The sequence below is a fragment of the Pyrus communis genome, chromosome 10 (genome assembly GCF_041283825.1).
Source record: "Pyrus communis isolate YQ-2024b chromosome 10, ASM4128382v1, whole genome shotgun sequence".
Taxonomy (NCBI): Eukaryota; Viridiplantae; Streptophyta; class Magnoliopsida; order Rosales; family Rosaceae; genus Pyrus; species Pyrus communis.
The window spans coordinates 9,410,381-9,482,469 of record NC_142574.1 but is presented as its reverse complement, the minus strand read 5'-3'; the positions used below and the strand labels follow the sequence as shown (position 1 = coordinate 9,482,469).

The 72,089-nt window shown below is 38.9% G+C and overlaps 1 protein-coding gene and 2 pseudogenes across 2 annotated transcripts in view; all 3 read left to right on the top strand.

The window, feature by feature from the left end:
- LOC148693493 (putative carboxylesterase 12 pseudogene) overlaps window positions 1–1,125 on the top strand; it is a 1,250-nt pseudogene extending 125 nt beyond the window's left edge. Inside the window, exon 1 of the transcript XR_015951930.1 lies at window positions 1–1,125. This exon is cut by the window's left edge and continues 125 nt beyond it. The product of XR_015951930.1 is annotated as a putative carboxylesterase 12 pseudogene (transcript).
- A 34,955-nt stretch (window positions 1,126–36,080) lies between these two features.
- LOC148693492 (uncharacterized) lies at window positions 36,081–54,659 on the top strand. Its single transcript, XM_088678029.1, is given in 7 exon segments — window positions 36,081–36,138; window positions 38,956–39,548; window positions 40,359–40,523; window positions 41,493–43,062; window positions 43,567–44,131; window positions 54,137–54,358; window positions 54,518–54,659. Coding segments are annotated over 7 exon segments (3,315 nt in total).
- An 8,550-nt stretch (window positions 54,660–63,209) lies between these two features.
- On the top strand, window positions 63,210–64,009 carry LOC148693491 (uncharacterized; annotated as a pseudogene).
- Window positions 64,010–72,089: the final 8,080 nt, after the last annotated feature.

Genomic DNA, 72,089 nt, shown 5'->3' with positions numbered 1-72,089 from the left:
GGTAACCTCCAAAGATGCCGATTGTCTCCTATTCCTTGAATCCAAACATGACAAACGAAGTAGCCCATGATCTCTCTCCAATCATCAAAACATACAAAGATGGTCGAGTCGAGAGACTCTTAGGCACATCCACAGTCCCTCCATCAACGCCCCAAATCGGTGTCCAATCCAAAGACGTCGTGATCTCACAAGAACCACCCATATCCGCAAGGCTTTACCTCCCCAAATCCGCCACCAACTCAACCGACAAGCTCCCTCTTCTCGTTTACTTCCATGGAGGGGGGTTCTGTGTGGAAAGCGCCTTTTCTCCCACATATCACAACTACCTCAACTCCTTAGTATCCGAGGCCAATGTTGTTGCTGTCTCTGTTGAATATAGGCTTGCCCCAGAGCACCCTCTTCCGGCTGCTTACAATGATTCATGGGATGCTGTTAAATGGGTTGCTTCTCATTTTGATGGGAACGGCTTTGAAGATTGGCTAAATCGCTACGCAGATTGTCATCGCGTGTTCTTCGCTGGCGACAGCGCTGGGGCTAATATAGCATACAACCTGGCTTCGAAATTAGGGTCCGAGGGGTTGGATGGTGTTAAGCTTTTTGGGCTTGTATTGATACATCCATACTTTTGGGGGACAGAACCAATTGGGGGAGAGTTAACCACCCCAGAAGCTACAAGAGAGTTTATGGCTGGTTTGTGGCGTTTTGTGCACCCTTCGACTAGTGGATCCGATGACCCGCTTATAAACCCGTGTAAGGATCCGAAACTGGCGGAGTTGGGTTGTGAGAAAGTGTTGATTTTTGCTGCTGAGAAAGATGCGTTGAAAGATAGGGCATGGCATTATGGTGAGACACTGAGAAAGTGTGGGTGCTGTGCGGCTGTGGAGGTGATAGAATCAAAGGGGGAGGAGCATGTCTTCCATCTGTTCAATCCCACTTGTGAGAATGCTGTGGCCATGAAGAAAAAGATTTCTTCTTTCTTGAATTAGAAAGAAATTTTATTGGTACTCCGAAAACATTAATACACATTTTTCTCTTTTTACTTTTAGCACTTAAAACGAGTGTCTTCATGACATTTTTAGAATACAAATAACAGCTGCCTATGAGTGGTTTACTCTTTTTTTTTTAGTTTCACCAGCTATATATTTTATTCATTTGTTTTATGCCTCGTACACTACTACGAACTTCCTATTTTTTGTGTATGTTTCTTGGTTAAAACTTTCTGATATTACATATGTACTTTTTAGCTAAAATGGTCTTTAAATTTTGCACAACACATCATTTTGGTCCCTGAGATTGAAAATCAATAGAAATGGTTCCTGAGATTGTCCACCATCCATTATTTTGGTTCTTCCATTAAAAACTCTGTTAAGTGTCCTGGAGCTCTTGGCCGGAAGTTTGGGCAATTTTCAAAGCTTCGTAACTCAATCGTTCTTCTTAACCAAATTCGACCTATAATATATCAAAATGAAGATAGCAAAATGTAGAACAAGATTATACCCATTTGGAAGCCCAATGGTTGCCGAAGATGGCCAGAATATAGCCTGAAAGGTGACTGGTCTGCAGGAAAACCAGAAAACTCGCCGGAAAGTAGGTAAACTTTAAATGTTCATAACTTCTTCAATACTCAACGAAATTGAGTGATTCAAAGACGAACAGGATGGTGCCTTTCTAGATGGCTAATCGCCGTGGGTTGACCGAAAAATGGCTCGAAAATGGCTAACTCGAGACCAAGATAGCCATTTTAGAGCTGTTTTCCAGCCAAACCATGCTTATTTTGCCATCGAAAAAGGCACCATTCTCTTCTTCCTATCGATAACTATGATGTTTGTTTTTGAATGACTCAATTTCGTTGAGCATTGAAGAAATTATGAACGTTTAAAGTTTACCCAGTTTCCGGCGAGTTTTCCAGTTTTTTCGCAGACCAGTGACCTTTCAGGCTATTTTCTGGCCATCTCCGATAACCATTGTGGCTTCAAAATAGGTATAATATTATTCTACACTTTCCTATCTTCATTTTGATATATTATGGGTCGAATTAGGTTAAGAAACGATTGAGTTACGAAGCTTTGAAAATTGCCCAAACTTTCAGCTAAGAGCTCTGAGACACTTAACGGAGTTTTTAACGGAAGTACCAAAATAATGGATGGTGGATAATCTCAAGGACCATTTCTATTGATTTTCAATCTTAGAGATCAAAGTGATGTGTTATGCAAATCTCAGAGGCCATTTTGGTTAAAAAGCCTTTTTATCCTGGAAAATAAGTTAGATTTCAAGGTGACATAAAATGGCCATTTTATGGAAGCTAGGCTTGAGGATATGGTAATTAATTTAGGGCAGAGGGACTTGAAATCAAGAAAAAGTGATGGTGATGGCAATTGGGCTTCTTTTCCTTTACTGGGCCTAAATTAATGGACCTTTTTTCGTTAGGTGTGTTGTAAATTTTATAGCTCATTTACTAATCCGTAATCAGTTTGAGGGAAATTGAATTGAGAATAAATTGAATTGAAGAGGAATTAGAATGAGATGGAATCAAAATCAGATTTCTGTTGAAGTTGTTTACTTAAACTGTCTGTAATCGGAATAGAAATGACATTGATCTATTAAACTGACATTGAATCGGAATAAAAAATAATATAATTACTAAAATACCCCTATTTTAACTAATCTATTTTATATGCTAATTACTATTAATTATTATTTTTTTAGTACAGAGAATACTTTTTTTATTTTTTATTTTTTGTTTTTTAAGTAAACTTTCGTATTTTGATTTTCTAATATTTTGTTGAGACCTCTACTACCCCATCTTTATCTTTCCCATATTTTCATTTTCTATCGTGACTCAATCCCTCTTCCCCACCCTTTAACCGATAGCCACCGCCTTTCCTATAACCACTAGCCACCTCCCATGTCACCACCAACCGGCTCCCCTTGCGCTCTCTCTCTCTCTCCCTCCTACAAATTCATCTCTCTCCACCTATTCTTGATTTTGGTCATTGCCAACCAACGTAAGATCAAAACTGAAATCCAAAATCTCCTATCTTCTTCCCTTTCGATTTTGGTCATGAAACTTGCACAATCCCACAAGCCATGAAATCTGTATAATCTTTCTTTGACAGAGAGAAGTAGAGATAAAGGTAGAAGGAGAAAAGGGTAGTTTAGGGTAGAAAAGTTTATTTCGGATTGAGGCTTTCTTCCGGAGTTGAATTACTACCCATTGTTCGGTAATCCAATTCCGGAAAAATCAGTAACCTAATTCCCATTTTAAGTGGGTCCCACATATGCTTTTCATTCCCCCAAGTGTTGGTAAACACTTGAATCGGTTGGATTGTGTGCAATTCCCATTCCCCTCGTTGTATTCCCCTTACGTAAACACACAATTAATTCATTTAGGACTAGTTTGGTATTGCCTTTTTTTTTTTTTTTAAAAAAAAAAGACAAAAAAAATTGTTTCTGTTGTACTGTGAGAATAAATAATTGTAAAATAAAGTTGTGAGAATAAATAATTGTAAAATAAAGTTGTGAGTATTTTTGTAAAATTTTTTTTTTTTATTTATTTTTTTCTAAAAGTGTTTTTAACCCAAAAAAAAAAAAAAATTCGTAAGTGTTTGGTAAACTTTTATATAAAATTATTGTGAATATGTTAAATGACTAAAATGATATGTATTTAATGTGATATAATAATTGTCAAAGAAAATAATGTAGGGGCAAAAGTTGTAACTTTGTAAACCATCGAAACCAAAAATTTAGGTAGGTTAATATACAAACAAGTATATGCAAACCCTAAATAGAAAAACAAGTAGAGCTATCAGTGGAGCCTAAAATAACCCCAAAAAGTCTAGAGGCAACACGTGAACTTTTGTTGAAGAAAGATAAGATTTCCCTCATTAAATGGGCATATTATTTAAATACTCCCACGTGCAGCTCAACACCCTTGAAGGTCCATGCAACTGAATACAGCACACTTGCCCTTGGCAAGGAAAAGTCAAAACATTAAAAATAAGGATTAATTACCCAAATCCTATCTTTAATACATTCCAAATTTAAGACCGACTTCATTCAAGCAAGTAACCTATTTAAATCAATTAGAGATATTTACACCATATCTCAAGATATTATTTTCTATTTAATATCTTGAGAATATTTTTTCATAAACCTTGGCCGGATGTCAGCCCTAAACACTTACTTTTTTGAGAGAAACTAACTTAGGCATCAGAGATTTATTGGCTTAACCACCCCCTCTAAACCTCGTGGGCGTTTGAGGCTTAAGTCTTTGATCATAGCTGTTGATTGTTTTGTAGGTGTATTTTGGTCAAAACTAGAAAAGGTGCAAGTTTGCATTGACAAATTGGTGTTTTCGTTAAGAACTAATTCAAATACTCTAAGAACTCTCGCATTTGGCTTTTAGACCACCTTGCTGAATCAGCTCGTTGAGTGCATCGAGGCACAGGGCGCTCGATACAAGGTGTCCCGAAGCAAGACAAGGGTAGATGATCGTGACTCGTCCCAGCGACATCCCAACAAGCAACCGCTTAGCTCGCCACAGACCATGTGTTTGGGTTTGGCCCTAAAGAAAATATCTTCTCCCGCCTCAATGTGCAAAGAAGCATTCATTCTTGAATCGGTTCATGAGTCAATGTGCATTCATGGTTAGGTTCACACTTCAATGAGCACTTTGGACATTCTAGGTGAAGCGTCCACACGAGGTTAGGCCCACAAGGAGATCCTTTTATGAGGCACTAAAGTAGGTAGCTGGAAAGACATACCAATAAGAGCACGAGAGTAGTCCAGCTTAAGTTCCACTGGCAGCCCTTCGCCAAGCTCAACTACGAGCAACTCGCTCACTGGCCAGAAATCAACCACGTGCACCGATATCACGACATAGACAAACAGGATAAGCAGAAAAGCAACATAGACCAGCACGTCAACACCGGAGGCAACATGAGGCTCTTTTGCCCTACTAAAGGAAAATTTAGAAAGAAGTATAAAGGCTTGTAAAAGAGCAGCTGTGTGAATTCTAGCGTATCGAAACATCGATAATGCCATTTGGAGAGACATGGCTAACATGAGCAGGTCAGCGTTCAGATATGAGATTGAGCAGATAGAGCCACTGAGGAAGTTTTACCCGCCATATTTCACCTTCTTCAAGGGAGATGAAGATTCGGACAACAGTTGATATACTATCGTAATGCCATGACTCTTTATGACAGCAAAGACGCTCTCATGTGCAAAATCTTTGCCATGACGTTACCGCCACGCTTAATTCGGAACTTCAAAAAACTTTTCTTGTTTTTCACCAAGGAATATTCATCCTATCGTTTGATCAAAAAGAAGTATGACCACCTCTTCAACATTAAGAAGGACTTGAATAAGCCACTCTGCATGTACGTCAAGTGATTCAAGGTAGAGAAGGCGAAGATCATCTGATGGGATGATAGCATTGTAAGCTCATCCTTTAGGAAAGGGCTTCCAGTAGATTAGCCCTTCTTCGGAGAGCTAATCATGGGCGAGAACTTGACCTTGGCAGATTCTTATGCTTTGGCAGAAAAACACTTGCTCTAGGATGAAGCCAAGAGCTCCTAGAAGCCACATGAGTAGCCGCGCAAAAACCCAGAGCTAGCTCAAAAGAAGGTAAGCGACACGCAGCTCAATGAAAAAAAAAAGCCAGAAAGCAGACGTAGAGATCGATCCCAAGTGAAAGGAGGCTCAGTGCCCAAACTGTACACCAAGTTTTCAGTCCTGATCAACTAGATCATTCGTGACCTCAAAGATAAGTCATGGTTCAAGATGCCATAACCCATGAAGGGAGATACTTCCAAGTTGGACTAGATGAAGTATTGTGCATTTCATAAAGGTCAAGTGTACGTAACTAATGACTGCACTGTATGGATAAGATATCTTGAAAAGATCGTGTAGGAAGGCAAATATTGACAAGCCAGTTGTGGCCAAGGCGAGACGCGAAGCCGATTCCCGACCCCCAACCAAGACAATCCGAATCAATGACATCTTTGTCGAGTTTAAGCATCTGGATGCGACCAACAGTTCCAAGAAGAGGAAGATCCAGCAAGTGAGATCGATTTTCTAGGATTAAGCCGTAGATGCTATACCTGAACTAATTGTTAACTTCGTCAAGAAGAATGCTGAATGAGTAGGTGTTCCCCACGACAATTCCTTGATGATATCTGTTTAACTAGCCCACGCCATTGTTGATAGGATTACAGTGGATAACGGCAGTGTAATCAGCATTCTACAATTATTAGTCATCCAGAAGATGGGCCTGGAAAGTACAATCAGACGCAAAGCAAAGGTCTTAACCAGACGGACTCACCTCAACTGCCATTGGCACGATCACGCTTGATGTAACTAATTTTCCAAATGTCTCATCACAGACCTTCATGATTGTCAACGCCTTATTTCCGTACAATGAGATTTTGGGTTGACCTTGGCTAGTGAAGATTGGAACCATGACCTCAATCGAGTATCAGAAAATCCTATTCTACATACTCAGGCTACAATCTGATTGCCATGTATGAGCTTAACAAGGAAAAAATCACTTCCGTGATCTAGCGAAAAACATACTGGTACAAGGTTATGCCATTTGGCCTTAAGAACATAGGAGCTACATACCAACGACTCGTAAGCACGATGTTCAAGAAGCAGATCAGAGCGACTATGGTGGTCTACATTGATGACATCATGGTGAAAAGCAAGCAGCAGTTAAACCACATCGGCATTTTTGTAGGGACTTTCAACATCCTCAAAGAGTACGAAATTAAGCTCAACCTAACCAAATGAACATTTGAAGTCTCCTCAGGCCAGGTCTTAGAGTACCTTGTAACCCAACTAGGAACTAAAGCTCATTCAAGGAAAATCAGATTAATCTTGGACATGAAGTCTCCCACAAATCTGAAGGAGATCCAAAGTCTGACTGGATGAGTAGCTGCACTCAATGATTTCCTCTTGCGACCCACCAACCGATGCAAGCCTTTTTTCAAGGCAATCAAGAAACTGTACAGAAACTAATAGGACGACGAGTGGGAGAAAACATTTCAGGACCTAAAGAAGTACCTAACATCACCTTCTCTATTATTTAAGCTAGAAGTAGCACCTATACATTTATCTTGCAGTATCAGAGGTAGTAGTGAGCTCTTCCCTCATACGAGAAGCGCTAGGGGCCTAATTGCCCGAAGATTGAAAATCTAATTTCAGCACTAGTTACTGCAACTTGAAAGCTCAGATCTTACTTTCAAGGACATTCGATCATCATCACATGTACCTCTTAGGATCAGTTTTGCATGGTCGAGATGCTTCTGAGCAAGCGATGAAGTGGAAGTTGAAACTTGGTCAATACAGCTTTGTATACTAACACCGCATGGCGATAAAGGCCCAGACATTGGCAGACTTCATAGTAGAATTCACCCTAAGCCTAAATAATGCAACAACTCAGCCCATAAATGCCCTGGAGGTAGCGGAGCATGCCGTAGCCACACTAGCCTCACCTGAAGGAGATTTCTAGCACTTACACATCGAAGGATCATCCAACTACCAAGGATAAGGAGCATGTCTATTTCTCACTACCCCAGACGGTTCCATGCTCAAGTAAGCAATCACTCTAAGCTTTAAAGTATCAAACAACGACTCAGAGTATGAAACCCTACTAGTAGGTCTCCGATTGGCGAAAGACTTACCGGCGAAGAAGCTTGCAATCTATTTTGATTCATAGTTGATCACTAACTAAACTTCAGGGGAGTACGCCACAAAGCATCCAATGATGGCCTGATACTCAAAAAGGTACGAGATCAGCTCGCGAGATTCTAGGCGTACACACTCATTTAGGTTCCACGATCAGAAAACGCCCACGCAGACACATAAGCAGGCTTAGGCTCTGCCTTAAACCATGAACTCAAATGCTCTATTCGAATTGGATACTTGCATAAGCCGAGCATAGATGCAAAACTAGCACTCGAGGTGGCTCAGATCAACACAACTCCAAGTTAACAAGATCCTATCATTGACTATATAGAAAATGGAACATTTTTCTCAAATAGACTAGAGTCTAGGAAGCTCTAGATGAAGGCAGCATGTTACTACATGTGGAACGACATACTTGCTCATAGATCATTCTCAAGACTATATCTCTGCTGCCTATCGCCTTGTGATGACCTAAAGATTATTAGCTTAATCCAAGAAGGTGTTTATGAAAACTATTCTGGAGGCTATTCCTTGGCGCAAAAAGCTCTTAACACAGATGATCTCTTAGCCATTCATGCAGTGAACTCTACCTACAGATGAGCTTTTAGCCGTTCATGCAGTAGGCAATTAACCTATAGAGACCTATATCGCCTGCCACTAAGGGCAGATGCATGATGATCGTAGCGACCGATTACTTTCTAAAATGGGTCAAAGCCAAACCCATAACCATAACTACCCAAACGAACATAGAGCCCTTCATAAGGAAGAACATCATCTGTTGTTTTGGCATCCCTCATTCCATCATCACAGATAATGATCTGTAGTTCGTGGCAAAGACTTAGCTTCAAGCAACACATATCCACGTCCCCATATCCGTAGGGTAATGGGTAGGCCGAGACATCCAACAAGACCATTCTCGACTGCCTCAGGAGGTCATTCTTAGGCAAGAAGAGTAAGTGACCAGGCAAGCTCCCTAATGATCTATGGACATATCACACCACCAAACGATGAGCAACTGGCGAAACTCCTTTCTCCATGGCATTTAGCTATGAGGTAATCATTCCTCCCAACGTCACAGTGCCATCATCAACACTGTACTGCTGAATTTCGAGTAGAACAAGAAGAGAATGGCCATAAACTTAGACTTGGCAGAGGAAGTGCGCGAAAAGGTTTTCACCCGTATTTCTACCTACCACCAGTAACTCATCTCTAGCTACAATAAGTGGGTGAAGATCCAGCAGTTCTAGCTAGGAGATTGAGTCCTCAGAAAAGCTTTCATAATCACCCACCAGGAAGGCTCCAAAAAGATAGATCTCATCTGAGAAGGTTCGTGCTACAGCTCACCACTATGAGGGACAAAGAGATCGAAAAGCAGTAGAATGCCTACAATACAAGAAAGTAATATGTGTGACCTCCCACCATTCCTTGGACCTTGTTCACGAAAAATAAAGTTCAAAGACTTAAGCAGTTCGATAAACAAGACCTCGCACACAGAGAATTATTAGTTGTTATGTTATTGTTATTTCTGCCTTCAAGCAAAGTTAATACATTTCTTTGCTTTTAATGAAGATTGAAGGAATTATTTACAAGTTTGGGCCAAAATGCATAAATATACCAACTGACTACCCCTACTAAAGCAGAAGACGCCCATGCCTTAGCAGACATGGCGTATGCTCTCTCGTGAGGAGATGACAAACTACTTTAGAATATCTAGACATGGATGAGTTGTTTGACTGCTCAGTTACCTTAAAGGCTTGGACTACCTCCGCCGAGACACTCCCTGAATTGGCCATAATAGTCTTTTACCTAAAAAGCCTTAGTAGACTAAAGGATTCAATTATGCGAGAGTCTGGGTCTCTAACAGGAAAAGACGCCAAGTGCAGAATCCATGCCTATGAAAGATTTGCATGACTAGATGGTCCACCAACAACGTGCAATCTTCATGAACATAAACTCAACTCTAAAGTGTTAATACTAGTCAATGAGGAATCAGTCCTAATGTTGTCCAAGAAATATTTGTGAAAACTAGTTCATTTGAGCAACATCTATGCATGCAGTTAACAATTAAAAGGCGGAATCATGCTTGTATGCACTCAAAAACAAAACTTTACTTGTGAAATTCAAGGCCTAGTGAGTGTGGTGAACCAAGACTCAACTCAAGAACAAAGTGAGTTGAGAAATATTATACCTTTGTTGATTCCTCTTTGCATAAGCAAAGGTTAATCACCCAAGAGATAGGGCCTTCATTCCTTATTTCTTAGCTCCATGGACTTCTTGGATGAGGATGGTAGAATGGATTCTCCAAGTTCCAAAACTAGAGAACCCTTAAGTCTCCACACCAAGGAGACCATTGATGAAGAGATGAGTGATCTAGAGGAAGTAAGATTGCTAGCTAATTTCCTTTAGGGTGGCCGGCCTCTTAGAGAGAAAAGAGAGCTTTGTGTTCTCATCTTTTCTCCAAAAGAAACCCTAAGGATAAAATGGCTATAAAGTTGTCTTTATACCACCTCACAATGGAGTGGCAAACTTGTAATTAAGGCAAGTTCACTACCCTTCTCTATATGGCCGACCTTAAGGGTTTATTGGGCTTTCAAGCCCTTTGTGTTTTCAAGTTGTCATACAACTTGAGTTATTGGAATTGACATTCAAGTCTAATTAGGCCTTACGGCCCAAAACTAACCCGAGGCCTATAACGAATATATTCATTTGATTAATCATCATATTAATTAATCCTTGCCATAAATAATTAAACCATTTAATTATCCTTACTCATCTTTGTTATTTCTTCAATCTCTACCTTACACAGTGTACGATCCATTAAGTTCCTTTTAGCGAGGCAGTGGGTGATTAGAACTCTTCAAATTGATTGTGAATTGAAACTTACTTTCAATTCTCCCTTTAGTGATTACACACCTTTAGGGCTTCAACAAAACTCTTGACCACATTGTTTGGCTACCCAAGCTAATCAGAAGAGGTGGAGAACCTATTCAGTTTAGGATTAATGCAATACGGTCTTTCTCTAATACAATACTCTTGACCGCATTGTTTGGTTTGATAGCTTATTCCTGTCTACTATCCAATGTGATTGTCTTACTTATATGATTACGTTGAACGTGATTTGGAACGACTTCCTAAATCTTATTCATACTCTGGCCAGAGATTCTTAATCATATCATGGAGTATTCTCCCTCAAACGATTTGAAGGTGAGAGATCCCTTGTTGCGTATTCACTTGCCTCCATGGCTAAGTGGCTTAACCCTAACTATGTCATGGACACCCTCTGATAGAGTGAGTTTGACATAGCCACAGATCCAGGACCTAACCATAAGACAACTATGATGCCTCAGGTCAAAGGACTACTTTGCATTATCCCAACCATGATTTCTCATGTGACATGAGTGTAAGAACTCCTTGTTCATCGTGTTCAATGTACTCATTCTCTATTGAGCACCTACATACTTGTCTTGGTGTCAGTCACACTAATGACTTGAGACCAGCCACTCTCTCTAAGAGAAGACATAACACGTACTGATCTTAACATACTGTCAAGGCCCAATTAGCAATCCTATGATTAGGAACGTTTAGGATATGTATAAGAAAGAGAATGATCTCATGAATGTAACTTCTTTAGATCGCATTTTCCCAGTTACATATTCCTTGGACTTATCGTTTAAGCATAGAACATTTATATGAGACAGCTTAAACAATAATCTTTGCCCTTTATATATATATATATATATATATATATATATATATATATATATATATTAAACTAGATTAGTGTAACATGTGAAATGTTTGTAAAGTAAGGCCCAATTGGCAATCATACGATTAGGAATGCTTAGGATATGTATAAGAAAGAGAATGGTCTCATGAATGTAACTTCTTTAGATCGCATTCTCCCAATTACATGTTCCTTGGACTTACCGTTTAAGCATAGAATATTTATATGAGACAGCTTAAACAATAATCTTTGCCCTTTATATATATATATATATATATTAAACTAGATTAGTGTAACATGTGAAATGTCCGTAAAGTATGATCATATGATTGGCTTTTAGGGCATATTTCCAACACTATAACAACGATTGGATGAGTAAACGCCTCATCCTTTATCCGTTTAGCCTTTTCCTTTGGAGGCAGCCCGCCTTTCTCCTAATGAAGAGGACTAAGTAGCTAGCGCCACTCACAATACTCAACAGGAATGCCCAAGGCAACGTGCACTTTCTTCATATCTAGCGAAGTTCTTGGAGTTGAGCTAAATTCCAAATCTACACAAAGTAAGAAAGATGATCAATAAATTAAAGTCATTGAGCAGCTCAAACAAAAAATTCAAGTAGACCAGGAATGAGGTAGTTCACTTACCAATGATAAACACAATCGAAACGCGAAGCTCGGGCGAAGAGCCAGACTCCCACTCCCCACTAACCTTCAAGGTATCTCTTGCCCACTTATGATCACCTTTGCAGGAAACATTAAGCAACATATGGCGAGACCTCAGCTGCCCCACACCTTCTTTGTGGTCAATTCAAAGAAGTACTAGAACTCATTAATGGTCAAGCCAAGATCAAAGAACCTGCTCAAGTTCAAGAACCTTACCATCTAAGTAGGCACACACTTCATGGAGCAGACCATCTCTTCGAAAAGACACGATATGGGAAAAGTAAACACCAGTACAAAGTAATACAGATGGAATCAAACCCCTAATGGAATTACATGCTAGTACATCTTTAGGAAATCTTGAAACAACTCATCGAAATTGATCTTGACGTGAACAGCTTTGAAGTAACCCACCTTGCCGGAAGAACCACCTTGACGGTACAAAGGTGGAAGATATTCATCATTTTTGGGGTTGGAGGAAGACATCTCAGAGTATCTGCAAAAAGTACGAAGGAGAAATATTAGAAGGTAGGCAACTCGCAAGAAGAGACAAAAAAAATAAATTTGGAAAGGACCGCAGAGCCTAACTCCCCCGAGTTATGCCCCACGGCCCCAATCACTAGCTTGCCCAGGCCACAAAGGGCCCAACCCAATCACTAGCAAGAGCCTAGCATGTTAGCCCCACAACTTTGTCCCTTTCTCTCTTTTTCGCGCAGCATGGCCTAAAGGGTCTTTCTCTCCACCATGCGGCCCACGCCTCTTTCTCTTTCCCTGGCACCCAGCAAAGCCCAAGCTTTTCGGCCCAGGTTACAGAAACCAAAGAACCGGCCTATGTCAGTCTTTCTTCCTCTTTTCCCTTCGCCTGTAAGGGCCCATGCCTATCAGCCATAGAGGCCCAGCACACCGCGCACCTTGGCCAAGCCAAGCCGAGCCCTGGACCATGTTAGTCGACTCCCACCATTGCACCACCTATAACACAGCAGCCCCCGTGGATTCCTAGCCATGCTAGTTCCAATCCTTAGCCCTCGCGTAGCTAATTTTTCAAGCCCCAAAGCTCCAAAAAATTAAGAAGAAGGAAATTAAACTTTTTATTACCTTGGTGCGGCACAGAGAAGAAGAATAATGACGAGAGATGATTCTTTGCAAGGGCAAGAGAAGAAGAAAGCTAGGGAAGGGGAATAAATTTCGGTAAGCTCCCCCACCACCTACCTCGTGGGCATGTGAGGATTACATCTTTGATCAAAGGTGTTGATTGTTTTGCAGGTGGATTTTTGTCAAAGCAAGAGATGACGAAAATTTACATTGACACTATCCTCATGTGACTGAGTTCGAATTGCTTTTCAATTCGTTCTTGTAATATATCAAAGTAGTGTATAATATCGCTTAGCAAATAAATAAAAATAGGACTACCCCAATAAAGACTAACTGATAAATATTTGTTAATTATTGTAATTTATATTTCACATAGTATGATTGTGTAAATTCTTAAGTAGGTTGGGTTTAGGACTTAGGAGTAATGATTACCCTTTATTTTATTGATTATTTCCTATTTGACTTTGTCTTACTTAGGGAGCAAGTTTCTTTCTCCTTATAGTTTACTAAAAATAAAAGCACTCTAACATAGGGAAAATTAGGCCCTTTATGGGAGGGATCCCCATTTTTGGGAAAAAAAAATGGAGATTAGCTATGATACCTACTCCATATAAAACTTCAACAATCCGAACCGTTTATATTCGTAAATCTTGATTTATAGATCATCTTTACAAATATTCAATTCAATCCAAAACCTCATATGCATGTCACAATGAAATTCAATGTTTCTTAAACCATATTGTTCATCAATTTCTTTGAACTCAATTAGATGTCTCAAATATTGTGATTTGACTACTATTTTATTAGGATGATCTATTAGGTGCAACTTGAAAAAGAAACGGTTTGGATAGTTAAGTTCAATGTCGTTTGGGCCCAACAACTAATCCTCATTTTAATAAAAAATTGGGAATCCCTTCCCTTTAACACTATGTAGAGGAAATATAATTCTACAATTTCCCTAAGCCTTATTCTCTCTCTCTCTCTCTGGCTGCATCCATACTCTCTCTCTTGCCGCATCCACACACTCTCTGTCTTTCCGCACCCTCTCTTCCTTTAGTAAATTGGCCGCAACAAGACATCAACATGCTCTTAGCGTTGCAATAAAGAATCTAAAAGGTATTTTCTACCTAAAACTAGAAGATAGGTTCTTGAAAGTGCCATGGATTCTTGACCATTTACATACTTTTTAATTTGGTTGAAAGTGCCCTTTATTTTCTACCAATAACAACCTCATTTTACGACTTAGGCTAATTTCAAACCTTTTTAGTATAAATAATATCAATTTATTATTTTTTTTGGTCAAATCAATTTAATATTAAATAGTACTCTAGATAATGTTTTTTTGGTAAGTAATTCTCCATAAAGTATATATTTTAAGATGAAATGCCGATTTAGTCATTGAACTATCACCTTAATGAAAATTAGGTCTCTCAATTATTTTTTCGGTAAAATGAGTCATTGAATTCATTAAAAAACTATTTTATCCACTTGTTTGTCAACTTAAGTCACTTAACACATTTTAGAGTGTAATACCATCATTTTCTCGCCTATAAGCCCTTGACGTCTTATATATGTTGTGAATATAACGTCTAATTTACTCTTTAAAGTTAACTCCGAACACTATTTCTTTATGAAAAACTATCATTCTATCATCCAATGTGTATCACATGCAAGTAATGTAACTTAAATTGAAGAAAAATTTGAATATAGTAACTTTGAATATAATATTAATCGGTAAAATTTTATAATTCAAGTGTGACAGCCCGTTCTGGAATTTTCGAACCGTAAGGGTGAAATGACGATTTTGCCCCTAGTGTGATTTTTCGTTGTGTGGTTGTTTTTGGATTGTTGTTGGCAAGTTGTGGACCACACACACACACTCCCCCACACTTCCCTCACCCTTTCCCTGCCCTACACCCCCTATCTGAGCCCTCTCTCTCTCTCCCATTTTCACCTCCATTTATACGAACATACCTAGAAACCCTCTAAATCTTCACAGATCGAAGAAACAAAGTTTATATTCTTACTCGTGAGGTCCGTAGAAGTTCAACCATACCCATTTCAGGTAAGGATACCTTCTTTTTCACGACGAACTCGGGATACCCGATTTTTGTCACTGTTCATGCACATGTTAATTCTTGTGTTTTTGGGAATTTCAAGCTTGTAGGAAGCTTGGTGAGGTCCTTAGGAGGCTCGGGGTGGTTCGTTTGAAGGTTTTGGACGTCGGGATCGTGAGTTATAAGGTTGGCCGGAGTTGGTGGTGTTTTCCCGGCGAGATTCCATGGATTTTAGCACTTGAAAGTGGTATGGATTTGTTCCTTTCATTGTAAGCTTCATTTTGGTACCAATTTTGTGAAATTTGGTTGAAAAACGAAGAAGATATGAAGGTTTGAAGTTTTTACGATTTTCTGGCATCGGCGACGGCGCTGGAGAAGATGACGGAATATTCTGTCAGTTTGGATGGAATATTCCTAACGGCGTTAACGGAATCCGTTAAAGTTAACGGAATATTCCTGACGGCGTTAACTGACGCCGTCAGTGTGCCAGGCACGTGCCTGCGCGTGGCCGGCGCGTGGGGGCGCATGCGACGGTGAAAATTTTTTCTAAAAATATGGGGATGTTCCTGAGGTTGAGTAGATCACATTGGTGTATTCATACACCCCAATTGAGCATTGTATGAGAAGTTATTTCATAAGGTTGGTTATGTGTTTTAAAATTAACGTTTTTATAGTTGTTTCGCATATAGGTGAGACCTATCCCGAGGACGAGCGCGGTCACTCGAGGCAAGGGGGTTACGACCCTTCTACATACCAGTGAGTGGGCTTTTGGTTTTCTGTTTATACCTATATATTTATACTTTTCCCAGAAAGTGAAATGAAACGTTTATTCGTTTATATGCCATGCATTATGTTGCCATTTGTTTATGCATTGTTAGTTGCATATATATATATGTGTATTGGTGTTGTGGAAGCACAGGTAAGTATGATTTATGTTTATGTTCAGTAGTGATTTGAGATGCATAAAGAGCTCATAACCTGCACCCCCGGTGTTAGTGCTCCCGCCCAGAGTTGGGCACAGTCCTTCACGTGATGTTCACCTCCCGCACCACACGCTAATCTTGGATCCAAGTTAGGTGCACAGTCCTGTCGTACAGACCACTTTAGGTAGTTCCGACCCGTAGGTGACCCGCGAGTATTCGCCCAGCCTTCACGTGATCGTAGCACTTGAGCGTACTTATATTACACCTAGGCTTGTCGTACAAACTACTTTAGATGGTTCCGACTCGTGTGCAGGTATAGTTAGTGAGATGGAGATTTGAGCTCTAGATTCAGCCGTACAGGTCACGTTAGGTGACTCCGCCTGACAGATTATATGGCATTGATGTGATATTACCTGAGCACTTGCATTTTACTTCGAGGTTTTGGCATAGCATATTTTCCGAGCATGATTTATATATGTATATTATAATTTCTGGGAAGTATACAGGTTTTACGGCGAGGGGTTAGAACTTGTTTATGAAATGGTTTTTGAAAAACTTTGTTTTTGCCCACTCACACTTTTTGTTTTGCGCCCCTCCAGGTTCTAGTTGGCTAGCACTTTTGGTGGCTTCCCTGAGGATTTCCTCGGCATATCTGACAAACTAATACCAGTGTAGGACCACCTTCGGGTGTGCTTTTGTGTGTCGTTTTCTCCCGGACTGCATTAGGTCTTCGTGCTCTGAACTTTGTGTTCACACTTACGCTTGCACATGTTTGTTATTACTTTGTGTAAAGCTGATTTTTTTTTTTATTTATTCGTACTATTTCTATTATTATTTTATTAGCTTCCGTATTGTGCACATGGTTACGTCACTTCCACATGACGGCCAGCATACCCTGATCTCGATCGGGATGTGTCATCAAGTACTGATTTTACTAAAAAAAATAATTTAAGGATCTAATTTTTATTTAAGTGATAATTTAACGACCAAATTAACAATTCACCTTATACTTTAATTAGCTAGCAGACAGGCTCTTGAAAGTGCCCTGTCTTGTTCACCATTTAAATATTTTTCAATTTGGTTGAATAGACTTGTCAGTATCTGATGTGGTATATATTATTTATATAAACAAGAGGTTTGAGTAAAACGAAAAAAAACATGACGTACGAGAATCAGTACTCTTGAAAAGTATAAAACCAATGAGAGAAGAATATATATAGTCCAGAGTTGGTATTGGTCGTTGTCTAATATACATTTTCTTAAAGAAACAAACATTTTCTTAACAACTTTTGAGCCGGCAGCAGTTGGACGTTAGACCATATTCAATGGTGATCTAAAACTTAAAAATATTTAACCCAAAAAATTTAGGTTTTAGCTCAGAAATAGTTTTTCTACTCCAATCCTTCTGATATAAAATTTTAGCCTCAGATTATCAAAGAATGAATTAAGGTTAACTTTTTTTAAATTAACTTTAAAAAAAAAAAATTATGTAGACTATTTTAAATTAATTTTATGAATATTTTAACCTAAAAATATTTAAATTCCGATAAATTTTGAAAAGTCACTAAATCAATACATGAAAATCATGATAAACCACATAAACTTAATACCAACGACATTTAATAAACTATATAAACTTAAAAAAAGAAAAAAAAAAGAAAAAAAAAAGACAAATAATAAACCACATAAACTTAATACAATCGAAATTTCATAGACTACATAAACTTAATAATGATATCCACCATCTTGACTTGGTGATGAACTTGGGTGATAGTCTTGAGATGAATCATCATCTTGAAATATACTCCTTATGGCATTCCTTCGTAAAATTCCCTTTTGCTTACCACGTAAGTATTTCTTCCTCTCTGGAGTGTATTTGTCAAGGTCCTCCATTATCAAATTAGTTTCATACCTTTCTTGCTCCCTATCCCCTTCTTCCTTCATGGCCAAAAGCATTTGGGCTGATTCTTCTTGCCGACGGCACTGCCTTTCGTTCATTCTTGCCATTCGCTAGCAAATTGTGCACGTATCGGATCTTGGGACTTCCCTTTTCTCTTTAGTTCCTTTTGCTTATCTTTACCCAGGGGCCTTGGAAAAGAAGAAGTTGGGCTCATTTGGTCAACACCTTCATTGTCGGCAAAATTCACACTTTCATTGACATCATTTGGGGGTGGGGCTTCATTATGAAATAATCTTCCACATTGTTGATTTGCATTGGTTCCCCACCTCGGACAATCCTTGAGGATGTTCCAAGCATAATGCAACTTAAAAACTTGATTTTTTGGCGTAGTTCTTGTCTTGTAAATTGCCATTGCTTTGTCACCCTATGCAACAAATACTTAAAAACAATTAGTTGCAAAATACTATTATGTCCATGACAACTAAAATATCAACAAAGAAACTCATAATTTCTGAGGTGCCCCTTCCACTAGGCATGTCAACCATGGTTCTCTCCAAGCTTCCTTTCCACAAAGTGCACACTTTGTTGATAATCTTCCACCGATCATAAACATCACCAACTTCCCTTTGATCGGGATTGGAGTTTCTTGGAACTTATCAACGATTTTACCCCACAAAACCTTTCTATTTTGATTGGTGCGGACGGCACCATCTTCGCTAACAATAATCCATGTCAAACGTACAGGATTATCTTCGTCAAAGGTCCAATTACGACCTCTAAAGTCAATTCTAGTACTAAAAAGTCAATTCTAGTACTATTCACTTTACACTTAATTTTGTCCTTATCGTTAAAATTCAAAGTTTTCAAACCCTTTTCATTAATTTTCCTAGAAAAAAAAAAAGAATTTTAGATTATAAGCCATTGTTGGAGTTGGTCTTATAAATTGGAGTTGCAAAACTCATGCATGATACAAGTTTTGTGTTTATTTATAGAGCTACACGTGTAAGATCAAGCGAGGAAAATCTCTGGCGTCATGCATGACGTACGATATGAGAGGGAGGATATATCTTCCAATGGGATACTGATTTTCAAGTAACAAAATGTGTGATTGCACATGTGCACATATGTTGTGCTAATCTATGTATATAATTTTCAAGGGAGAAAGAAAATGACAAAGATTAATTCATTTTCATTACATCATTTAGTAATACGGTTTAATAGTATTTTTCTTTATTTATAAGTGAAAGATCTTAAATTCGATTTTCGTTAAAGACGAATTTAAACCACATTATTATAGTTAACTTAATGTGAAACATAACTCACTTCTCCAACCCCTTCATATAAATATTATCGTTTCTTCAACAAAAAACAAAAAAATTATCATCTTCAATAAAAATTAAACATGGACCACAAGTAGCATTTATATTCCAAACGACTGCTAATACTCGCTACCTTGCTAGCATCGATCTTGTCACTTGGTAAAGACTAATATTAGAAATCATTTTCACACATTTATAATTGGTTTTCATATTAAGAGATCAAAATAAAAAGGGTGTTGTAGAATGAGAAAAATAGTGTATTTTATTTAATCGTAATATATAGTTGATAAAACAAAAGGCCAAACATTTAGAAAACTTAATTCTAATCCTTAAAAAAAGATGACTTTACACTAAAACCTTATGTAAGATTAATCTAGTTATAATCTATTGATACATTTAATCGTCTCATTTATCATTTCTATTTTTATGTTTTACTTTTTTTTTCTTTTTTCATATTTTAACGTATTAATTACATTTAATCTAATTTTTGATTTCATTCATCTTAATATATTTTTCTGTTGACATTTAGGTAAACTAATTTTTTTATATAATATATTTCAATACATTTAGTGTTCTTCATTTAGGTACATTAATTTATTTAATATATTCTGGTATAGACATTTAGGTTAGGTACATTAATTCAATATAATATATTTTGATACTAACATTTTGGTATGTTAGTTCGATACAATACATTTCTGTGCATACATTGTAGTACAACTATTTGGTACATACATTTATGACACACCCCGACCGAGATCGGGGCATGCTGGCCGTCACGAGGACGTGACGTAACCATGTGCACAGTGCGGAAGCTAATAAAAATAATAAAAGTACGAATAAATAAAAACCAGCTATACACAAAGTAAGAACATATATGTGCAAGCGTAAGTGTGAAAACAAAGTTTAGAGCACGAAGACCTAATGCAGTCCGGGAGACACAACACTAAATAAACACACCCAAAGGTGGTCCTACACTGGTGATAATCTGTCAGATATGCCGAGAAATTCCTTTGGGGAGCCACCAAAAGTGCTAGCCAATTAGAACCTGGAGGGGCGCAAAACAGAAAGCGTGAGTGGGCAAAAACAAAGCTTTTCAAAAACCATTTCATAAACAAAGTTCTAACCCTTCGCCATAAAGCCTGTATACTTCCCAGAAAATAGAATATACATATATATAAGTCATGCTCAGAAATATGCCATGCCAAATGTCTTGAAATAAAATGCAAGTACTCAGGTAACACCAAAACAATGCCATGTAATCTGTCAGCCGGAGTGACCTAACGTGACCTGTACGGCTGAATATAGAGCTCAAATCTCTATCTCACTAACTATACCTGCACACGAGTCGGAACCACCTAAAGCGGTCTGTACGACAGGACTGAGTGTATAATAAGTACGCTCAAGTGCTACGATCACGTGAAGGCTGGGCGAATAATCGCGGGTCACCTACGAGTCGGAACCACCTAAAGTGGTCTGTACGACAGGACTGTGCACCTAACTTTGATCCAAGATGAGCGTGTGGTGCGGGAAGTGAACATCACGTGAAGGACTATGCCCAACTCTGGGCGGGAGCACTAACACTGGAGGTGCAGGTTATGAGCTCTCTATGCATCTCATATCACTACTAAACATAAACATAAACCATTACTTACCTGGCACTTACCTATGCGTCCGCAGCACCAACATACATATATATATATATGCTACTAATAATGCATAAACAAACAACAAACATAATGCATGGCATGTATATGTATAAACGTTTCATTTCACTTTCTGGGAAAAACATAAGTATATAGGTATATACAGAAAACCAAAAGCCCACTCACTGATATGTAGAAGGGTCGTAACCCCCTTGCCTCGAGTGACCACGCTCGTCCTCGGGATAGGTCTTACCTATATGCGAAACAACTATAAAAACATTAATTTTAAAGCACATAACCAACCATACGAAATAACTTCTCATACAATGCTCAAATGGGGTGTATGAATACACCAACGTGATCTACTCAACCTCAGGAACATCCCCATATTTTTAGAAAATTTTTCCGACGCCGCACGCGCCCCCACGCGTCGCCCACGCGCAGGCACGTGCCTGGCACACTGACGGCGTCAGTTAATGCTGTCAGGAATATTCCGTTAAATCTAACTGATGCCGTTAGCGCCGTTAGAAATATTCCGTCCAAATTGATGGAATATTCCGTCATCTTCTTCGCCCAAACTCCAGCGTCGTCGCCGGCGCCAGAAAACTGGGAAATTTTTAAAACCTTGTAACTTCTTTGTTTTTTAACCAAATTTCACAAAATTGGTACCAAAATGAAGCTTACAACAAGAGGAACAAATCCATACCACTTTCAAGCACTAAAACCCACGAAAACTCGTCGGGTAAACACCACCAACTCCGGCCAAACTTGTAACTCACGATCCCGACGTCCAAAACCTTCAAACGAACCACCCCGAGCCTCCTATGGACCTCACCAAGCTTCCTACAAGCTTGAAATTCCCAAAAACACAAGAATTAACGTGTGCATGAACAGTGACCAAAATCGGGGATCCCGAGTTCGACGTGAAAACGAAGGTATCATTACCTGAAATGGGTATGGTTGAACTCCTAAGGACCTCACGAGCACAAATATGTATTTGTTTCCTCGATCTGTGAAGGTTTCAAGGGTTTTTGGGTGTGTCTGTACATATGGGGATAGGAATGGGAGAGAGAGAGGGAAAGGGACAGTGATACGGGACAGGGAAAGGGGTGAGGGAGTGTGGGAGTGTGTGTGGGGTCCAAAATCAACCAAACAAAACCCAAAAACAACCACACAACGAAACAACATACTAGGGGCAAAACCGTCATTTCACCCCTACGATACGAAAATTCTGGGACGGGCTATCACAATTTAGGTACATGAATTGATTATAATATATTTGGGGACAAATATTTAGGTACATCAAATTTATTTTAATATATTTTCGGTACACTTATGTATTTGCATATTTTTCTTATGTGTCACTATTATTATTTTTTATTTTTTATTTTTTATTTTTTTGAAGTCTCTCTCATTTAGGTACATTTATAAGGACATAATTATAGGGTATTAAACAAAATTAATAAATTAAGATGTGTATATTAATAAATTCAAATATTTAATGGTAGACAATAAAGTACCCACATATATATTAAAATAAAAACTAAATATGAATATGAATTAGAATTAGAATTAAAGCACACATTAAATGACTATAAGCAATATTTAATATAACACTAGATTTTAATTACATTACTGATAGGAGTATATTTATGCGACTTAATTGGCTTGTTCTCGTGCATTTATGTTGTGTTTCCTTAGTTATTTTAGTGTTTAAAGTCACTTTTGTGTGTTTTCAGATTATAAAACCAAAGTGTGCAAGAAGATGCAAATTGGAGTCTTTTGGAGCAAAAGAGGAATGAATGAGTTGAAGACTTGAAGAAATATGAATTCCTAGTTGAAGATGGATTCCTACTCCAACGAGGATTCCTACTCCAACAAGGATTCCTACTTGAAGTAGGAAAGTTAAGCCTAAGTTTCCCATTTTGGTAACCTTTCCTAATCTTAAAAGTCCTTATTTTCTAGCCACTTTGAAGGCCTTGTATGCACTTTAGGACACAAAACAAAGGCCCTAGACTTCCTTTCAACCTTTGCCGCACCTTTCCCTTTCTCCCCATCCCTTGCCGTGCAAGGGGGGGTATTTAGGTCCTATTTTATGCACTTAAACACATTCCCCTTTCTAAATAAAACCCTAGCCGCATGTTTTAGCCTATTTCCTTTTAATTTTTGATTTGATTTCCTAATTCTAGAAGCCTTTGACTTAATTTTAGTTAACCAAAATAAGCTAGGGTTTTAATTTCTGAAACCCTATATATTCTAAGCCTAGCCGCACCCTAGATTTTAATTATTCATTCAGCCACTTTCCAATCTCTACCGCAGCCACCATCACCCTAATACCTTCAATCCGCAACTTCCATCCATTCCAGCCACATTCCATCTCTGCCGCAACCTTCCATCCATTCCAGCCACCATTCTACACCTCCATACACCACCCATACCCCTTGCCGCACCACCATACCTTCCTAAACCAAAATAACATCCAAATCATCCTAAGAACTCTCTGCCTCAGCAAGGAGAAGAAGAAAGAGGAGCATGAACGTGTAGAAATTCAAAGTGGAATTGTTGGGCGTTCTAGGTGTAATCAATCTTTTGTTCTCTATGTTTAATTTCAATTTTGTTTCCCTTGCTGTGAATATGAGAGGCTAAAACCCTAGTTAGCTAGGGGGTGATTCGAAACCATGTCTATGCTTGCAATATAAATTGATTACCTTCAGTTGGAATTTCATGAGTGTGGATTCAATTTGTTTAACTGCTTGATTGATAACGTATTCGTGTATGTTTATTGAGAGTGCACGCTTAGTTTTCATGCATGAATATGATGCTAGAATTTAAGGGAGTTTCACCTAATAATTACAAACTTATATTCACAAGTAGTGGAGGTCGCTTATAAACGATCGCGTTAAATGAATTCTTGGCACTAGTTTCATGCTCATCATAGTAACGAATGTCTCGTCAACACTTATAGTTTTCATGTTGCTTAATGATCTTTGATTGTATCTTTATTGTGCTTTTCACGTAAAGGACGTTTGGAGAATGTTTTGAATTGTTGTATGCGTTGTCCCATCCAATTCATTAACTTAAGGAGAACTTGAAGGTTAATTTAAGCGAACCTAATTAACCTGGGGTGTTGAGTTTCATGATTCATCGAAAGACCAACTGAAAATCATCTTGTATGCAAGTGTGACATGTGTGGAGAAGAACCTCCTAGCTAGCATTCCATCCATATTTTCATCAAATTCGTATTTACAATCTGTTTTTATTACAATCTGTGTTCTTTGTTTTAATTTCGTCAAAACTAAATCCCCCTTTACTTTAGTGTTTCAATTTAGTTAGAAAGTGTCTTAGTTTGTGTTTCTAAGTATTTTGATTCAAGTTATAACCCAAATTCGTCCAAATTAGGTTAGGTGTTCAAAACTGCCCAGATTGTGTTTTTAAGGCAGTTTTGAGTGTTTTGTTGCTGTTTTGAGTCTTTTGGTTTGTTTTAGTGTTTTAGTGTTTAGTTTTGCATTCTTTGAGTCTAGTTTAGTGTTTTAACCTTTGTTTTACGTTTTTTATTCAGTTTCCAAGTGATTTAGCAATCCCTCCTAATCCCCGGTTTAGAACGATCCGTACTTATACATACAATTGTCAAAAGAGGGTTTTAATTTGTGTGCTTAATTATTCCGCATCAATTACGATACTTATCTAAGATTAAAGTTCACAAACCCTTTGGTAACCTATTCAAGGGTGATGTATCTACAAAGAGATGCATATCTAGTATCTAGATATTTTTGTACCTATTTACTTTTATATGAGTGTATATAGATGCACTTTTTTATCTATATTTTTGTACTTATGTATATTTATTCTATATTTTTGTTTCTATGTATATTTGTATATGGATAATTCTGTACTTATGTTTATTTATATATCTATAATCCGTACCTCTGTATATTTATAAAACTACATAGTTAATGTACATTTCTACATTTTCAATTCCCCTTCCTATGATAGTGTGAATTTGTTGTTTATGTACGGTGGTATTTTTCTTTTTTCTTTTTTTGACAAGTGAACTTTTCATTCAACAAACAAAGAAAATACAAAGGAAATGAAACAAGGCCCAAAAAACAGAGATTAGGCCCAAACAGAAACAAAGCCCAAAGAACAACAAAACCCTAGCCATAGAGAAAGAGTTGAAGTCGTCATCACCATTGCTGCACTAGTGAGCCAAACGGATGAACATCTACATGGATCTATAAGAAGATAAGGGTAAGCAAAAAAACTCCCAACACAACACCTCCAACAGATGCCAGAGATAAACAAAAAGATTGTTAATTATGTTCCTTATAATTGTGATTGCTTTGATCATAAAGGATTAGGATGAAATTGTAATGGAAGGGTTATTTGTAAGGGATTTCCGAGATTTTATTATAATAGTGATAAGTATAGGGAGTCATTTAAATAGGTTTTGTCCTTTAGTGTTGAGTTGGAGCTCACACACTCGATGAGCTACCAAAAAGGTTGTTAAATTCCCCACGTTTGTGGTGGCAATAGTCACATATGAATTGAATCAGAAAGTACTTTTTTATTAGTCTTCTTCTTCCTCCCTTTCTACACTCACCATTCCTCCTTTAACTCGGGTCAAGGTCAACCCAGATTATTGGGGTACTAACATTGGTATCACCCACTGATCTTGGCTCCCTTCCTCGTGTGTGCCTCGTCATAATGCTACTACTCGCACCACTACCATGGATGCTCATGTTTCTACTATGGAGACCACTATTACTAACCTTTCTACCAGGCTTGTAGATGCGGTGAACTCATCTGGTCACTCTGCTGTCTCTAATGCTTTCACCGCTTAGCTTTCGTCGGCTCTTGAACATCGCCTTCAGGTGTATTTCAAGCAATTCCATTGTGAAATTGCTGCTTGTGGGGAAGGGGAGGGCTCTTCCACTCTGGGCTTCACCGATCATTCACTGGCGCGTGATTTGGACCAGATCCAGTTCCCTAATAACCGAAATGAGACTAGTGGTGGCCAAACACATCAACCACCATAGGCCATTTGGGTTGATTTCCCTCACTTCACTAAAGGCAAATACCCACTCGCTTGGATCTATAAGGATGATTAGTTTTTTGCGTTGTACAACACCCTTGATGCTCAAAAGCTACTCACCGGAGGAAGGTGATTCGCAAGATAGAGGAACGAGATTGAAACTTTGTGCACCGTTGACTGGCCTTAAGGCGCTTGTTCTTCCTACGAAAGAAAACTCAATGCATATCAACCCATGGTCTTTTGAAGTATCTTGGGAGGTGACAGATTTTGGTCTACCAAATACGAAGAAGAAGGTGTGTACGTCGAGGATTCCTGTCTTGAATCCCTCACACCATGTTCGTGACAATTCACCGACTTTGTTTGAGCTTCTTGGTGATCACATCCGTGATGGAAATGTGACTTGGAGTAGCACTTTGCCGACTATTGGAGAAGCTGTCTTTACTGAGTTTTACTGGGAGTGGCTTGAAGATGTATTGAGCCTATCCAAACATGTGCTTACCAACGTGGGCCTTTATCACGCTGTGTACGCATCTTTGTTTAGTTATGATCGCCATCATTCCGTCATTCGTGCGTTCTTTGAGCATTAGTGTTCAACGACCAACACACTTCACACATCACAAGGGGAGATGTCGATTTCACTTTGGGATCTCCACAAGATAGGAGGCTTGCCGATACAGGGTAAGTTTTACGATGAGGTGTGAAGGAATTTTCTTATCGCAATAGTTGAAGATTGCCTGCAAGTTGTTGCTATTTGTTTTAGGCGTATCACAAGCTTTCCCAAGAAGCTTAGGGTAGGTCAAGCGTGAAGATTTCTTCATTGATCCGATTTTGGTATTGGGATGCCATAAAGTACAAGTAACCTTCGAAGAAAATTGGCCGCAACAAGACTACTAAGCCAAAGGGAAACTCAAACCCGTCATGTGCTATTGGTTCAGCTAGGTGCCATTCCCCTGCCAAATTGAAAGCATTTGAGGATCTTGGTGTAGCGTCAGAGCATGTGGAAGAATCTTACCTAGCCGCTTTCTTAACTTGTTGGTTTTGTAAGTTTGTTTTCCCTAAAGACGACGTCAACCTTATCCATCCCAACGTCTTCAAAGTGGCTAGCAAGATGGATATGGGTGAATATTTACAATGGCTTGAGTATTGTTTTGAACTCAGGGAGCATTGAAAATCGTGTTGCGGTACTTCCCTACCACTATGTGTACGGTTGGTTGGGTAAGTACTTTGTCACTCATTTTTCTTCTTCGACTTTAGACAAGTCGGGGCCTTCTTCACCAACTTCGCCCAAGCTGGGGCCAAAGTACTCTGGCGTGCTTTCTGCATAGAGCCTTGACGATTTGCAGGCATATGAATTGTTTAGAAGCTGTGAAGATTTGAGAATGGATCATCTAGCTAGGGTTGGCTTGGCATGGCGAGGCCTCTTCTATGATTCGCACCTCCGTTTCTCAGACTTGTCTTATCTTACAAGTCTTTGCTCGGGGTATGTTTCTTTGCAGCAAGGAAACCAATGTATTGTTTAACCATATAACCCTCACTGTTTTAGCTGGCAATTTGGTTTTGTCTAACATGTGCCAAGAAAGTTGAAGGAAAACACACAGCCAGAATCCCTGCAAGCTGTGTATATGCATTTGGAGTCTTGTTCCCGTTCATGCACAAATGCTTCTATCACCCTACTAGCCAAAGACAAGTTCAAGAGTAATCCAGTGACCTGTGCCTACGTAGGTTGGTGGTCAAAGGTATATCGTGAAGACTTGGGGACGGCAAGTGGCACCAATTCCTCTCGTTCACGCAATGATGCGCTAAGAGATGGTTGTTCTATGGTTCCTATGAAACTAGCACCTTTTGATTGTGTGAGTGCAATTTCTTCACAAGATGAACCTATGACTTTAGCTCTTCATCACCCATGTTTGTCTTCTTATCGTTCAGATGCTTCTGAAGAGGCAGGTGACTAGGTTGACTCGCATGAGGATGAACTTGTATTGCAGTAATGTCAACAAGTTTTGAACAAACGACTGCTTGAAAGTGCTTTGGATGACAGTGACGTTAATTTTCATCATAAGAAGAAGAAAGTGTTTTAGCCTCCTTAGTTTGATGGTCGTGTGCCACTTTAGAAAGATGTATGTATTTCCTTCTTTCTTGTGATTTTTTTTCTTTGGTTTAGCTTTTTGTTTATAACATCTTTCTCTGTCTTCTTTAGGCTAGGCTCTCTTGTTCTTTTGACTTGGTGAACATGGGTGTTCATTCCTTTACAGAGATAATATTTGGAGGTAATCTACCTACAGACGAGGAGATTTAGGATTTGCCTGGTGTAGAGCAATTGTTCCAAATCCACCAAGTTACCCAAGTTTGCCGTGTGTAGGTAAAGTTATGCAAGAGCCCATTATGGGTCCAACACCTTTGCCAGCTAGCTCTGAGATTTCTCTTAGAAGGCCGAACCTCAGTGGCACTGGCACCTCATCCATCGTATCAGCCTTCGCGCAGCTATGGACATCAGAAGCTATATTGAGAAGAAGATTGTGAAATGCTTATTGGAGGACCTTGTGTTGTTTAATTAATTAATTTATTTATTTATTTTTGTTGGTTCAGCTTTTTGTTTCTAACACGTTTCTTTGTCTTCTTTTGACTTGGTGAACATGGGCGTTCATTTCTTTACGGAGATGATATTTTGAGGCAATCTACCTACAGATGAGGAGATCGGGGATCCGTTCAGTGCAGAGATTGTTCCAAATCCACCAAGTTGCCCAAGTTTGCCGTGTTTAGGTAAAGGTATGCAAGAGCTCGTCATGTGTCCAACACCTTTGCCAGCTAGCTCTGAGATCTCTCTTAGAGGGCCGAACCTTAGTGGTACTGAGCAGCTCATCCATCGCATCAACCTTTGGCCAGCTATGGACATCAAGAGCCATATTGAGAAGAGGATTGCGAAATGCCCATTGGAGGACCTTGCGTTGCTCAAATTTTTTTTTTTAATTGGTTTAGCTTTTTGTTTCTAACACCTTTCTTTCTCTTCTTTAGGTTGGGCCCTCTTGTTCTTTTGACTTGGCGAACATGGGCATTCATTTCTTTACGATGATGATATTTGGAGGCAATCTACCTACAGATGAGGAGATTAGGGATTTGCCCGATGCAGAGATTGTTCCAAATCAGCCAAGTTGCCTAAGTTTGCCGTGTGTAGGTGAAGGTATGCAAGAGCCCGTCATATGTCCAATACCTTTGCCAGCTAGCTCTGAGATCTTTCTTAAAGGGCCGAACCTCAGTGGCACTGAGTAGCTCATACATCGCATCAGCCTTTGCGCAGCTTTGGACATCAAGAGCCATATTGAGAAGAGGATTGTGAAATGCCCATTGGAGGACCTTACATTGCTCAAGAAGGACTTTTCAAACCTTGTTTCTGCGACAGATAACCTTAACGTTGATTCCTCACTCTTCAGAGTCAAGATTGCCAAACTTATGGCTGCCTCGATTGGGTATTCTTTCTTGCATGCTACTTCCTTGAAGAAGTTGAGTCTAGAGGTTAGAGCTCAACAACTTGCATCAATAGACTTATTAATTGCCCAATTTCAGTCTTCTCAGCAAGCTGCTTCAGATGGTTATCAAACTACAGGGACTTCTTTGGTTTCCTTCGAAGCACGTCTAGAAGCGTTGGCGTGTGAATGAGAGTAGTTGGAAACTGAAGCATCACAACTTCATGGTGTTTTCTTGGAGCAAGAAGCTACATTTTCTCAGCATCAAGAGGAGGTTTCACGCCTAGAGCAAGAGAAAGGTGTGGCCATAGAAATGCCCACCTTGTCTCCTACCAATGTAGAGACTTTGAAGACTTTGGAAGGCTTGCTTGAAGATCGTGACCGTAGTTTTAGGGACATAGCTCTCAAGTAGTGCCTTTTATTTTTTGTGCTTGAAGCCTTCTTTGTTTTTGCTCATTTTGTAATAAGGCTTTGTAGCCAAATTCTTCCTTTAAAGAAATAAAGTATTCACATTCTTGAATTTGCTCCATATTCTTCAAAGTGTTTGTGTTTTTTGTTGATGATGTGACTGTACTTGAAGTTTTGAAGTTTCAAGTTACCTATGTACTCTCGGTTGAGGCGGGATGAAGTCATGACGTAGCTCAAAGAGGTGATGGATTGTTACACAGTTTATGCTCTTGTGGGCTAGGAGCGTTGGGTGTCGCCTTTTAAACTCGTGCGAACAAGAAGTGTATGGTGTCGCCTTTTAAGGTTGTGCGAACAAGGAGCATTATTGCCGTGTGCAATTTAGGCTCATGAAGGCAATGAACATTGAGTGTCGCCTTTTAAGCTCGTCCAAACAAGGAGCGTTGAGTGTCATATTTTAAGCTCGTGCGAACAAGGAACATTGTGCCATGTGCAGTTTAAGCTCATGTAGGCAAGGAGCATTGAGTGTCGCATTTTAAGCTCGTGCAGACAAGGAGTGTTGAGTGTCGCCTTTTAAGCTCATGCAAACAGGGAACGTTATGCCGTGTGCAGTTTAGGCTCATGTAGCAAGGAGCACTGGGTGTTTGGTTTATGGGTTGTAACGCTTCAAGGATTTCTCTTTGATGGGGCCGATCTTTAAGCCGTCTTCCACCATGATTAAGTAGACGTTATTGGTGTAGACCTATTGTATTACGTAAGGTCTAAGCCACATTGATGTGAACTTGCGTTTTCTTTTGTGAGTTGTGATGATAGGCCTTCATAATGGGAAGACAAGATCTCCGGTTTGGAAAGACCTTGTGTAGACCTTCTTGTTGAATGCCTTGGATAGCTGTGCTTGGTAGCATTCCAAGTGTTGTTGAGCTTCGAGCTTCATTTTGTCCAATGCTTCCAACTCCTGAAGTCGTAACTTTGCATTTTCCTCTTCAGTCAAGCCTTCTTGTATAGCCATCCTTAGTGAGGGGAATTGAGTTTCGAGTGGCAGAATAACTTCCATGCCATTATGAGAGAATAAGGCATAGCATGGGTAAGAGTTTTATGTGTCGTCGAATATGCCTAATGTGCTTTGCTTATTCTTTCATGCCAGTCTCTCGTTGTTCAGCCAATCACCTTCATCAAGACTGTTGCCTGGAGCATAATACATGGAAGACTTGTGCTACTTGAATTTGTATTTCTTACAGAGCTCGTCCATGAGTCGGTTGGAGAACTGATTTTTGTTGATGATGATGATGTAGCGAGGCACATCATATCGATGAATGATATTCTCTTTGATGAAATGGACGACAGTTTCCTTCTTGAGTTTCCTTAGTGGTACAGCTTTAGTCCACTTGGAGAAGTAGTCCATTGCGACTAGAATATAGGCTTCTCCAGTAGATGATTTTGGTGTGATTGGTCCCACGACGTCTAATCCCCATGCATCAAATGGCTATAAAGCAACCGTAGGGTGTAATGGCTAAGGCGGTTGATGTATGAAGTTGGTGTGGAATTGGCAGGCTTGGCACCTTTTGGCGTATTCCAAGAAATCCTTCACCATGCTTAGCTAGTAGTAGCCCATTCTTTTAAGCTGGAAGTGTAACTTTGATACAGACTGATGTGTTCCGCATATGCCTCAATGTGCTTCTTCCATGGCTTGATTAGCTTCTTCCTCACCCAGGCATCTTAGAAGTACTCATTCAAAAGAGCGTCGGTAAAGTGTTCCTTTGTAGTAGAGGAAGCAAGATGCTCGTCGACGTATTTCAGAACGGTGTTTAGGATCGTCCGGAAGCTTTCCATGCTCCAAGTAGTCGATTGGCGGCTGTCTCCACTCTTCAGTGTCGACTGGAAGTACTAAGATGACGTCTATGTCATCTAGTAGCATTTCAGTGGCTAGTGGGATTACTCATCTTTGGCAAACTAGCACGTCTGCAGCTTCGTCTTTTCCTAGCGCTATACTTAAGGCTAAGTTAACGAGAGTGTCCGCCATTTGATTTTCTTTTCTTGGCACATGTTTTACTGTCACGGCGTCAAACTTTTGTAGTAGTTGAGTTGCTAGGCAAAAGTATGGGATGAGATCATCTTTCCTCACTTCATATTCAGTCAAGAGTTGATTGATTATGTGCTTCAAGTCGCCATACACTTCTAGCGTTGTGATTTCCATGTCAATCGCCATTTGGAGTCCAATGATCAGGGCTTGGTACTTAGCGACGTCGTTGGAGCACAACTCACTTAATCAAAAGGAATAGGGTATTACTTGTCTTTATGGTGACATGAATACTACTTCTACCCCTGCTCTGTCTGCACGTGCGAATCCATCTAAGAACATTGTTCATGTCGAGAAAATGTCAATGTAGAACACCTCATCGTCAGGCAAGTCGTTCAAGATTTTCCAATCAGTTAGGATTGGATGATCAGCAAGGAAGTCCACTAGGGTTTGTCCCTTTACGACTTTAGTAGAGACGTAAATGATCTCATGTTGGTTGATAAGTAAAGCCGATTTAGCTAGTCATCCTATCAGAACCAGCTTAGACATAATGTACTTGACTGGGTCATGTTTAGTAACCAAGTGGATAGTGTAACATTGCAGCCACATTAGAGTCAGGAAAAAGGAACATCTTCTGCTCTAGCTCCCTTAAGGTGTTTTTGTACCTATCTTGGGTACTAGAAGGCTCACTTCTCTTCATCTTCTTCATTTTGTTCTTGGAGGATATCTTGGCGGGTGCGGAGGAGGTCTTGATGGGGGTAGTGTTGACGGTAAAAACTTCCTTGGTATGCTTCTTACTAGTTTTGTCCACCTTTCGAGCAAACACCTTGCCCTTCTTGAAGTCGGTGATTGGCTGCTTTTCCCCAAATTGGTGATACTCAGCTCCATGTCGTGGGATCAAGTTGCCAACTCCTCAAACGTTCTTGGTTTTATGCCTTAGAAGATGTAATGTAACCTCGAGTGCATGCCTTGAACACACATCTCAGTGGCGGAGGTTTCAGAAAGCCAATCTTTGAAATCCAGACTTAATGAACGTCATCTGTTGATGTACTCAACGACATGTTCATCCTTCCATTGCTTTGTACTTGTTAACTCTAACATGCTTACGATGTGACAAATGTTGTACAAATGGTTGAGGAATTCACTTTCAAGCTAGTCTCAACTGTTGATAAACTCGAGCTCGAGGTTAGTGTACCAGTCGATGACATTACCTTTTAGTGAGCGCATGAACTGCTTAATGAGGTAGTTTCCCTCCATCCCAGCATTGTTGCAAGTTTCAATGAAATGGGCAATATGTTGTTTAGGATTGCCCTTTCCGTCGAATTGCATGAATTTGGGCTGCTGATAACCCATTGGCATCCTCAAGGCGTCAATCTTCTTAGAGTAGATCTTTGAATACGGCACGGAGTCATGCGAGCTTTCTTCATACTGTACCTTAATTGTGTTTGTGATCATTTCTTGCAGTTGTTGGATAGAGAGAGATCCCATGAGTGTCATAGCTCGGTCTACCTCTAACTTCTCTTTAGCTTTATCCACCAGAGGCTCCTCTTTCTCGTCGGTTTCCTCATTTGGGTCAGCTTTCCCGTCTTGCTGTGTCTTTCAAACAGTTGACGAGTGCGACAATTTGTAAATCCTTCTCTTCTATAGTCCTTGTCAGCCTTGCAATTGCTTCGCTCATTTGTGCCAGTTGCTATTCGATTGAAGTCGCACTAGTAGTCATGAATTGCATGGCTACGGGATACGAGCTACTGCTTAAGTTGGCATTGGAAGTGAACGACTTGGAGTACCTCCTTCGGCTTTCTTCCCTTGGCACTCTTAGTGAGGCCAGGGTGATCACTGGCTCATGCCTCAGGTGCTCTTGCTCTTTCAATAGAGTTGATGTAGAGGTGGAAGGCACGGCAGATAGAGCTTTTGCCTTGCTTTGGGTTATGATGCCCAAAGTGCCCCCACTTGTGGCAAGGATGTTCCTGTTCTTTGCGTTGGTAGCGGGAACAACTTGATCATTTCTTGATGCCATTTGTACTTCTTACGAATTTGAAGACAAAAATGAGAGGTTGAGATGTCCCACCGGGCGTGCCAAATTTGTAAACACGAAAATTCTATATTAAATGAAACAAGAACACATGTACAAAGTAGATTCGTATTGATTTGAATTTGTAGGGTACAATCTTTGTTTACAATTTTCCTCTAATTTAGTCTTTAAATTTGATGTAGATGCGTAGATTGTTGATCCAAGGGTCGCGATGACTTAATCTTGGATGAATGATTGCTTTGAGCTTGAAACAACACTTGGATGGTCTTCACCTCAAAGTTGCGGTAAAGGTAGAATTGATGTAGGATTCTGTTAATTCAAGGTTCTAGATGACTTGATCTTGAATCGAACGTCATTACAAGTTTTGAGCTTGCAACAAAGTCTTGAAAGAATTGGCACAAGTGCTTGTTGATTCTTCAAAGGAATGCTTCGACTTTGGTTGTGAGTTCTTTGAAGAGAGCTTTGGCAGCGTAATAGTCTTCAAAGATTTGTGCAGAGGTTCTTTTGAATGTAGAATTTCCGACTTTGAATATAAAAATTGTTGACCTTATGGCTTGTCTTAGGACCCTGTATTTATAGACTTCTCAAAGCTTGCCTTTGGATGGATTTGGCTTTGATTTGTGTCTTGATTCGTCCATGGGAGAATTTAGGCATGTTTTGTGTCTTAATTTCAGCGACCTTCCTCATATTGGCCAAAATTTATAGGCCTTGTTGCCTATTTTGTGAGCACTCTTCAATTCTTGCTTGTTTTGTGAAGATGATTTAGCTTTCTTTCCGATTTTGGGAGCAATTTGGACCTCTTGCCAATTTTAAAGGATTTCTTCCCTTTTTTGCCGAATTTTAGGGATGTTTTACACTTCTTTTGCTTGATTTGTGGTACATGTCATTGACGGCTTGTCCATTTGTCATGAGTTATATGCCACATGGACCTTTGTGATGTATCATTTGTATGCAACGAAATTTACATGTCTACAGATAGAGCTACTCCTGAATGGATTGGGTACTACTACCATTTGTTCTATAGAATGCTATTATATGACTGGCCCCCCCTCAGATTTGCACATGAAATTTTGCTTTGGCATGACAATTTAGAACACCTTGACCGAGTTGTGATGTGCTATATCTTCACGTCTACTCACAGGCATCATTTAGCCCGAAGATTAGGCGAAATCTAGTAGGACTTTGCATGCCAAACTTGCTCCAGAGGGTGGACCGATTCAAGCACCTTATAGACCATTTAGATACTTTATGAATTGGTTGATGCTTCTACATGTTGGTCACACATTTGTCTTTCATACACCTAAAATGTTGCATTCTCCAAATTGTTAACTCAGTTTATTAAGCTAAGGGATCCCCTGATTATAGGATTACGTCGATTTGACTGGATAATGCTGGAGAATTCACATCAAAAACTTTCAATGACTATTGCATGTCTGTTGGGATTAAAGTTGAACATCCGGTACTCTATGTTCATACCCAAAACAACTTGGCTAAATCTTTCATTAAGCGTCTTCAAACGATCGCTTGATCGGTGGTCATATGTACGAAAATCCTAATCACTGTCTAAGGCCATGCAATACTTCATGCAAACATGTTGGTTTGAGATCGACATCTCATATCAGCATATCTTTGGTTGTACGGTCTATGTGTCAATTGTGCCACCTTTAAGTACCAAAATGGGTCCTCAGAGAAAGATGAGAATCTATGTTGGTTATGATTAAGAGAAGGATGAGAATCAATATTGGTTATGATTATCCTTAAATCATTTGTTACATAGAACCTTTCATAGGTGATCTCTTTACTGCTCATTTCGTAGATCGTCACTTCTACGAGACAGTCTTCCCAACATTAGGGGGAGATAAAGACGTCAATGTTCCTGAAGAACGACGTGAATTATTGTGGACAACTCCCACTATGTCTCACTTAATTCTCCATACTGCACAGCCTGAAACTGTAATGTAACAGATCCTAGATCTCTAAAGCGATTCTCAAAGTATGCCGGATGCTTTTATCGCTTTAGCGAGAGTGACGAGATCAAATATACCAGTTGCAAACGTGCCTACAAAGATAGATGTACTTAACGTATGTCAAAACTTCATCCAAGAAGGATTGGACGCTAGTAATATGGCCGATCATAGAACATTGGTGGCTAGCCAATCATATACTTCTACCCAGAAGTATGGTAAACTCATTGGTTCAAATGATTCACAATCCCAAAAAGAGGAGAACCACGACACAAGCTAGTGAAACTAGCATGAACTGGACCATCGCCTACTCATAATATCCAACGCATGAGGATATTCTAGATTACAAAAGCTCCCCGGAAGAGACAAATCCGCCTCCAAAAAATTGAGAGATTTCGGTCCACTATTGATAGGAGCATATTCATGCGACTTAAATGGCTTGTTCTCGTACATTTACGTTATGTTTCTTTAGTTAGTTTAGTTCTTTATGCTTCTTTTGTGTGTTTTCAGGTTCTAAGGGCTTAGGGAGCAAGAAAGTGCATTTTGAGGCTATTTGGAGCATTTTTGGGCATGGATTGGATAGCTTATCCATAGAGCCAAAGTTTGGACGAATTTGAAGGCCTTATTTTCACTTTGGACATAAAGCAAAGGGCCTAGCCCATTCTCTCTTAAACCAACCCCAAGGCCATGCATTTCCTTCCAACCCACAATCACTTCAAAGGCCATGCAAATCCATATTCAACACCTTAAACTACAACCATGCATCATTACACCACCTTCTCCATCTTTATTCCACATATAATTCACCTTAGCCATCACATTCACACACATGCCGTGCTTCCCCCTTTGTTCCCACCAAACACATGCACTCAAACAAAGCCAACCTAGCTAACCCTACATGCATTTTTTATTCACTCTTCATCATTGCATACATCACCAAACACTTCCATTGTTGCCGTGCCCTTCCCTTCCATTTTCTGCACCTTTCCTCCTTGAAATTCCACATGCTTTCATCATCATAACCCACCTACAATCCACCTAATTCACAAAGCTTTTTCCAACAAACAATTTCACCAAACACATGCACCAAAACCTTCAATGCCGTGGGATCCATTGCATTTCCAGCATTCCCCTTGTGCAATTCCAGCTTTCCACCCACTTTCCTAGCTATTTTTCAAATGCTTTGCAGCCACATTCTCACCCACTCTCTCCCTATATAAACCACACACACTTCATTCATTTGTCATTCATTCACTCCCCATTCAATTCACATCTCATTTTCATACACAACACACCACAAATACCTCCATTCTTGCCGTGCATATCCCTTCATTTTCTGCATATTTTCTCTTCATTCCAACCACTCCAACCACTCCTCATCCCCCAAAAACTCACCTTAGACCTTGTGCTACAACAACGAAGAAGAGAAGAGTGCCTAAACGTTCATACAATTCAAGTTTGAGTTGTTGGAATGTTTAGGTGTTTCTTTGATTTCAATGTTTAAATTCAATTTTCTTTGTTTTGTAATGGAAGAGAAGAGTGCCTAAACGTTCATACAATTCAGTTTGAGTTGTTGGAATGTTTAGGTGTTTCTTTGATTTCAAAGTTATGAGGAACTAAACCCCCTTTAGCTAGGGGGTGATTCGAAACTATGTTTATATTTGCAATTTGAATTGATTACGTTTGGTTGGAATTTCATAAGTTGTGGATTCAATTCGTTTAACTGTTTGATTGATAACTTATTTATGTATGTTCATTGAGATTGCAAGCTTAATTTTCATGCATAAATATGACGCTAGAATATAAGTGAATTTCACCTAATCGTTATGAATTTATATTCACAAGTAGTGGAGGTTGCTTATAAACAATCGCGTTAAACGAATTCTTGGCATAAGTTTCATGCGTATTCCATAGTAACGAATGCCTCGTCGATGTTTATGATTTCCGTTGAACTTAATGATCTTTGTTGAATGTCTCTATCATGCGTATTCCATAGTTAGGGATTTTGATTAAGAATAATTTGGTTGTAATGCGTATTCCATTCAATCCAACGAATTTAGGGAAATCTGAAAGTTAATCTAAGCGGATCTAATTAACTTGGAGCATTGAGTTTCACAACTTATCGAAAGACCAACTGAGAATCAATTTTGTATGCAAGTGTAACATGTGTGGAGAAGAACCCCTTGGCTATTCCATCATCCATATTTTCATCACATTCATATTTACATTTTGCCTTTAATTATATTCTGTCTTTTTAATTTAATATCGTCCAAACACATTTCCCCCATATTTCGTTGAGTCTTAATCATTCGTATTTGTTTTATTTTTGTATCTTTAAGCTTTTGGAGTCATAAACACTTGCAAATTCGTCTAAATCAAGTTCTAGCTTCTATTTGAGTCAATTTGATTGTTTTAGACAATTTGAGTTTTTCAAAGCCATTCTGAGTCATAGTAGTCTTGTTAAGAGTATTTTAATTTAGTTTTTATGTTTTTAAGTCAATTTAGAAGGTTTTAGCAAGCCCTCCTAATCCCCGGTCTAGAACGATCCCTCACTTATCCATTCTACTACAATTGTCAAACGAGGGTTTAATTTGAGTGTCAAGTAAATCTCGCATCAAATTTTGGCGCCGTTGCCGGGGATTAGCAACTTTGCTAATCCTTTGTCTTTATTTTTATATTTTTTTTTTGTTTTTCGTGCATTCTTATTTCAGATTCTTAGTTTGTTTGTTTCCTTGTTTTTTTTTTTTAGGTACTGTGTATGACTCGTAGCTCTCGGCCTATTATAGAGAACATCTCTGACTTTGACGGTGATTTTGAACGCACTTTGAGGAGAACGAGGAGTCAACAAGAGCCACCATAACCTCCACCACAACCTGGGCTTGAAGAAGACGAAGTAGGTGTAGAAGAAAAGCCCACGGATCAGATTTTTGAAGAAGAACAAGCCATGGCAGCAGATAATAGAACCATCAAGGAGCTTTCGGCCTCGGGTTTGGATAATGCATTGCCTCTTTGTATCCAATACCCCACGGCTGCAGAGGGGAAGACTGAGGAATTTGAACTCAAATCCAGTTTGTTACACCATATTTCGAAGTTCCATGGCTTGTCTATGGAAGACCCCAACAAACACTTGAAGGAGTTCGAGGTGGTTTGTTCGAGCATGACCCCCGTCAATGTGGACGGGAGTATATTGAAGATGAAGGCCTTTCCATTTTCACTTATGGACAAGGCCAAAGATTGGCTCTACGAACTAGCCCCGGGAACTGTGACTTCGTGGGAGAGTATGAAGCGTGCTTTCTTGGAGAAATTCTTCCCTACTTCGAGAGTGATTCTCCTACGGAAGAAAATTAGTGGTATTCAACAAAATCATGGTGAGACATTCCCGGCTTATTATGAGCGCTTCAAGGGCCTTGTAGCTTCATGTCCTCAACATCAAATGAAGGAGGAACTTCTCCTTCAATATTTCTATGAGGGCCTCCTTCCTATCGAACGTCAAATGCTTGATGCATCAGCGGGAGGAGCATTGGTGGACAAAACACCAAGGGATGCCAAGATTCTCATAGCCAACCGAGCGCTCAACGCTCAACAATATGAAGGAGTGGGTCAAAGGGAAGCCCCACGACAACAAAGTGTAAATGAGGTGAGTGATATTTCTGAAATTCAATCACAACTTGCTAATCTTACTTCTCTTGTTTCTCAGGTTGTGATTGGTCCAAAAGCACAAGAACACCAAGTTTGTGGCGTGTGCTCAATTCAAGGGCATCCATCCGACAAGTGCCCTCAACTAATCGAGAATGGTGGGTGGAAATCTGCCAATGCAATTGGTTTCCAAAGACAAAATCAAAACAACCCATACTCGAACACTTACAATGCTGGATGGAGGGACCATCCAAACTTCAAATGGAGGGAGCCACAACAAGCTGCCCAACAAGGAGGATTTAGGCCAAACCCCCCTGGTTTTTATTCCAAGCCGTATGCACCCCAACAACCCCAACAACCTTCGGCATCATCTCATTCAGGTACGTCCTTGGAAAGTGATCAAGCTATGCAATTACTAACCTCTATTTCGCAGGGGTTGCAAAATCAAAACAACCGGATAGCAAATAACGAGAAGGAGATGACGGATATGAAGAAACAAATAGGGCAGATTTCTGAGTTCCTTGGACAGATTAGAGAGCAAGGAAAGCTTCCTAGCTCAACCACAGTCAATCCAAAGGGAGGATTCGAATCCGCCAAGGCCATCACCCTAAGGGGTGGAAAAGAAGTTGGGACCGAGCCAAACAATCCCAAATCTGCCCAGAAAGTAGATGAAGAGACGACACAACCTGAGGCAGATCACCCTAACTCGGCCAAATCAGGTAATTTAAGTTCAAATTCATGTACTTCACGTCCTAATCTGCCCAATGTACCTTTTCCTCGCAGGTTCATGCAAGAAAAAAAGGAAGAAAGCGAGAAGGACATTCTTGAAACGTTCCGGAAGGTGCAAGTGAACATACCGCTTCTCGATGCAATCAAACAGGTTCCAAAGTATGCTAAATTCCTCAAGGACCTATGCAATACAAAGAGAAGAAGGGCAAACAAAGAGGTAGTGAAGGTAAGCGAGAATGTGTCCGCTGTTTTGCAACGTAAACTGCCTACCAAGTGCAAAGACCCCGGTAGTTTCACGATTCCTTGTGTGATTGGACATAATCGTTTTGAACATGCCATGCTTGATTTAGGTGCATCCATAAATGTCATGCCTTATTCTATTTATGTATCTATGAATTTGGGTGAATTAAAACAAGATGGTGTAATTATACAATTGGCCGATCGTTCTAACGCGTATCCAAAAGGAGTTTTGGAAGATGTGCTTGTGCAGGTGAACCATTTAATTTTTCCGGCTGATTTCTACGTCCTAGACATGGAGGATTCAGCCCATTCTACATCTTTGCCGATTCTCCTTGGTAGGCCATTCATGAAGACGGCCCGAACGAAGATTGATGTATACAAAGGCACCTTGACAATGGAATTCGATGGGGAAGTGATTGATTTTAATATTTCTGAAACTATGAGATATCCCGTTGATGACCATTCTTGTTTTTCCATTGATGTTATCGATTCTTTGGCGCAGGTATACCTTGAAGAATTGAACGAGGACGCCCTGGAAACAACCATCACTAAGGCCATAGAGCGCAAAAATGAAAGATTTGGGCCAATGCAAGGCCACGACAAGGAGGAGGAATTCTTTGCAATGGGTTCTAGTGAAGAAATAATTGAGGTTGTGGCAGCCCTTGAGTCATTACCACAACAATATGGTAAGGTTCCACTCTCACTTTCAAATTCAGTTTCCACTAAGATGCTACCTTCTGTTGTTCAGGCACCATCGCTTGAACTTAAGCCGTTGCCGGACCATTTGAAGTATGTGTTTTTGGGAGAAGGCGAAACATTGCCCGTCATCATTTCATCAAGTCTCACGGCAATGGAGGAGGAGAAGCTTGTGAGGGTGCTGCGAGAACACAAAACGGCCATAGGGTGGACTTTGGCCGACATTAAAGGAATAAGCCCTACCACATGCATGCACCGTATACTTCTTGAGGAGGCGACTAAGCCATCCCGAGAGGCTCAACGCCGTCTCAACCCTCCGATGATGGAAGTGGTGAAGAAGGAAATAATCAAGCTTTTGGATTGCGGAGTGATCTACCCTATCTCCGATAGCCGTTGGGTCTCTCCAGTTCAAGTCGTTCCCAAGAAGTCCGGAGTAACTGTTATCAAGAATGATGAGAATGAGCTCGTACCTACACGCATTCAGACTGGATGGCGAGTATGTATCGATTACCGGAAGCTAAATGCCATGACTAGGAAAGATCACTTTCCTTTGCCATTCATCGACCAGATGCTCGAAAGGTTAGCCGGTCATGCCTTTTACTGTTTTCTTGATGGATACTCTGGATATAACCAAATTGTGATAGCCCCGGATGATCAAGAGAAGACCACATTCACATGTCCCTTTGGAACATTTGCTTATCGTCGCATGCCATTTGGCTTATGCAACGCACCGGCCACTTTCCAAAGGTGTATGGTAAGTATATTTTCCGATTTTGTTGAAAAGATCCTTGAGGTTTTCATGGATGATTTCAGTGTGTTTGGGAGTTCATTTGATAATTGCTTGGATAATCTAACCTTAATTTTGAAACGATGTGTTGAAACTAACCTTGTCTTGAATTGGGAGAAATGTCACTTTATGGTGAAACAAGGTATAGTTTTAGGACATATTGTTTCAGAAAAAGGAATTGAAGTAGATAAATCGAAAATAGACCTTGTACGTCACTTACCCTCTCCTACTTCGGTTAGAGAGGTACGTTCGTTTCTTGGCCATGCAGGGTTCTATAGGCGTTTTATCAAGGACTTCTCCAAGATGTCCAACCCTCTTTGCCGATTGCTTCAAAAAGATGTGCCATTCAAGTTTGATGAAGAGTGTAATTCGACATTTAACCAACTCAAGGAGAAGCTAGTCTCGGCCCCCATTATTGTACCTCCAGATTGGAGCCTTCCGTTCGAGCTCATGTGCGATGCATCCGACTATGCATTAGGAGCTGTTCTAGGACAAAGAAGAGACAAGCGGCCGCATGTCATATACTATGCCTCTCGGACTCTCAATGATGCCCAATTGAACTACTCCACGACGGAAAAAGAACTTCTAGCTGTGGTTTTTGCTTTAGATAAATTCCGTTCATATTTAATTGGTACTAAAGTAATCGTTTATTCTGATCATGCAGCTTTGAGGTACTTGATCACGAAAAAGGAAGCAAAGCCGAGGCTTATCCGTTGGATTCTTCTTCTTCAAGAATTTGATATTGAAATCCGGGATAAGAAAGGAAGCGAGAATGTAGTGGCTGACCATTTAAGCCGAATGATCCACGAGGAGCATGAACATGCCGTACCTATCCCTGAAACTTTTCCCGATGAGCAGCTGCTATCCATTGAGGTAAGTGAACCATGGTATGCAGATTTAGTGAATTACTTGGTGGCTAAACAAATTCCAAATGAACTAAACAAGCACCAACGTGATAAGCTTAAAAATGATGCACGTTTCTATGTTTGGGATGACCCTTATTTGTGGAAGTATTGCTCAGATCAAATTGTACGTAGATGTGTGCATGATTCTGAATTTCACTCAATTCTAAGCTTTTGTCACACATATGCATGTGGTGGTCATTTTGGCACACAACGCACTGCCCTCAAGGTTCTAGAGTGTGGTTTTTATTGGCCGACTATATTTAGGGATGCTAGAACCTTTTGTATGTCTTGTGATCGTTGCCAACGAATGGGTAACATAGGAACCAAGGACCAAATGCCGCAAACCCCTGTCTTTAATGTTGAAATTTTTGATGTTTGGGGCATTGATTTCATGGGCCCTTTCCCTCCATCTTATGGTTTCACTTATATCTTGCTAGCCGTTGATTATGTTTCTAAATGGGTGGAAGCAAAAGCCACCCGTACTAACGATTCTAAGGTGGTTGCAGATTTCGTGAAAACTAACATTTTTGCTAGGTTTGGAATGCCGAGAGTAATCATAAGTGATGGAGGGTCTCACTTTTGCAATCGGACCATTGAGGCGTTGCTAAGAAAGTACCATGTCAACCATAAGGTCTCCACACCTTACCATCCTCAAACAAATGGCCAAGCCGAGGTGTCTAACCGAGAAATCAAACAAATTTTGGAGAAGACCGTTGGACCAACAAGGAGGGATTGGAGCTTACGTTTAGATGATGCACTGTGGGCATATCTTACGGCATACAAAACACCCATTGGGATGTCACCTTTTCGGCTCGTCTATGGTAAGCCATGTCATTTGCCCGTAGAGTTAGAGCACAAGGCACATTGGGCTGTGAAGACTTTCAACATGGACATAGATGCAGCGGGAGTTCATAGGAAGCTCCAATTGAATGAACTTGAGGAGATTCGGAATGAAGCCTATGAGAATGCCCGGATGTACAAAGCCAAGACCAAAGCATTCCATGATAAAATGATTTGAACCAAGACCTTCACAGTTGGGTAGAAAGTGTTACTTTTCAACTCTCGCCTACGTTTGTTTCCTGGTAAGTTGCGTTCTAAATGGATTGGCCCGTTTGTTGTTACTAATGTTTTCCCTCATGGTGCAGTGCAAATCAAAAGTTCAAGGACGCAGCAAGAATTCAAAGTGAATGGGCATCGATTGAGGCCCTATTACGAGATGTTTGAGGAGCATGTCGTGGAGGAGGTACCCCTCCATGCCGTGGAACCTAGTCAAGCTTAAACGGAGGTACCGTCCGGCTGCAAGACGTAAAAGAAAGCGCTACTTGGGAGGCAACCCATGCATTCAACAAAGGAAGACTTAGAAAGCACTCCAAATCCAGATTCCTAAAAAAAAAAAAAAAAAAACTCTTCTCTTTGTTGCTATTTCGTTTCTGCCTTGTTAGGTTGTTTAGTTGTTATTGTTTGTTTGTTTATTAATTGTGTGAGTCTATGATTGTAACATTGAGAAAATGTTTGATTTATTGATAGGCACTGCTAAACAAAGAAAGATGGTGCTTCACAAAGGTTGTTTGCTTGAGGCCCCACTACGTGGCTTTACTCTTGAAGCGGAAGGCGTAGGAACAGAAGGCATCGGAGCGGAAGGCGTAGGAACGGAAGGCGTCGGAGCAGAAGGCATCGGAGCGGGAGGCATCGAAGATAGAGCATTCCAGGCCTCAATACTTGGCCAAGCGCTGGATGAGCCAGGAAAAAGGTGCCTCTGGAGGAAAGATGAAAACCTTTGACGGTCACAGTGAATCCGACCTTCAGACTCTTGCAGCTCATCAAGCTTCCTCTTCATGCCCGTCGAATAGTTGTTTGCAAGCACGTGCAAACTTCTATTCTCATACTTCAGCTGCTGGATCTCTTGCTTGAGACTTTCCACCTCTGCCATCAATGATTCCACCTGACGGGAGCAGGCAAGCAGGCGTTGGCCCATGTTGGACACAGAACTCGCACACTGAACACTAAGTGCGAGGGACTCTTGAACGGCCAACTCATCGGACCGTCCTGACAGCAGCCTACTATCTTTCGAAGTGAGGAGGTTCCTAGCTACTATTGTAGCTGTTGTGGCGTCCTGCATCACGGAGTCTTCACCTGTGAGAGGACCGTTAGAAGAAAAGAAAGAAGGGCGCCATACGTTACCTTGACGCGGTGCGCCCGTATCACTGCTAAGGCTCAATTCCAAGCTAAGGTTCGATGAGTTTGCCATTTTTTTTCAAAAGTGTTCAAAGAGATGGGATGGAGTTAAATTTCAAAGGGCCGGAGTCGATTTTCAAGAATGGGAATTCTTCAGAGTGTGTGTGTTGGGGTGATTGATAGCTCTATAAAAAGCCAAGGCGACGCGTCCCCCGATTCAAAGAGCCAGATTTTCCGGCGTAATTTAGGCGACGCTTTCTCGGCTTTTCAGAAACACGTGGAGGCCATCATCGCAACTACACCTCTTTAGCCGACAAGCGCAAAGTTCGGCGACGCTTTCTCTGCTTTTCAGAAAACGCGTGCAGCTTTGTCAAAAGGAGCCGCATCCGCACTACTACGTGTCGTTCAGAAAGCAAAGGGGCGTCGTTCAGAAATCGAAGGGGCGCCTGCTCAGAAATCGAAGAGGCGTCGTTCAGATATCGAAGAGACATTTGTCGACAAGGGTAAAAACACAGTACCACCACTTGATATTTTCTCTATATATGTCGACCTTCGTCTTTTATGGCAAGGCAAACCTGAAGAGAATGCCCAACTCTCCCTCACCTCTGAGGGCGCACTCCCAGCAAAGCCTTTCGAAATACTCAATTCTTTCTTCTTCCCCAAAGATGATACCAGATGCCTGGAGTACATATGACCCAGGAGGAAACAGCACAACAAATACATGTGCTGATTCATTCACCGCTTCTTCAAAAGCAAAGGTATCTCATATCATCAAGGTCAAAAGCAAAAGTATCTCATATCATGCTCTTTCCCTGTCTTTTTCTTTGTCCTTGTTCTTACTCGCATGGCAAAGTAAAAGAAGCAATCAGCCGGCACTTGGAGTCAGTCTTCCGATCTGGAGCCAACTGCCTGGGATCTATTCCTGATTGCTTACCTAGCGTTGCTCTCGAGTAGTCATCTTCAACGGTTAATACACTTCCGGAGAAGGGACCACTTCTGCAAAGGGGAGCGAGTAAGGCAAGTGAAAATGATACATTGAAGCATGTGGAGACAAACATAGGCTGAGTTATCCTCCAACCCTTTTCAATACGAATTGGAAAGATTGAACAAAGAAACAGATAAAAGGGATAAGCTCAGACCTTCGGGGGAGACCAAAAGAACCATCCTGCTGCCCAGTTCAAGAAGTAGCACAAAGGAAAATCAACGATGGGCAGAAACCAGTTCAAGAGTAAGCCTGTGGAATCACAAAGATCAAAAGCCTCAATGCAATTACCAAGGAGAATATGGAATTTACACTCTATAACCAGATTTGCGTCTCTAAACTCTTCTCTTTGTTAATTACATTCTGCCATGTTTAGTATGTTAAGTGTTTTTTGTGTATTTACGTATGCTTTGTGTGAATCTATGCTTAAAACATTGAGGACAATGTTTGATTTAAGTGTGGGGGGGTAACTAAGTATGTTGATGCAAATTCGTTGAATTTTATCACCCATAACTTCAAGTGTTGTTCCTTGCTGTTTTAAATGTTTTTAAGATGTTTTTAAACTGTTTTAGCGTGTTTTGTTTTATAACTCCGAAAATCACATAAAAATTTGAAAAACATTTTTTTGAAAAGCCTAAAAAGAGTGTTTTGAGTTGTTTTTGTGTCTTAGGGAACCTTCCAACGTTATGATGAGGATTTGGTTTGTAATTGCATGACTGTTAAAAAAAGTTATAAACATGGATGAAAGTTTGATTTACTCTTGGTATATGTTTAGTTATGGTTATAATGTATGACTTCACATGCAATCATAAAAGAAAAATTCGTTTTTGTAACATGCTTGAAGGAAGGAACTCATAATAACGCTACATCCCTGTGAGACTCGAGCCATTACCTTCTTTGGAGAGTTATTTTCTGTGATTCTTTGTTTTCTAAAGTTGTTGCATGATCTCATTATTCCTTGCTTGGTTGCTACTTAGAATGCAATTGTATCATGATAGAACTAAATGCTAGAACTTATATCCGTTTCATTCAAAGCATGACATTGAATTGCATAACATATATCAAGATGAAGTTGTGTAGTTGCCACCATAGCCAAATAGCCTTACTTCCCATATTTCGTATATGTTGTAAGTTTTAACCCCGTTGAGCCTTGTTTAGCCCATGTTCTTTGTTAACCCATATCATCCTCACCTAGCCTAGATTAGGACCATCCGTACCCTTGTTCTTGAAGCATAGTAAGCATGACGGATAATGAATTCCTTTTGATTAATATGTTGCAGAAAATAAGTGTGGGGGAAGGGATTTTTTTTTTTTTTTTTTTTTTTTTTTTTTTTTTTTGTGTGTATGTATGTGCCTAAGTCTTAAAGGAGGCACGGGAAAAAAAAATGTGAGAAAAAGAAGAAGAAAAGAAAGAAAAAGAGTGAAAATAAGTGAGAATGGACTCACAAGTGTGATTGTTGAAGAAAGGGCCCAAAAAAGTTGAATATGGCCCTAAGTTTTGTGACTTCCCCTTGGGTGTTCAAAGTTGACTTCTGCGTTCTAAAGGGAATTCTAAGTACCTAATTCAATACTTTGCTCACTATTGCTTTAAGAACCTTTGTTCTCCATACTCCTTCTTTGTTATCCAAACACCCCAAGCCCCATTATAACCCGTGACTTCAATCTTGAGTGTTATGTGTTTCAATTTGTGGAGTTTGAACTTGGTATAAGCTTATGGTGTCACTGGTTCTCGCATCTAAGTAGTAGCATTCCATTCATGAGATCATATCTAAACATGCTTATTAACTCCAGAAATTACTTCCTTTGAAATACATATATGTGAGTGTTCGTTTTTATGTTTACATCAATCTTCTCACATATAACTAGTTTAGGGTGTGTAGTCAGAAAATCTGTGTGAAAAACGAGTGCATATCTTGTAAGGATTTGAGCAAATTCTCTAAGGCATGTTACTACATTCAAAACATGGTTTTAAATGCTTATTTGTGAAATAATATGTGGTGACTATGAGTAAGAATGTACTTAAGTGTGAAGATGACAAAAATCTATGGGACTAATGATTTTTAACTTGTCATGTGCATTGGAAATCCATTAGACAATTGTTGGAAGGTGTAGGTTGTGTTTTGTTCGTTTTGTCTAGTTACGTGTTCTTTTGTTGTTTTGTTTTGCTCGAGGACTAGCAAAAGATAAGTGTGGGGGTATTTGATAGGAGCATATTCATGCGACTTAAATGGCTTGTTCTCGTACATTTACGTTATGTTTCTTTAGTTAGTTTAGTTCTTTATGCTTCTTTTGTGTGTTTTCAGGTTCTAAGGGCTTAGGGAGCAAGAAAGTGCATTTTGAGGCTATTTGGAGCATTTTTGGGCATGGATTGGATAGCTTATCCATAGAGCCAAAGTTTGGACGAATTTGAAGGCCTTATTTTCACTTTGGACATAAAACAAAGGGCCTAGCCCATTCTCTCTTAAACCAACCCCAAGGCCATGCATTTCCTTCCAACCCACAATCACTTCAAAGGCCATGCAAATCCATATTCAACACCTTAAACTACAACCATGCATCATTACACCACCTTCTCCATCTTTATTCCACATATAATTCACCTTAGCCATCACATTCACACACATGCCGTGCTTCCCCCTTTGTTCCCACCAAACACATGCACTCAAACAAAGCCAACCTAGCTAACCCTACATGCATTTTTTATTCACTCTTCATCATTGCATACATCACCAAACACTTCCATTGTTGCCGTGCCCTTCCCTTCCATTTTCTGCACCTTTCCTCCTTGAAATTCCACATGCTTTCATCATCATAACCCACCTACAATCCACCTAATTCACAAAGCTTTTTCCAACAAACAATTTCACCAAACACATGCACCAAAACCTTCAATGCCGTGGGATCCATTGCATTTCCAGCATTCCCCTTGTGCAATTCCAGCTTTCCACCCACTTTCCTAGCTATTTTTCAAATGCTTTGCAGCCACATTCTCACCCACTCTCTCCCTATATAAACCACACACACTTCATTCATTTGTCATTCATTCACTCCCCATTCAATTCACATCTCATTTTCATACACAACACACCACAAATACCTCCATTCTTGCCATGCATATCCCTTCATTTTCTGCATATTTTCTCTTCATTCCAACCACTCCAACCACTCCTCATCCCCCAAAAACTCACCTTAGACCTTGTGCTACAACAACGAAGAAGAGAAGAGTGCCTAAACGTTCATACAATTCAAGTTTGAGTTGTTGGAATGTTTAGGTGTTTCTTTGATTTCAATGTTTAAATTCAATTTTCTTTGTTTTGTAATGGAAGAGAAGAGTGCCTAAACGTTCATACAATTCAGTTTGAGTTGTTGGAATGTTTAGGTGTTTCTTTGATTTCAAAGTTATGAGGAACTAAACCCCCTTTAGCTAAGGGGTGATTCGAAACTATGTTTATATTTGCAATTTGAATTGATTACGTTTGGTTGGAATTTCATAAGTTGTGGATTCAATTCGTTTAACTGTTTGATTGATAACTTATTTATGTATGTTCATTGAGATTGCAAGCTTAATTTTCATGCATAAATATGACGCTAGAATATAAGTGAATTTCACCTAATCGTTATGAATTTATATTCACAAGTAGTGGAGGTTGCTTATAAACAATCGCGTTAAACGAATTCTTGGCATAAGTTTCATGCGTATTCCATAGTAACGAATGCCTCGTCGATGTTTATGATTTCCGTTGAACTTAATGATCTTTGTTGAATGTCTCTATCATGCGTATTCCATAGTTAGGGATTTTGATTAAGAATAATTTGGTTGTAATGCGTATTCCATTCAATCCAACGAATTTAGGGAAATCTGAAAGTTAATCTAAGCGGATCTAATTAACTTGGAGCATTGAGTTTCACAACTTATCGAAAGACCAACTGAGAATCAATTTTGTATGCAAGTGTAACATGTGTGGAGAAGAACCCCTTGGCTATTCCATCATCCATATTTTCATCACATTCATATTTACATTTTGCCTTTAATTATATTCTGTCTTTTTAATTTAATATCGTCCAAACACATTTCCCCCATATTTCGTTGAGTCTTAATCATTCGTATTTGTTTTATTTTTGTATCTTTAAGCTTTTGGAGTCATAAACACTTGCAAATTCGTCTAAATCAAGTTCTAGCTTCTATTTGAGTCAATTTGATTGTTTTAGACAATTTGAGTTTTTCAAAGCCATTCTGAGTCATAGTAGTCTTGTTAAGAGTATTTTAATTTAGTTTTTATGTTTTTAAGTCAATTTAGAAGGTTTTAGCAAGCCCTCCTAATCCCCGGTCTAGAACGATCCCTCACTTATCCATTCTACTACAATTGTCAAACGAGGGTTTAATTTGAGTGTCAAGTAAATCTCGCATCAACTATGATAGCTTAAATGATGTCTGGAATAAGAATAAGATGATAATCAATGATGTACCATATGCAGCAGCTACTGAGATCAAGTTGACTAACGACATTGAACCATGTTTGGTTGAAGAATGTTGACGTTGAACAAATTAGTCAAACTAGAATTAAGCAATCCAGGTCAAACTTGATTCACTTGCAAAACAAAAAGTATTAAGGCCTGTAACTCCTACACCACCACATATGAAGTTTGTTTGCTACAAGTGGGATTTCGTAAGGAAGCATAATGAGAATAGTGAAATAATGGGATATAAGGCATGCCTTGTAGCGCAAGGCTTCGCTCAACGCCTAGGATTGATTATGAGGAGACTCACTCTCCCGTAATGAACTTTATTACATTTTGCTACCTTATCAATTTGGTAGTTCCTGAAGGACTTACACTGACTGGATTAAATAGTTCTAAAACACAAAACACCCTTTCGATTTGATTGAGGTTCACTCTTAATATTCAAGCAGTTCAGGCGGATGTGGTATAACCGTCTAAGTGAGTATTTGATAAGGTAAGGATATGTGAACAATGAACTATGCCCATGCGTGTTTATTAAGAAGTCACATTCCATATTTGCAATCGTTACTATTTATGTCAACGAAATGAATCTCATTGGGACTTTTGAAAAGTTTGAGAAAACTATTGTGCACCTGAAGATGAATTTGAGATGAAAGATCTTGGGAAAACTCGATACTATCTCAGCCTGGAGATTGAGCATTTGTTCCGATGGAATTCTTGTCTATTAGCCGAACTACTCCCAAAAGGTATTGCATTATTTTAATGAGGATAGACCAAGCCTTCAAGTATTCCTAGGTCATCAGATAGCTAGATGAAAAACAAGATCATTTCCGTTCTAAAGAGGATGAGGATGAGGTTTTGGAGCCTAAATTTCCATACCTAAATGAATGGAAATTGACTCAACACTATGTAAATGACAATACAAATAGAAGTACCACATTGGGATATGTAGTTTTTGGCTTTGAACCTTCCATATACTGAATTACTATCAGATTTACTTGGCTAATCAGTTAATGTGATGTCTTGAACTGTTCAGCCGTTTGTGTATACCAAGACAATAATAATCACAGAATACCTTCTAGACATCTCGTGGTTGCTCAATTGTGTTCATTTCGGCTATGAACAATTCCTAGTTTCTCATAGGAACGGCCCCATTCCACACTCAAGATAGGTGACTTGCCATTAAGAGTATCTTGCAATACCCCACTCGGACTCCTAAGTCTTTCAAGCTATAAGAAGCATTGAAAGTATAAAGCTTAACATAATCTCAATGGTAGGTAGCACTGTTATCGTCACGAGACATGTGTAGAAGGAGAATATATCTCTGTAGTGCTACTTCGAGTTATCATAATTTGGTTATCCCTTTTGAACCTAGATCTTAGGACTTCCAGTCAACTAGGTTGGGTTTCCACTATGACTACACAAATTACAACCCTTGATGATACAACTTACCCTCTAGTCAAACCTTTAAAATTGGTACCATTAGGTTGACTATCTACAATCTATGGCCGTCACACACTTTATATCCATGCATGGAAATAAATTCATCCAAGAGTAGTTGTTTCCTATGTCAAGTCCTTCAAAACATATGTTAGGATTTATAAAGTAATTTGCTAATGATCTTATTTCTTGATTTTTTATGTGATTTAATATAGCAATTAGACTCTACTTTTTCTAACAATAATTGTATTCGAATCAGACTTGCTCCATTTGTAAAATCATGATCCCACAATATGTATGAATTTCAAGAAATTTGGGTAAAGAATTGGGTTTGGTGTAAAGGTGGGTGGAGGTGTCTTGCTGATACCAAATTGTCACATCCCGGCCTGGGTCCCTACCACATCCCAGGCTCAACTCACGATATTGTCTGCTTTGGGCCTTAACCACGCCTTCACAGTTTTGTTTCTGGGAACTCACACGAGAACTTCCCAGTGGGTCAACCATCCTGGGATTGCTCTTGCGTAAACTCGCTTAACTTCGGAGTTCCAATGGAACCCGAAGCCAGTGAACTCTCAAAAGGCCTCGTACTAGGTAGAGATGGGAATATACATATAAGGCTTATAGGATCCACTCCCTTGGGCGATGTGGGATGTTACACTTAAACATTGATAAACGTATTCATTTTCTATTGATGACACATTATTTAGTTTGCAAATTTAGTTTACGAATTTAGTCTACCTAGCATTTCTTATATTATAAACAAGACTTTTGTGTAAAAAAGGAAAAAAAGCATGACGTACGCGGATCACTAGCCTTGAAAAATATTAAACTAATGAGAGAAATATATATATAGTCCAAATATATATAGTCCAGGAGTTGGCATTGGTCGTTGTCTAGTATATATATATATATATTAAACTAATGTGTGGGTTAATGAATGCCCACACAGTAATATTGACTAGGGAAACGAATGAGGATTGTATTTTCAAAAGGTGTGTGTGCTGTAAATTTGAAGGTGTAATTAATACGCTTGTTAGAAGTTGCTTTATAAATAGAGCGCTCCGTGTGCTATCAAAATAGACTGAGAAGAAGAAAAGATCAATAACATCAGTATCTATCCGTCTCTCCCTTTTTATTTGTCATCCCTTTGTGTTATAGTTACAGTGTGATATTTTACACCTGCTTCGCTCCTGTCACTAGTAAAGGTTATCTCTCTAACTTTTTCCTATTTATAACACGTTACCAGCACGACTCTCTAACCATTTCTCATTTCTCTTCGCTGAAAGAAAAAAAATGTTTCCTCTAAGGATTTTACTGTTTTTCTTCTTCCTCTGCCTCACCTGCTGGATATACCCTTGCAAAGAACTGTTTACACCATGCCTGCTTCAGTTCTCAACCTAACAGCTACTTATATCTTTGATTTCTTCTTTGGTGTAGCTCCTGACTACTAACCCAGTGTTTATTTATGTTAATTTTACTACAATCCAAGATGGTGTGATACAATCGCCCATCTTGAACTGCAAATTTATTCTTATTGCAATCTAAGATGATACGGTATCATCACTTATCTTAGACTGCAGATCTAATTTTACTGCAAATTTTAGGTGGTGAGATATAATCACCCACCCTGCTATGCGTATTTAAATTTTCCTGCTACTTGATTAGTGCAAAATAATCGTCTATCCTATTTTATGAGAATTGTCAAATCCTGACCCGGGCCCCCACCACATCCCGGGCTCAACTCCATCGTAGCATGATATTGTCCACTTTGAGCCCCGACCACGCCCTCACGGTTTTCTTTTTCCGGGAACTCACACGAGAACTTTCCAGTAGGTCATCCATCATAGGAATGCTCTCGCGCACTACTCGCTTAACTTCAGAGTTCCCATGCAACCCGAAGCCAATGAGCTCCCAAAAAACCTTGTGCTAGGTAGAGATGAGAATATACATATAAGGCTTACATGATCTACTCCCTTGGGCGATGTGCGATATTACAAGAATGGTGTGGTAGAATCGCCCTCGTCCTTCATCATGTAAATCTCGAGCAGAATTTCAAGTGCTTATCATTTTGGCCTGAAGATCAAAATGAAAAATTTGTAAGAACCAAAAGTTCTAACACTACATACCTCCATAATACAATTATTACAAGTTCTTACACATCTCAGTTTTCTTTCAGAAAAGAAAATGACGAACTTGGCGAAACTTGATTTTGTTGCCCTGGACATTACTGGGAAGAGCTACCTTACCTGGGTAATTGATACTAAGATCCATTTGGAGGCAGGAAATCATGGAGAAACAATCAAGGAGGAGAATAGTGCATCTTCTCAAGATCGGGCGAAGGCCATGATCTTTATCCATCGCCACTTTGATGAAGGACTAAAGAGCAAGTACCTAATGGTTGAAGATCCGTTAACTCTCTGAAAGGCATTGAGAAACAGATACAATCACCATAAAATGGTGATTCTTCCAAAAGCTCATTATGAGTGGACTCACCTAAGGATCCAGAATTTCAAATCAGTGGCTGAGTACAATTATGTGATGTTCAGAATTAGCTCCCAGATGAAACTCTATGGGGAAACCATCACTGAGGAAGATATGCTGGAAAAACTTTCAGTACCTTTCATGCCTCTAACGTGCTCCTACAGTAGCAGTATAGAGAGTGAGGTTTCACTGAATACAACCAGCTGATACTTGTGCTCTTGGTAGCTAAACAAAACAATGAGCTTCTGAAAAAAAATCATTAGTCCCAACCCACTAGATCTGTACCATTCCCAGAAGTGAATGTTGCTTCTCTCAAAGTGAACGCCATACCCTCTGGTGGCAATAACCATAAACAAGGACGTGGCCACAGGCGAGGACAGTGGAATGGGAAAGGCAAAAATCATGGTGTCCAGTTTCACAACTAGGTTCCAAGGCATAATTCAGGCCCGAGCTTCAAAAATGTAAATCGTCACGAAGGTAAAGCTCATATGAACAATGCTCCCATAAACTCTAAAGGAGCCTGCCATAGGTGTGGTGGCAATGGGCACTGGGCATGTACTCGTTGTACCCCAAAACATCTGGTCGATCTATATCAAGCCTACATAAAAAAGAAGGGTGTTAACACCAATTTTCTTGACCAGGCTAAACTAATGGTTATACCTGATCCAGTGTGCGACTTATCAAGGCAGTTGAACACAACCCACTTAGATGTCTAGGACTTCATTGTGGAAATGAGGAATGAAGTGTACCGGTCCGACTGAATCATTTATGTTTGTTGTATTGAACTTGCAGTTTAAAACTAGCATTTCAAATTCAATAAAGGTGGCATTTAAATTTCCTATTATAAATTGCTTTTAACCGTGATCCCTTTTACTCAAAAAGCATGGATAAAAACTATGGTCATTCTCAAAACATGAGAAATGGCGGAGATATTTATCTTGCAGACAGCGCAACCACGGATACAATACTTTGAGATCGAAAGTATTTCTCAAGATTGATGCTTACAAAAGTAAGGGTAACAACAATATCAGGCCAATCAAATGTAATTGAAGGCTCAGTGAAAGCCCAGATTATGTTACCAAATGGGACAATATTGTCCTTACATAATGTGTTGTACGCTACTTTATCTACTCGAAATTTGTTGAGTTTCGAAGACATACATTTAAATGGATACCACATTAAAACGAAAATTGCATAAAATATGGAGTATCTATACATAAAGACAGTTGAATCACATACTGTCATGAACTAGAAGTTCATTGATTCAAAAGTTTACATGCTTTGGCATGACTGTCTGGGTCACCCAGGATTTACCATGATGCATACAATCATTGCCAACTCTAATGGATATCCATTATTGAGCAGACACATTGCTATCTTAAATGATAACCCTTGCAAGGCTTGTTCTCAAGGGAAGTTGGTAATTAGACCATCACAACTAAAGGTTGATGCTGAATCCCCATAATTTCTGCAAAGAATTCAAGGGGATATTTGTGGGCCTATTCAACCATCATGTGGACCATTCAGATATTTTATGATTTTGGTTGATGCATTTACTCGATGGTCACCTGTTTATCTCTTGTCTACTCGGAATGTAGCTTTTACGAGACTTCTTGCTCAGATAATTAAGTTGCAAGCACAGTTCCTAGATTACCCCATTAAGTCAATCCGACTTGATAACGCTGGTGAATTTACATCTCAAACCTTTGATGATTACTGCATGACATTGGGCATTGATGTTGAACACCCTGTTCCTCATGTCCATACTCGAAATGGTCTAGCATAGGCATTTTTCAAGCGGCTTCAATTAATAGCTCGCACTCTGCTCATGAAAACAAAATTGCTAGTCTTTGCATGGGGACATGCCATCTTACATACTGCATCATTGGTCTGATTGAGACCTATAGCCAACCACCAATACTTTTCAGTGCAACGTGTCTGGGCATCAGCCAATCATTTCACATTTACAAGTTTTTGGTTATGTTGTTTATGTGCCTATTACACCATCACAAAGCATTAAAATGGGACCTCAATGCAGACTGGGAATTTATGTTGGTTTTGTTTCACCATCTATCATTAGATATTTGGAACCCTTGACAGGTGATATGTTTACAACTCATTTTGCTAATTGTCACTTTGATGAGACAGTCTTCCCACCGTTAGAGGGAGAAAAGACCATTCCAGAAAAACGACAAGAGCTGACATGGGTTGTTCCTACCTTATCTCATTTTGATCCATGTAGCACTCAATGTGAAAATCAAGTGAAAAGGATCCTTCATCTTCAAGGTATTGCCAATCAAATACCATATGCATTTAATGATGCTATGAAGGTGACAAAATCACATATATCACCTGCAAATGTACCTACAAGAATTGAAGTCCCTGTTGGACAAAATAAAGTGGCAGCGAATGATTCATCTGGTGCACGCCTGAAGCGTGGTAAGCCCTTAGGTTCAAAAGATTCAGCCCCTCGAAAGAGAAAGATAAGGGCACAACTGAATCTAAATGAAATTATTCAAAAGAAAAAATGAATGTCAAATCCACAATTCATGATTCTGTACTTTCAGAAAAAGAAAATGTCCTTGATGAGACACATGTACCTGAAGAAATAAAGGTACATGAAAGCAAAGAAATCTCCATAAATTATGCTTGTACTAATGAATTGTGGGATCAGAATGAAATAATCATCGACGACACGTTCGCATTCGCAGTAGCCACTGAAATCATATTAAGTGATGATATTGTGCCTCGTTTTGTTGATGAAAGCGATGAAAGCAAATAGGGACAAGATTAGCCTAAGTGGAAAGATGCAATCCAGGCAGAATTAAATTCCTTGGAAAGGTGAAATGTTTTTGGACTGGTAGTCCAAACCCCGTGGGTTACAAATAGGTATTCATAAAAAAGAGAAATGAGAAAAACAAGATTGCAAGATACAAAGCATGACTCGTTACACAAGGCTTTTTGCAAGGACCTGGAATTGATTATGAAAAGACATACTCTCCTGTAATGGACATAATTATGTTCCGTTATTTAATAAGTTTAGTGGTTTCAGAAAAACTTGACATGCAACTTATGGATGTCATCACCATGTATCTATAGGGAGAATTAGTTACTGACATATATATGAAAGTCACTGAAGGACTTAAGTTGCCTGAAACAACTAACAAACCATGACGTATGCTCTCAATCAAATTAAGGCGATCATTATATGGGCTGAAACAATCTGGACAAATGTGGTATAATCGTCTCAGTGAGTATTTGATCAAAGAAGGGTATACCAACAATGTCATTTTCCCCTGTGTGTTAATTAAGAAATCCAACTTTGGATTTGCTATAGTGGCAATATATGTCGATGATATGAACCTAGTTGGACCCCTCAGGAACTTAATAAAATTGCTGAATATCTGAAAAGTGAATTTGAAATGAAAGACCTTAGAAAAACAAAATATTGTCTTAACCTGCAGATCGAGCATTGTGCTAGTGGAATTTTGGTCCACCAATAAGCTTACATTGAAAACATCCTAAAGCGATTTGGCATGGACAAGGCTTATCCACTCAGCACGTCAATGGTCGTTCGTTCTTTAGACATTAAGAAAGATCCATTCTGTCCAAAAAAAGATGATGAACTGGTCCTTGGTCCAGAAGTGCCATATTTGAGTGCAATACGTGCTTTATTGTATTTAGCACAATGTACTAGACCAGATATAGCTTTTTCAATCAACTTGTTAGCAAAGTATAGCTCGGCTTCAACAATTTGTCATTGGAAGGGAGTCAAAGATGTATTGCGATACCTTCATGGGACAACAGACATGGGTTTCTTTTACTCAAAGAAATCCACAAATGACCAGGTCCTTGTTGGATATGCATATGCTGGTTTTCTGTCTGATCCGCATAAAGCCCACTCACAAACTGGATATGTGTTCAAGAATGGAGATACATCAATCTCGTGGCGCTCAACAAAGCAAACATTAGTTGTTACATCCTCAAATCACTCAGAAATACTTGCTTTACATGAAACAAGTTGTGAATGTTCTTGGTTAAGATCAATGATCCATCATATCCGGAATTCATATGGTCTACCTTCAAAGACAGACATTCTAATTGTCATCCATGAAGATAATGTAGCATGTGTTGCCCAAATGAAGGAATGATTCATCAAAGGCGATAAGACTAAACACATATCTCCAAAGTTTTTCAATGCTCATGAGCTTTAAAATGCTAAAGTTATTGAAGTCAGAAAAATCTTTTCCAATGAAAATCTGGAAGCCCTGTTCACCAAATCTCTGCCAAAATGCACGTTTCAGGAGTTAGTGCAAAGCATCGGATTACATCAACTTACCAATTAGATAAATTTGGAAAATACGGAATCAGGAAGAGATACATATCAGGGGGAGCATCCATGATACATGCATGTTGTACTCTTTTTCCTTCGATCAGGATTTTTCCCATGGGTTTTTCCTATCAAGGTTTTAATGAGGCAACATAACTATACTTAACACTATATCAACAATCCAAGTAAAATTGTACTCTTTTTCCTTTGCTATGGTTTTTTCCCACTAGGTTTTTCCGAGCAAGGTTTTAACAAGGCAACTGATGTTGATATGTGGGCATCCAAGGGGGAGTGTTGAAAATATTTATGGGTTAATGAATGCCCACACATTAATATTGACTAGGGAAATAAATGAGGATTGTATTTTCAAGAGGTGTGTGCTGTAAATTTGAAGATGTAATTATTACGCTTGTTTGGAGTTTCACTATAAATAGAGTGCTCCATGTGCTATCAAAATAGACTGAGAAGAAGAAAAGATCAATAACATCAGTATCTATCCCTCCCTCTTTTATTTGTCATCCCCTTGTGTTACAGTTACAGTGTGATATTTTACACCTGTTTCGCTCTTGTCACTAGTAAAGGTTATCTCTCTAACGTTTGCCTATTTATAACATTATCTTAAACCAACAAACATTTTCTTACTAATTGCTGAGTCGCAGCAGTTGGACCTTATAAATTGGAAGGGTAATGTTAAAGAGACTAAATTTATAGATGAAATTTTAGAAATTAAGGAGATGGAAGTTAATGATTGATTGAAAGGAGCATATTTATGCGACTTTGTTAGCTTGTTTCTTTGCATTTAGTGAGTTAGTTTCTATTTATTATAGTGATTTAGTTTATTTTCGTATTATTGTTGGTCCAATTGGTGAAAATGACAATAAAGGGCCAAATGGAGAGTTTTGAAGCAGTTTTGGGTTTAGATTGGTTAGCATGCGAATGGAGCATAATGGATGGACGTTTTTGGAGTTTTACATTGCTAAATATGTCCTACAATTTGGAGAATCAAATTTGGAAGCTTGGAAGACAAGGAATCAGCTGAAAAGAAGGAACCTTATCCAATCTAATCCAAACTAACCTTATCTAATCCTATCTTATCTCATCTTATCCAAACATTATCCCAATTTATCCAACATTATCTCAGATTATTTCCAATTGCAAAATGAGTCCTTATCCTATTCTAAATCCTTCTTATCTGATTCAAGGAGTCCTAAAGCAATGCAAAGACCCTATCTTTTTCCTCCTTGGTTTCTGATATGATATATTCTAACACACAAATTAAACCCTATAATTGTAGTATGTGTAAGTAGGGATCGTTCTAGGCCGGGGATTAGAACGGATGCTAATCTACTCAAATTAAACTCTAAACACTAAACTAGACTCAAAAACAGAAAACTAGACTCTAAAAACCCAAAACAAGCTAAATAAACTTAAAACACATAAGCTAAGTTAAATTGACTCGAAACAGACTCTAAGAAGTTATTTGGACGAATTTTAGACTAGTAAGACTCAAAACACTAAATTGGACAAATTTGAACACGTTTCTAACTAATCTAACATACGTAATTAAAGGGGAGATTGATTTGGACAAAATTAAAGTAAAAACAAACAGATTTAAAGACTCTAAACAATTTGGACGAAATTAGGGAAAACTATGGGAGATAAGCTAGCTAGAGGGTCCTTCTCCACACATGACACACTTGCATACAAATTGATTTCTAGTTGCTTTTCCAATAAACCATGAACCTCGACACCCTAGATTAACAGTGAACAGCACTAATTAACCCTCAAATTTTCCTTAAGTCATTGAATTGGATGGAATACGCATCGGCAACCAAATTATTCTTCAATAGTTCCCTACATGAACAACATAATAGAGATACAATCAAAGATCATTAAGCTTTGTAAAAATCATAAGCATTGACAAGGCAACAGCATGATACTCCGGTTAAGAATTTACTTAACACGATTGTGACTATCAACCACCACTACTTATGAATATAAGTTCATAACGAGTAGGTGAAACTCCCTTATATTCTAGCATCAAATTCATGCATGCAAACTAAGCGGGCCCTCTTAATCAACACACAAGAATAAGTTCTTAATCAAATAGTTAAGTAAATTGTATTCACGATTTATGAAATCACAACTGAAAGTAATCAATTCATATTGCAAAAATAATCATGGTTTCAAAGTCTCTTCTAGCTAAAACAAGTTTAGCTCCTCATGTTCGCAAAACAAAGATAATTAAACTTAAACATTGAGAACAAAGATAGAATACACCTAGAAACACTCCAGGTGGCTCCTCCTTCCTTCCTTGCTGCGGCACAATGGGGATTTTCTGAATTTAGGCTCTTGAGGTGTGGTGGATGGTGTGGTGTGAAATTGTGGTAGAAGGTGGTGGTTTATGAGTGTTACGGTATCATGTATTTATAGGGTGAAGGGAAGGCACGAAATTAGGCTGAAAATGAGATGAATTAGGACTCTAAATCACCAAAGAACAAGGACATTTTCAATCAGATTCTAGGGAGGACAAGGAATGGTCCTTGTGGCAAATTCTAGAACTTCTACAAGGATTACATGTGGCATAAACTTAGGGCACGAAAATAGGGCTTCTAGAACTTAATATTTAGGTGATTTAATGTGAAAATGAGTCCTCTTTGCAGCTGGAATTAAGGTAGGAAAAGATTAGGATATGATAAGATAAGATAAGGTTGGATAAGGTTTGGATAAGATAAGGCTATTTGGATAATGTTCCATGTTCCTTGCTCTTTCCTTATCTTCTTTGTCTTGAATTTGTTTTTCCAGATTTGTAGCATGTTCCTAGCCTCTTTTGAAAGTCAAATTCATCCATCCACATTGCTCCATGCATGTGTTATCCATTTCAAGCCCAAAACTGCTCCAAATTGCACTTTCTTGCCTCTTTTGCCATTTAAACCTACAAACACATGAAAATAGCTTAAAACACTATAATAAATGGAAACTAACTATGAAAATGCAAGCAAACAAGCTAACTAAGTCGGAAACTAACTATGTAAATGCAAGCAAACAAGCTAACTAAGTCGCATAAATATGCTCCTATCAGTTTCTGCAGAACCCTAGCCTATAAATACACATTGTTGCCGCAACTTTTAGGATGGGAGTTTTTAGAGAGAAAAATGTAAAGGAATAAACACATAGTGTCGCATGATGGAGGAAAGAATGAGAGATTTTCATAGATTTTTTAGAGAGTTTTAAAGCTTGTGCTGTGCAAGGAAGGAAGAAGAGCTTTGTGTCGCAATCTGTCATCCAAATGGAGTGCTACAGCCTGCCATTGGAGTGCTGGAGCGTTTCTGGGTTTATTTTATCCTTAGTTTTAGTTCAATGTTTATTTTAATTTGGTTTTCAATTATGATAAGCACGAGGAACTAATTTCGTTTTAGTCAGAGGTGAATTGAAAGCCATGAACATATATGTGATATAAATTGATTACATCCAGTTATTGTTTCATAAATCGTGAATGCAATTTATTTAACTGTTTGATTGATAACTTATTCTTGTGTGTTGATTAAGGAGGCCCACTTAGTTTGCATGCATGAATTTGATGCTAAAATATAAGGGAGTTTCACCTAATAGTTATGAACTTATATTTACAAGTAGTGGAGGTTGCTAGTCACGATCGCGTTAAGTAAATTCTTGGCAGGAGTATCATGCAATTCATAGTTACAAATGCCATGTCAACGCTTATGATTTTCACATAACTTACTGATCTTTGATATGCATCCCTATTATGCAGTTCATGTAGGGAACTTGATAAGAATAATTTGGTTGCGTTACTGAGTCCAATTCAATGAATTGAGGAAAATCTGATGGTTAATTTGTGCAGTTCACGGTTAACTTGGGGCATTGTCATTTATAGTTTATAGGAATAATATCTGAAGATCGATTTGTATGCGTATGTGTCATGTGTGGAGAAGGACCCTCTAGCTAGCTTTTCACCCCCTTAATTCACCCAGTTTTGTACCCTTTAGTTTGTTTCTACAAGTTTGTTTGTTTAAATCTTAAATTCGTCAAAACAACCCCCATTTAGTATTCTGAGTCTTTTTAGTTTAATATTCGTCCAAACTTCCCTTTAGTTTCTGTTTCAAGTCTATTTAACTTAGTTTGTGTGTTTTGCATCAGTTTAGCTTATTTTGAGTAGTTTAAGTTTAGTTTTCTGTTTTCAAGCCTAGTTTAGTGATTTAGAGTTCAATTTGTGTAGATTACTTCGAGAGTCATTCTTTTGAGGAAGAAGATTAGCAGAATTCAACAAAGCCAAAGAGAATCTTTTCCAATGTATTATGAGCATTTCGAGACTCTAGTTGCATCATGCCCTCAACATCAAATGAAAGACGAACTTTTGATTCAATATTTCTTCAAAGGACTTCTTCCAATTGAGAGACAAATGTTAGATGCCTCGGCAGGAGGTGCCTCAGTTGATAAAACATCGTTTGATGCAAAGATCTTAATCATGAATCGAGCCTTGAATGCATAACAATACGAATGAGTTGGACACAGAGACCCTCCATGACAACACCAAGTTAATAAGGTAAGTTCAATGGCCATAATTCAATCTCAATTGGCTAATCTCACTGTTCTTATGTCACAGGTTGTTGAAGGATCCAAAATGTAAGGAACAAGTACTTGTGGCGTGTGCTCTATGCAAGGACACCCTTTTGATCAATGCCCTCAATTGATAGAGAATGGGGGATGGGAAAGTGTTAATGCCATTGGTTATCAAGGCTAAAATCAGCCAAAGTATGATCCGTACTCTAACACTTACAATTTAAGCTGGAGAGATCACCTAAACATGAAGTGGAGGGAGACTCAACAACAAGGCGGATTTAGACAACCACCTTCCGGGATATTTCAAAGGCCATTCGCACTAACACAACCTCATCCACAATTTGCCCAACCAAATTTAGGTTTGTTAATGGATAACGATAAAATTCTTCAAATACTAACTTCGTTGACGCAGGGATTACAAAATCAAGCTAAAAAGGTGGGTGAATTGAAGAATCAAATGGGGCAAGTGGCAAAATTCATGGGACAGTTTAGAGAACAAGGCAAACTGCCTAGTTCAACCATTGTCAATCCAAAGGGAGGTTTTGAAATCGGCAACGCCATCACTTTGAGAAGTGGCAAGGAGATTCGAACAAGTTCAAAAACGTCAAAACCAACCCAAGAGGAGGACGAAAACTTGCTGCAATAAGAAGAAAGAGCCACGGCAAGGGAAGAACACCCCTTGCCATAGCCCCCTAAGCACTCTATGTCGTCCAACTCAACTAAGGTAGGTCTAAATTCAATTTCTTCTAACGTTATTCCACCAAATGTGCCTTCCCCTGGTAGGTTTATGCAATCTAAGAACGAAGAGAATGAAAAAGACATTCTAGAGACCTTCAGGAAGGTGCAAGTCAATATCCCGCTCCTTGATGCGATAAAGCAAATTTCGAAGCATGCTAAGTTTTTTAAGAAGCTTTGTACAACAAAGAAACGAATTCGGGAGAAAGAGGTGGTACATGTAAGTGAAAATGTCTCTGCAATGTTGCAAAAAAAGCTACCACCTATATGCAAAGATCCAGATAGTTTCACTATCCCTTGTGTAATTGGTAATACAAGGTTTGAGCATGCTATGCTAGATTTAGGTGCTTCCATTAATGTCATGCCATATTCTGTTTATGCATCTATGAATGTAGGAGAGCTTAACAAAGATGATGTTATTATCTAATTAGCCAATCGTTATAATGCATATCCGAAATGAGCTTTGGAAGATGTTTTGTGCAGGTTAAGCATTTGATCTTTTCAATCGATTTCTATGTGCTTGAGATGGAAGATTCAACCCACTCTCCACCGTTGCCAATATTACTTGGACGACCTTTCATGCAAATAGCCCAAACTAAGATTGATGTGGCCAATGAAGTGTTAACAATGGAGTTTGGTGGCGATGTGATTGAATTCAATGTTCCTGAATCTATTAAGAATCCTAATGATGTTCGTTCTTGTTTTGCCATAGATGTGATTAAAAATTTAAAGCAGGAACATTCAGCAGCACTAATCAAGAATGATGTATCTAGAACCACCATCGAATAGGGAATTGTAGTGGAGCACAAGGAACATGCCACTACCCTCAAAATACCCAATCTGGCCGAGAGCATCCCTAGTGAATTCGTTGACAATGCTGCTACTTTTGAGCCTTCGTCGCAGTATATTGGTGAGCCACCTATTCTAATTCTAATTACCATTTCAATTAATAGGTTGTTACCTTCTTTGGTGCAGGTACCCAATCAAATCCAAGGTGGTGGAACAGTTTATGTTGACTTTTGGAAACATAACGCCAAAATAAGGAAGGATCACTATCCCATGCCGTTCATGGATCCAATGCATGAGCATTTTGAGGAGCATGTCATGGAGGATATACCCCTCCATGCCGTGGGCCCTAGTCAAGCTTAAATGGAAGTATCGTTTGGCTTGAAGACGTTAAAGCAAGAGCTTCTTGGGAGGCAACCCAAGAGTTCAAATAAAGAAGACCTAGGAATCTCCAACTCCAAAACCAGATTTGCTCTCTTTTACCCTTTTCTTTATTACTTTTACTTTGCCATGATTGTCTTGTTTGCTATTTGTTATTTTTTATTGCTTTCTTGTTTCAGTTTAGTTTTGAAACATTGAGGACAATGTTTGGTTTAAGTGCTGATAGGATTAAAAACACACCACAAAGTAGCACACAAATGTCCTATTAATTTTCCTTATTAACAATAATATTTGTCAATTGTAGCATATGAAAATAAGGGTCTTTCCCGCAGAAGATTGTTTTATCTAACTACTTAAAATGTCACAAAAACTGGGCTGATGTCCCTACTGACCAGCCACCGAAAAATAATTATTAGACCGACTTACACTTATCTAAAGTCTACGAAATTTTATATGCAGATACTAGACACATAGAGCTACACTCACACAAATTTTTGGGATTTGTGGAGCTGATTTTCTATTTAAATTAAATCGAACAAAAACAGGACAAAAACAAATTTTTAAGTAGTTCACAAATTAAGAAAAACGAGTTAGGGAATTGTTATCCACCACCAAATAATCATACAAACATGTTATGTTTAATTCAAATTTTTTTTATTTCCGGATGAAGATGCTCAAGTTGGCTCAATGTTAGAACTCAACCTATTACACTTTCTTATGTAGTATGTTAAGAGAATGGCGTTTTCAACTTAACTTAGTCCCTAGCATGCAATCTAGAATGGCGTTTTCATAGATTTAACAAGTAGAAATCATTAAGAACGAAAAGAGTTTGAGTCATCACAAGGCATCGTAAGTACTAGCGTTGTCTTACTTATCCTAGAAATTGATTCACATGTTAATCGCAAATTAACAAGTACTACTCTAGAACATATGTAAGTCCTCATTCGACAAGGGCAGGCACACACATATTCATAGCATTAGAATCCTAGATATGCTTACTAAGTATGCATCCGTAGAAAACACATAAAAAAATCATCAATGAGACAAGTAGTGAACCAATTTTCATCCATTCATAAAAGTAATTCAAACGAAATGTCATAACAAACTTGCAATCATATTCGGGGCTTCAAAACAGCCCCTAACTACTAAAAATTAGTTACACATAATTCTCAAATTAAACCAAAAGAAAGACATGAGTTTGAGAAGATAAAACCGAAAGAAGAGAATGCCAAGATTTCCTCCTTCCTTTCCTTCCTTCCCAACGTAGCAGCCTTGCCTTTTTTCCTTGCTTTCCTTCTTTTTTCTTCTATCTTTTTTTCACACTTTTTCTCCCCCAACACTACTTTTAAACCAATTCTTGCTGCATCATTTTCTTCTCCTTAACTCACCCACTAATAGCCATTTAGTAATGACAATAAGTGAGAGGAAATGGTGAAACAATTGTAACTCCTTGGGTAGCCTTTATGCCAATAACTCCCTCTTAATCCTCATCTTTAATTCCATTTCCTCTGATATTTGAATAGGCGTCAACTGGTTTGTTCTTGATTGTATCAGTTTTGGCTGCTAGTTTTATTGGATTTATTGCTTTCAATACTTTCTTGTCAGTTACAAACTGCTCAGCCTCTTGGGAACCTTTTAGTGTTAAAACGGCCATAACTTCTTCTAGAAAAATGATATTAACAATCTGTAAAATGCTCCAGAAAATAGACATCCGTAGCTTTCCAAGTATATAATGCTCATTCTCTAATTCATTCTGATCTGTCTGCAACTTAATTCCAAAGTCAGCTGACGTGCACAGGCAGTTTTGACGAATTTGTTACTTAAAATCCCACTTGTGCTATTTTTCTTTTCTTTGCTTGACAAATCCTACAAAACACAAAAATAAAGTAAATAGCTCAAAAATATAAGGAACTAACTAAGAAAAGACAAGTGAATTTGATATAAAATATATATAAATATGAGCTTGTCAAGTGCCCGGGGGGGGGGGGGGGGGTGGTAAATAGATGCTTTTCATGACATATTTTCAAATTTCACCACCTATCACTGCTAATATTGTTATTCACTGTTTTAAAGTGTTAATTGTGTGTCATAAAAAAAAATATTTGAAAAATATTGAAAAAGTTTGAGAAAAATACCAAAAAGAGTCATCTTTGTTGCTTGTGTGTGTGTTTAGGGGATTTGGTTTTTAATTGCATGACTGTTAGAGAAAGTTACAAACATGGGTGGAAGTTTGATATGCTATTTGGTTAATACTTAGTTGTAATTGTCAATTACGAATTCACATGTAATCACAAAAAGAAAAAAAATCAGATTTTGTAACATGCTTGAAGGAAGAAGCTTAAACTAATGCTACAATCCTGAGAGACTTGAGCCTATTCTTTGTTTGGAGAGTTATTAATCTTAGTATTCTTGTTTTCTAAAGTCGTTGTATGATCTCATTATTTCTTTGCTTGGTTGCTACTTAGAATGCTTTTTCATCATTTTAGTTCCAAATACTAGAACTCATGCCTGTTTCATTCAAAGCATAAAATTGATTGCATAACAAATAACTAGATGAAGTTGTTTAGTTACCACCAGAGCCAAAAAGCCTTATCCCTTACTTATGTATTGTAGGTTTAACCCCTTTGAGCCTTATTTAGCCTATTTTCTTTGTTAGCTTGCATTATCCCTACCTAGCCTAGTATAGGACTATCCATACCCTTGTTCTTAAAGAATAGTGGAGCATGACTTGTTGGGAATTCCTTTTGATCTACAATATGCAGAAAAACAAGTGTGAGGGAAGAATTTGTCTTTGTGAATTGGTGAAGGAGTACGTTTCGTGTTTCAAAAGAAAGAAGAAAAAAAACGTGGAAAAAGAAAGAGAGAGAAAAAAAAAAGATTGAAAAGAAATGAGAATGAGTTCATAAGTGATGGTTGCTGAAGAAGGGTCCAAAAATGTGAATCTGACCCTAAAGTTGTATGAATCTCCCCTTTGTGTTTAAAGTTGGGTTCTCCAATCAAAAGTTGAATTTTAAGTGTTGATTTCATTACTTTGCTTACTATCACTTTAAGAACCTTTGTTTATCCTTAATCTTTCTTTGTTAGGCAATACCTTAGCCCTGCTACAACCCTTAGTCTTCTATCTTGATTGTTATGTGTTTCAATATGTGGAGTTTGAAATTGGTACGAGCATATGAAATCCCTGGTTCTCGCTTCTAAGTAGTGGCATTCCGTTCATGAAATCATATACATGTTAATAATTCCAGAAAGTGTTTTCTTGGATATAACATATGTGAGTGCTAGTTTACATTTTTACATCAATCTTCACACATATACTTAGTATAGGGAGTGTAGTAGGAAAATCTGTGTGAACATAGAGAGTATATCCCGTGAGGAATTGAGTGAATTCTCTAAGGCATGTTACTACATTCAAAATGTTGTTTTAATTGGTTAAATGCGAGCTAGTGAGTGGTGACTACAGTTAAGTGTATGCTCAAGAGTAAGGATGGCTAAAATCTATGTGGGTAGTGATTTTTAACATGTCATGTTTCATTGGAAATCCCTGAGGCAATTGTTGGAAGGTTTATTGATTTATTACTTAAATATTGATAAACGTATTCATTTTTATTTTCAAATTTAGTCTCCCGACATTATTCAAATTAGAATTGCACAACTTATGCATGATATGAGTTTTGTATTTATTTATAGAGCTACACGTGTAAGATCAAGGGAGAAAATCTCTTGCGTCATGCATGATGTATGCTACGAGGGGGAGGATATATCTTCCAATGTGAGACTGATTTTCAAGTAATAAAATGTTCTCGCTACCTAGCATCGATTGACACACCCCGACCGGAGTCGAGGCATGCTGGCCGACACCAGAAAATGACGTAGCTAAAAGGAAGTGTTGTATAAAATATGGATAAATTTAAACCGAAGTTAAAATTTATTTAAACTAATAAAGAGAGTGTGCAGTAGTGGGAAGAACCCATAAAACATAAGTAGTCAAAGCATAAATAACAGTACGACATAAGTAGAGTAGTCGAATCTAGTTAAGGTACTTATTACACAACAGAAAATAAGCTCCTACATTTATTTGGGAGAATGTCAGAGTTGCCAAAGATCCCTTGTACGCCATAGAGGATTCCGCTAACTAAGTCCTAGAAGGGCGAAAAACAGAAGGTGTGAGTGGGTAAAAACAAAGGTTTATGAAACACATTTATTTTTCTGAACTTATTAACCCCTCACTATAAAACATGTATAGTTTCCAAAAAATCATACCACATATAAGTATGAAATCAAAGGTAATTCAACAATAATTCAAGAAGCACACAAATCATAATATCTCAACTGTGGCATAAGAAAATCAAGTGCTCATCAATCTACGCTAACACATGAGTTCGTGCAGAGAATTTCTGACATGAACAGGACTAGGTGTAATCATAAAATACACTCTAATACTACAATCATGTGAAGATTGGCGCTTGGTGCGTCACATATGAGTCCTAGTTGCCTAATGCAACCTAGGATAGGATTGGCACCAACAATGGATCCGAAGTAAGCGTGCGGTGCGATGTGAACATACACGTGAATCCTGGCCCTGGCCTGGGGCTAGTACTACACTGATGTAAGCATGCAGGATGAGTAGGTAAAATGTATATGAACATGCCACGACAATTTATAAATCTCAACAGTTTAATAACACATTTAAGATAAAATAAAACATGGCATGATAGGCATAATATTGATCCAAAGCATTTGTGGAAACCATAAAACTTTATATAATATATATATAATTAAAACATACACGAAAAGGTTAGGAAAATCCTCCATAGTCTGCTCAAATGGAGAGTTTAAATATACGAAAACATTCTACGCGCTGCCAAGAAGCGTCATGCGCCTTCATGTGCCCCCATGTGCTGCTAGCTTGCGACCACACACGCTGTCACGCGCTGACAGATTCCAGGAGAATATTCCATTAACTGACGAAATATTCCATTAACTTTAACGGACGTACCTAACGTCGTCAGTAATGGTGTGAGAATATTCTACTAACTTTAACAAAATATTCTCCTTCTCCCCCAGCTCTCCGATCACTGTTGCCACCGCCCGATTCTCCCGAATCTAGAAACTTTTGGCCGCATTTTTGTGAAAACTTTAAAACTCTATAACTTTCTCAATTCTCAAACATTTTCGAAGTACTTTATATGGAAATGAAACTTGAGAAGAGAAGAACAAGTTTGTATCTTTTGAAAGTCCAAAAAGTGGACAAAAATGGACTGAAAATGGCTCAAAAGTCTTAGCCCTAATTCCAACATCCCAAAGTTGCGCATCCACACGTTGGCTTCACTTCAAACTTAGGCTAGGGACCTCGGCGAGCTGTGAAGTTGCTTCTATACCTTCCAAAACCTTGTAACTCGAACGAAAAGCCACTAGAGAACCATGATTCGAGTCGGAGCTCCAAGTTGGGAACTCAAAACTCATTTGTTTTCGAATCAGCTCGTACGAACGAACTTGTGGGGATGAGAGGAACATAATGTTGGTGGTTTAAAGTCTGATCAATGAGGTTTGATGATGATTCTTTGTTTTTGCAGAGAGAAAAGAGGTACAGTAAGAGAGAAGAAAAGAAGAAGAAGAAGAGAAAGAAAGAAAGAGTTTCTATATGGACATGAGAAAGAAGGTTTCTGATTGGGTGATAGAAAATAGGGAGAAAGGTGGTTGGTTAGAATGGTAAGTGAGGGACCGGTTTTAAAGTGGGAAAAGGCCCAAATTTACACAGTTTAAAACTACAAAATATCTAGCTCACCCAATCCAAAACAATGCTCACTAACACTGATTAATTCGCACACATGTGTACAATTTTACTCATTGTTAACGTACTTTAACTAAGTGTAACTTCTTCGTTACAAATCCGATTCGGTCTAACTCATGCTCATGCATTCATAATAACAAGTACTATTTAATTACGATAATAGGAAAAATAATTTAAAAGTCAAACAACAACGTCCACATCAGATTCCACTTTGCCAGCAAGGGCATAATCGTAATTTTACACACTTAGGAAGGAAATTACGTGGAAAATTAGGGACGGGTTGTCACAACCTACCCCCTTAAGAAACTTTTGTCCCCAAAATTTCAACACTGCTGAAGATTATAGTTAAAAAAGATCTCTGTTACGCTTTTCCGTCTCTCACGTGGCTTCCTCAACTTAGTGGCTTCTCCATAAGACTTTCACCAATCGAATGGTTTTGTTTCTGAGAAATTTTTCTTTCCAATCAAGAATTGTCATGGGAACCTCATCATAAGTCAAATCTGGGTTAATCTGTAACGATTGAGGATGAATCACATGTGACGGATCAGAGATGTATCTCCGTAGGATGGACACGTTGAACACATTGTGCACTCTTGACAATTCTGGTGGTCGATCAAGTCGGTATGCAACTTCACCAACTCGCTCTATAATCTGATATAGCCCTTTATAATGAGGACTTAGCTTTCCTTTCGTCTCGAAACGTACAACGCCTCTCCATGGTGACAGGTTTAAGAATACCCAATCTCTAACCGCATATACCTTATATGTCGAATGTCTGTCTGCTATACTCTTTTGTCGATCCTATGCTACCTTCAGGTTGTCCTTTATCACTTGAATATTCTGTGTCGTCTCATCTACAATTTCAGGACCTACCAAAACTCTTTCGTCAAACTTGGACCAACACAACGATATACGACAAGGTTTTCCGTACAACGCCTCGAATGGTGACATACCAATGCTGGAGTGAAAGCTATTGTTGTAGGCAAATTCTATGAAAAGCAAGCGTTTATGCCATTCATCTCTGAACTAAAGG